A 69,403-nucleotide genomic window follows, 5' to 3' on the forward strand; every position below is an offset into this window, starting at 1 on the left:
AGGAGGGGGTACAGGGGAGGGGCATTCCTTCTTAGCAAACATGGGTCTTCATCAGGGCTCACATCTTTTGCTCTAGCTTGCCAGCTCAGCCAGGTGACTTTGCACAGCCTGTGTGACCACATGGGCCTGTCACCTGTGACTGAGCTTCCCATCCCCCGTGACTATGCTTTCCTAACTGGGGTCGGTTTGACAACAAATACAGAAAACCTTCATGTCACGACAGCAGATGACCCTTCTACCCAGGAGTCTGCAACACTGGAAACATCCAAACAAGGAATCTATTCAAATGATTTTTCAAGGACTGGAGAGATGGCTCAACAGTTAAGAGCAGTTGCATATCCAGAGAAGGTTAGATTCCCAGCACACATGTCAGGTGGTTTGCAACTGTCAGAGAGCCAACGCCTTCTAACCTTCTTAGCTACACACACACACACACACACTCAAACATGCTTACACAAACGGAAAAAAAATATTTTAAAAAACAATTTGTCATCAAGCATTCACTTAGCTGGGGCTGGGCCTGGGTATAAAAAGCCTGTAATCCCAGCATCTTGGCAGGCTACAGGAGGGTCACAGTTCAAGGTCAGCTTGTGCTACTTAGTGAGTTCAAGGCTGACCTTGGAAACGTAGTCATATCCTGTCTCAAAATAAAAGTAGAAAATGAGCTGAGAATACAGCTCAGTGGACGAGTACCCTCCTCATAGGTCTGAGACCCGTCGCTCGTCTCCAGTACAGAGGAGGTGGCAATGCATTTGAAGTTGTGTTGGTGGAGAAATAAATGGCCTTTTGGGGAATGGCATGCCTTGCTTTTTTGTTTTGTTGGTTGTTGTTGTTGTTGTTTTGAGACAGATTCTCACTATGTAGCTCCCGGCTGTCCTGGAACTCACTGTGTCTACCACGTTGGCTTCCAACTCTTGGAAATCCACCTGCTTCTGCCTCCCAGAGTGCAGGGATTTAAAGCTGTGTGCTTTAAATACTCGGTATGGGAAAGGAAGTTTGAAGCCATTGCTGTTCGGTGGGTTCACTGGAGAAGCGTAGTCTGTGTTATGATGTCACAGAGGCCATGCCATTTTCCCCAGTTCATGAAGATTGTGAGTGCTGCCTACCGCGTATATACTGAAGCATCATTTTGATTTTGGGGGAAAAAATACTTAAACTCTCAAGATATTGATAATCCTCATGGTTCCCACAGATCAACCAAGTCAATAGCATCTGCCTACTTTACTTTAGGAACTTCCTAGAAAACCTGAGACTAGCAGTCACCAAATCCCTGACCCTTGGGATCTTGTAATCTCTGCTCTCCACGCTCTCCTCCTGGGTCCTGAAACCCTCTCCGCAGTCTCCAGACTTGCGCTGGACTTATGGACAGCAGTCCAGACAGGCACACAGTCTAGCCTGCTGTGTCTCCGACCATTCATCCCACAAGTGTCTTACCAGTGCACAGATGTTCATAGTCGTCGCAACAGTCATCATGCTGGGGACAGCGGCGATCACACTGGCAGACAGCATCGCGGTTAAATCTCTCATTACAGCGAGATGCACATGACTCCAGGTTTCCTATGACAGTCAAGACCACCAGTTCAGCGCTTCAGGGATCCCATGCTTTTCCTAAATTGCCCCTGAGTTCAGGGACAGATAGGGGAGGCCATTGCTGCCTGCAGGGCAAGCCTGCGTACACCCTCCCAATCTCAGTATAGGACTTTCCCACTCTTAGCCTGTCGGCATGATCCCGGGCTCAGAGCACCAACCAGGGGCTCAGACTCAGATGCCTGTTGAAGAACCCGTGACAGATACAAGCAAAGCAGTAGTGTGTGAACAGTAAGAAGATGGTCACAAACTCCACAGCGGTGGCCTGACCAGAACCTATAGCCACTTCCCAGACACAGCAGATGTAGCCAGAGCCTCCAGATTGCCAAAAGAAACCTTCATTTGGGGGTGAAAATTTCTCAGATTTTCAACTCCCACCAGGCTGAAGAAAGAGGTCAGAGGCCAGGACAAGCTTTGGTCTGTCCAGTAGATGAAGGAGAGTCACTGCTGCTGTCTCCGAGCCTTCTGCCACTCCCCAAGGCCACCCCTCAGGCCGCCCCTCCCTGCTCTCTAGTCTTCTCCCTCCTTCACCCTTCCTTCCACCCTATTCCCCTGTCACATCTTTGCTCCTTGCAGCCTCTGGAATGCATTCTGTGCTTGGGTGGGGAACAAGGCCGATGTGGGTGAGAACTGGGCTTTGGGACAGGATTCTGTTATGCAACCACAGACCACATCCCTTGCTCCAGACAAACCGCTTACAGAGGCAAGCTTTTGGTCACAAGGGGCATATGACCAGAACTTTTGTTTTGTTTTCTCTGTTTTGTTTTGATTTTCAAGACAGGGTTTTTCTGCATAGCCCTGGCTGTCCTGGAACTCACTCTGTAGACCAGGCTGGCCTTGAACTCATCGATCCACTTGCCTCTGCCCTCCCACCTCCCACATCCCACCACCACCCTACCACCCCCACCACTAGGATTAAAGGTGTGAGCGAATACGCCTGGTAATGACTAGAACTTTTTTCAAGGAGCAATACAAGCATGCTATCACTCTAAAAGAGAAGCCAGCCCCACTATGCCCATTATAGCAAATAGGGACAGAAGGTAGAGGGGTCTTTCCACTCTTGCCTTAGGATGTTTTTGTGGTGGCTCCTGAGGTCTCAGGGTCAAGAACACTGGGCTTAGAGGTTAGGCTGGGGACTGCACAGAATGTCAGGATCAGAGTCAGAAGCCAGGCACTTGTTTATAATGCCAGGACTTGTAAGACAGAAGCAGGAGGATCAGGTAGGTGTTCAAGTCCAGCCTTGATAACACAAGTTCAAAGTCAGCCTGGGTGGCATCAGGTTTTGTCTCAAAAGAAGCAAAGAAGAAAAAAAAGGAAGGAAGGAAGGAAGGAAGGAAGGAAGGAAGGAAGGAAGGAAAGAAGGAAGGGAAGGAAAGAAGGAAGGAAGGGAAGACAACTGCCGTGAGCACCTGGATTGGGCCAATGAGCAAATACAACCCTAACTTAGACCAGGGCTGGAGTTGCCCTTGAACTTAGAGCTGCAGCAAGGAGGGGCTTGCACTAAATTGATTATATTGATTGATAAAGTAACACTTTTTTATTGATATGATATTTGGGCAAGGACAGGAGTAAGATGAGACTTGACATTTACAGCTGAGCATGTACCCAGACTAGAAAGAAAGAATCGTTTTTGCCTCAGGTGAGACTTGGAGTTGGGATCATATCATGCCTAAAGTCGGGTGCACAGCGGGGCAAGGCTGGACTCTGGGTTGGAATCCTGGTTATCATGCCTTCCAGCTGTGTGATCCTGGACAAGTTATCTAACTTTGTGTCTCTGGCTTTTTTTTTTTTTTAATCTGTAAAAATAGAGAAAAAAATAGAGTCTATCTCATAGACTAGGTATAAGAATTAAATGAGTTAGCATTGGCAAGGCGCTTCCTGTGGCCTGTGACACAGAACAGGACCATTTCGGTATTTGTTATGTAAATAAACAACAGCAACATTCCACTCCATATCGGAGATGGCAGATGTCCAGACCGGCTGCCGCAATCATCCCTGGTCAGGGAACCTGCACACAAACTACTTTGCCTGACTCCCTCCCCCGGTTCAGCTGGGCCATGCTATGAGCTAGTTAGCACATGGGCGCTGGGATGGTTTGTTTACCAGCTGACATCATCATCATTATGGGACTATTCTTCACATCTGAGAGGTGTCAGGTCCAGGTTAAACCAGGTCCTGAGGCCTCTGCATACTGAGTACAGGGCCTCCAACTCACCCAAGGAGACAGGGCATTGTTCCAGTGGACTGTCCCCAAAGGAGGCCAAAGCCAAGGCCACTTTGCATTCAAGCACACAGGGAACCCTTCATGAATCTTAAGTCATCTCGCTGGCACCTAAATGCTAAGGTCTTAAGAAAAAGTGTTCAGTACAGGAAGGCTGGGTCAGCTGCTTGCCCTACCAACCTGGCAGAACACCCAGAGTTCCGAGGGAGAGAATACTAGCAAGCCAGGGGCCTTGCTCTTAATGGGTCACTGAGGCAGAGTCCAGGGATGGAATTGACCCCGTGCGTTCTAGGGCTGGTAAGAGTTGATGACAATTGAAGAGCTAGCTGGTTGGGGAGTCCAGGGGAGCTCTCCCAGTGGCCCATGCTATGTGGGTTTTGTCATCACTGCCTCGGAGCTTTGTCCCCAGTAAGAACCCAATACTAACAGGTCTCAACATTCCTCAGTGAATTTGTTTTGCTTCCATGTAAGCCTGTGTCATGGAGGTGACAAGCTGGAATGGAAGGGACTTTTTCCTTAAGGGGAAACTCAGTGAGCTGTACTGGGGACATTAGATGACTCCTCATTGTGACTCCAGGTTCCGCCCAGAGCCTCCTTTTGTCACAAAGCCTTTGTATAAGCCTCACTCAACCAAGCCAGGGCTGACATCACTACTCCAGCAGCCTGTGTCCCTCACTGTCTGGCCTCTCAGGCCCAGGGTCCCCCTTCCACTCTCCAGTCAGAACCCCAACTCCGTCCCCTGTGAAGAACTATACTTCTCTGCATCCTCTCAGACCATAGCATGCCACAATCTCCACACCCTTTCCCCACTGACCATCAATAAAAGTCAGTACCAAGCTTGGATAGACAGAAGATCCCTCTATGTCAGCCCTCAGGCCCTTTGACAACCAAGGCATCCCCACATGTTTGTCTCTCAGGGAAACCCAGATGTTATTTCTATGGAAACCCAATGAACCAAAAACCTTCACCTCCAAGACCAGCTTAGTGCCTCTGTTGGCTTGAAACCAGCTAAGGCCTTGGAAGGTACCTGGCTTATAGACCATGGCTTATGCCTGGCCATGACCCCTGATGTGGCTCATACTTTGGTACCCAAATCTGAAGATGCTGGACACTCACTCCTGCCTGCTGGTGTCTCTCCATCCACTCTCCCCTCACTTCCCATCCATGTAACAACAGAGGCTAACCATCACTTTCAGCCCTAGTAGTCCAGGGCTGCCTGCACCTCTAAAACCACTACAACCATGCCCTTGGGGACCTCCTCCAAGGACCAGATGTCTCCCATGCAGTCCTATCCCAAGCCCCTGACCATCTTCCTATACTAGTTAGTCCCACATGCTCTCCTTTATTCCCTCAGTGGGCAGACCTGAGGTAAGGTCCTGAGTCTATGCTTCCCTTTCTCCTCTTCCATTCCAGCTCTAGGACCCAGGCAGAGAGCTGAGTCCTCAGAGACGTACCAATAGTGTCAAGAGCCATGGGGATGGCATTTCTCCTCCATGCATTTTCTATTTAGGAATCCCACTGGGGTTTCTTGGTGCATCCTCTGATGGGGAAGATAGCAAAAGTCAGCTCCTCCTAGAAATAGCTATGCTACAACCCCGACAAGTCCCAACGGGCTGAGCCCTTGACTGGTCCTCCAACTTTAACTTATCAGATCCTTTAGACAGCCTAAGGCAGGAACACCCTAGGAGGCTGGAAAGGCAGGAACTCTGACTCTCCCGGAGCAGAGGAGGATTCTGCCCACACCCCTCAGCTCAACCCCCTCCCTTGGCCCTCCTCTCTACCAACCCACTAATCACTAATTAACACAGAAGCAGCAGCTTTTTGCACTTCCAGTCCCCATCTCCTTCCATCACTACCTGTAAAAGCAAGGCACGTTCCTTCTCTAGTTCCCCTAGCCTGGGGCACCCCACCCCCAGCCCTCACATCACTCTAACCGTTCATTCTACGTTGTTTGTTCATTTGTTCATGTAGGACAGGGCTCACCTCTGAGTCAAGGGCTTTGGTTTCCTCCTGAGTCCACCATCCCCTAACACCCACCTATCACCAGGCATCTGAGGGCAACCAGGTAACCCCAACTCAGCAACCTCCTTCCCTTTTAACCCATGTAGTGGCCCCAAGAAAACAAAGCCTTAGCCAAGTATGGAGTCTGGTTTTTCTAGTGATGTTGGAGCTGGTGCTCCAGGACATCAGCTCTGCAATCCCTCCACATCATTAGCCAACTTCAGAGACTGATCCTGTAACCTCGAGCAAGGGCAGGTCAAAATGGTCCACTGGGTTAGGACAGCATTTATCCTGCTAAGCTCCAGCCCTCTGTTCCTCGGACAACCCAGCCTACTCCCGTGCCCACCAGACAATGACTTACCAGCCCAGGCTAGGCCACAGAGCATAGCCACTATAAAAGGGACACGGGCCTTCATGATGCCAGCTGCAGCAGAGTGGCCGTTGGACTTCCCACCACAATCAAGGTAAATGTCACAGTGGCCAGATGAGCCGTATTCCCTGGGGAAGATCCTTTTAAAGACACCAGGACTTGTGGATCTGGTGTGGCTGGATCCTTCCAGGAAGGGAAAGGGGGAGGGATGGATCATAGATGGTAGAGAGGAGGAGAGGCCCCACAGCTGTTTGAAGACAGAGAGAAGGTGACTAAGCAGGCAGGTCATGCCAGACGTTTAAAACAGGTAATACTTGCTATTTGTAGCTAGAAAATAGGCCACACTAGCAGATGCAGCAAGATGGACCTAGTTTGGCAGGTTCTCTATTCAAGTTAGGAACACTCACGTGTTCATCTTTGGGTGATCTAGTCTAAACACTCACCTACCTCCAGCCACAGACCTGGCCTGCTGGAGACTGTAGTTCTGGATTCACATTCGAACTGCTGTGGTCACATAGCTGCTACGTTTCTCATTCAGTATAGAAATTGCTTCCGTGATCCCAGAAAATGCCCCCATAGGCAAATCTGTGAGGCATTTCCACAGTGGATGATTGACATGGGAGGTCCAGCCCACTGTGGATAGGGCCACCCGTTGGCCAGGTGATCCTGGGTTGTATAAGAAAGCAGGCTGAACAAGTCATGGAGAGTAAGCCAGTAAGCAGTGTTCCTCCATGGCTTCTACTTAAGTTCCTGCCTTTAGGTTCCTGCCTGGAGGGGGAGCTAAGGTGGGAGGAGTAAGGAGAAGAAGAGGAGGAGTAAGGAGAGGAAGAGGAAAAGGAAGAGGAGGAACTAGGGAGAGCGGAGATGTAGGAGCATGGAGAACCATGAAGGTATGGAGAGCAGTCTCAGGTAACCTTTTATTTAGGTTAGCTAATTGGGAAACAACTCTCTTTGTATAGGCATATTGTTATTGAGCATTACCAAACATATAAAGCCTTTGATAAATATTTAAGCATTAGAGTCTCATTTTCTTACTGGGCCCGCATGTATGGCAGGATGGTCTGGGCAATGCCCAGCCTTGCAGAGACAACGATTGCCAGAGCCATCTCCCACACTGGCCTCTCGTGGGTGGAAGGGCTGGTGTTTCTGGCTGGCCGTTTCTAGCTGCGGTGCACATGAACCACAGAACATGGCCACATGTTCTCTGGCCACAGAACATGGCAGCTGAGCTAGGCAGAGCTGTTGGAGCTTAGATAGTCGGCTTAACCAGAGACCAATTTTAAATAATTACTACAACCCCTGCCCTCAGTGGTGAATTGTGACCTGAGGATTGTAAGATGAATCAAACCTTTTCCTCTTCAAGTTGTTTTGGGTTGTTTTACCACAGCAATAAAAACATTAACTAAGACGATGCTCAAGTCATCATATTGCAAGCACCTGAAAAGGTGGAACGCCCCCCACCCCACGACAGGTTTCTCCATCTGCTGGTCATCTAGGAACCCCACTCCTCCTCGGTTCTCCTGCAGCTTGATGCTCACATAGGCTTCCATCTTGACAAGGTTTGCCAGAGAGCCACCATGGAAACTCCAGAAGACTGGGTAGGACCAGCGTGGGGAAGGATCCAGGAAGGTGAATGCTAGGGCCAGGGCAGGCAGCCGTCATAGTGTGGGAAGCGGGTATCCTGTCTGGTGATAGCTACTGAGCCTCTATTTTATGCTAAGTGCTATGCTGTAACTGGGTTTAGGCCTTAACAATTCTCTTTGTGAGTTATTTATTCTCTCTATTGATCTATTTGCCTACCTACAACCTACCTATCTATATGTATTTCATCTGTATCTGTCTTTATCTCTGTCTCTTTCTGTGTGTATATGTCTGTCTCCATCTCTCTGTCTCTGTATGTGTCTGAGTGTGTGTGTATGTGTGTATGTGTATCTGCCTGTCTTCATCTCTGTGTGCATGTGTGTTAGTGTGTCTGCCTGTCTCCATCTGTGTGCATGTTCGTGTGTCTGTGTGTCTCTGTGTTTTCCTGCATGAGTACAGGCACATGCATGCTACAGTGCACATGTGGAGGTCAGAGGACAACCTCGGGTGTTGGTTCATGTTTAAGACAAGATGTCTATAGTCTCTGATTGTGTTTGCCAGGCTCACTGGCCTGTGAGCTTCCAGGCATTCTCCTGTCTGTACCACCTCCCATATTCCTAAAGGAGTCCTGGGATTTGCCAATTCAGGCACTGCTGTGTCTGGCCTTTATTTGTATTTTAGGATCCTAACTTGGGTTCTTGTGTTTTCACCAGCAAGCTGTTTCCCCAGTCCCTGGGCTCCAGCTTTCCTGAAACCATTGACTTCCACTGGTAAAAAGTACACACAAACCCAGCAATAGTCCTCTGCTCACTGGGCTCACTGGGAGCCCAGAGCTAGCAGAATCAGAGAAACAGAAACAGAGAGAGAAAGAGAGAGAGAGAGAGAGAGAGAGAGAGAGAGAGAGAGAGAGAGAGAGAGACATAACAGAGAGACAGAGGGAGACAGACACAGAGAGAGAGACAGACACAGATAGAGAGAAACACACACTCACAGACAGACAGACAGACAGACAGACAGACTGGCCCCAGGAATATAAAATGTGTCCAGACCACCCTGCTCTACCATGCTGGTCCTGTGAAACCAAGACCAAATAATGTCAACATGGAGCAGAGTCTGGAAGAACTTTCAACTGTCCCAGCTCCAGGAGGTCTGGATTACATTGCCAGGGTGTATGTGTGTGTGGGGGGGGGGGGTCAGATTCAGCTTCCAAGGGGACCCCAGTATATAAAGATGCTGGCTGTCCAGGCTGTAGCCTAGCCCTAGGGAGTAGGCCCAGCACAGCCACTCACATCTGGTCTCACTAAGGCTCACAGCTGGCCACATGTGGATTCCTTTCCTACAGTTTGAATGTTGCACAGCTGAGTAGGCTTTCCATGTTTTCTCTTTTGAAGTTTGCAGGCAGCCTGACTTACAGCATCGTGGTTAGTTACTGCCAGGACCACCCTTTCAGAGTCCTGGGCTGTGTGTATGCTTCAGCTGGCCACACCCACACTGGCCTCTGCATAGAACTCCCCCTGCTCGCTGTCTGTCCGTCTGTCTGTCTATCACTCATCCCCCAGCCTCCAAACATTGACTCTGCTGCGAATATCATCTCCCACCTCTGACACTTTGGTCACCCCTTGCTGGTACCAGTTAACCCCTGCACTGCCACTTGACCTTGTACCCATCCGGCCCTTTCTGTGGCTCGTCTCTGAAATTCCTTCAGACGAGGATCTAAAGTCCCCTCAACTGCTTGGTATGGCCATCTCCACATGTGTTAGAGAACTGTCACTATGTGTGCAGGAATCGCCATATGAATGCATGAGGGAACTGGGCAACCTTACACCTTGTCCCTTGTCACTAAGGACTTGAGGAAAGATATTAGCAAAACAGAGGCAGCGGATGACTTCTCCTGTGCTGTGAGAGATACACAGCGTTTGCACGAAGGGAACTGGACCCAGGAAGTAGGACCTAGGGATTCATGCTGAAGTTGTCTTTTATAAGAACTGTTTTGAGCTTTTGTGTGATCTTTTGTATCTTTTTTCTTGTTGGTGTGTGTGTGTGTGTGTGTGTGTGTGACACAGGGTTTCCTGTAGCCCAGGCTGACCTTGAACTTACTGTGAAGCTGTGATGGTTTGTATATGCTTGCCACAAGGAGTGGCACTATTAGAAGGTTGTGGCCCTTTTGAAGTAGGTGTGTCACTGTGGCTGTGTGCTTTAAGACCCTCATCCTAGCTGCCTGGAAGCCAAAATTCTGCCAAAGATATAGAACTCTCAGCTCCTCCTTCATCATGCCTGCCTGGATGCCACCATGTTCCCGCCTTGATGATAATGGACTGAACCTCTGAACCTGTAAGCCAGCCCCAGTTAAATGCTGTCCTTATAAGAGTTGCCTTGGTCATGCTGTCTGTTCACAGCAGTAAAACCCTAACTAAGACAGAAGTCAAGAGTGACATTGAATTCCTGATTCTCCAGCTCCCAAGCTCAGGGATTACAGGGTGAGAGCCTCCTGGTGTTGATATACACGCATTTGTGGCCAACGGAAACTGTCGGTAGAACCTAAACTTTCAAGCTCTCTGTGATGGCTGGGTTGTGGTTTGTCCCTCAAGGACTCGCATTTTGGGAGTTTGTTCCTAGGTGTGTTGATATAGAGGTATCGGGTCTTTAAGAGGTAGAGCCTAGGGGTTGTAGAGATGGCTCAGTGGTTAAGAGAACATCTTCCAGAGGTCCCGAGTTCAATTCCCAGCAACCACATGATAGCTCACAACCATCTGTAATGGGATCTGATGCCCTCTTCTGGTGTGTCTAAAGACAGTGACAATGTACTCATATATACATAAAATAAATAAATCTTTAAAAAAAAAAAAGAGGTAGTGGGAGCCCACTGGGACACTGTCTGCAGAAGGGATTAAGAGAGTTCTTGGAGGATCCCCGACATGAGTTCTCACAGGGGGACTGTGATATAAGCAAGCCTGGCCCCTCCACCTTGTCTAGAGCTCAGATGTCTGCTTCCTACAAACACTTTTTTTTTTTTTTTTTTTTTTTTGATTTTTCGAGACAGGGTTTCTCTGTGTAGCCCTGGCTGTCCTGGAACTCACTCTGTAGACCAGGCTGGCCTCGAACTCAGAAATCCTCCTGCCTCTGCCTCCCAAGTGCTGGGATTAAAGGCGTGCACCACCACCGCCCAGCTACAAACACTTTCTTATGACGCCATACACCACTGGGCCCACACCAAAGCCTGGAACAATAGAAGTCCACATTATCTCGGGCTTCTAGCCTCCAACCTCTTCCTAGCCAAACGTCACATGCCTAAAATCTCAGCTCTCTGGAGGCTGAGGCAAGAAAATGTAAGTATCAAGATGGATGTTTGTTAAACACTTCATAGTGAAACCTAAAGTCTCAAAACAACCAAACAAAAATTACACTTCTTTCCTTTATAAACGTATCCAGTGTCTGGCGCTTTCCTGCAGCAACATCAAACTAACTTAACACACCACTAGGATATTAATTAGTTTTGGCGCCACAGCTTCAAGGGGCAGTCCATGTGGTGGGGAGGGGGCAGAGATAGACAGAACCCAGGATTCTAGCAGCTTCTGAGTTTGTAACATAGCTTCCTGCTCCTCTTGTGGCTCCTGGAGTAATGACAGGCATACTTGAAACACTTGCGGAATGGCAGGCACCTGTGCCAATGTTTGTCTTATACACCTCAACAGTGCTGATGAGGTAAAACTGCTGTCACAGGTCCTCCACCCACTTTGGAAAGAGTCTTGGCTCAGCATGCACACAAAGACCGGGATGGGACTGGCAGACAGAGATAAGGAACCTCAAGGAGACAGCAAGGCTGTGAGTAAAGGCAGAGAGAGACCAGCCCTAGGCTGAGCAGGAGCCAGGTGTTGGCAGGAGGCACCTTATCAGCGTCTTGCCCTGGGTGTGTTGGCACAGTCAAACTTTTTCAGCTTTGTAAAGACAGTGACGAGATACAGGACTGCCAGGAGCAGTTCCTGATCCACGTATGCAAACCTACTCTGTCAAAATGACCACGATCGCTCTGCTGGAGAGTCAGGGTATGAGGAGTTTCTCCATCTCCTCATTTATTCATGAGCCTGCAGGTTGGTAAGGATGGAATGTCACTGTGCACACATGTCGGCACAGCAGATCCAAGGTAAAGTTAGCCAGATTTTGAGAGATGAGACACAGTGGGATGATCTGGTTTGGGGCCACCGGGACACAAGACTAAGACACTGATCCTGAAACCAGGCCACGTCTGCAGTCCCAGCTTTGCTGTTCACCACCTTATACAATTCCCAGGCAAGTTTCCCGACCCCTCAGTCCTCAGTTTCCCCGAAAGATGCAAAATGGAGAAGGCAAGAGACCGTAACAAGGCTGCCGTGAGGACTGGATGACTTAAGACCTGAGTCTGTAGAACGGTGCCTGGCATGTGACAAAACTTTTTAAAGATTTATTTACTTTATGTATGCGAGTACACTGTTGCTGTCTTCAGACGCACCAGAAAAGACCATTAGATCCCATTACAGATCATGGTGTGAGCCACTATGTGGTTGTTGGGAATTGAACTCAAGACCTATGGAAGAACAGCCAGTGCTCTTAACCACTGAGCCATCTCTCCAGCCCTAGGTAAGTATTTTGTAAAAATGAAAGTAGGGGCTGGCGATGTAACTCTCAGTAGGTGCATAAGTCCCTGGAGACCATCCTCAGCAGCACATAAACTGGACACAGGGGGGAGTGACTGTAAGCTCAGTGCCTGAGGCAGAGGCAGGAGGATCAGAAGCTCCAAGTTTAGTGCGAGTATGACAGAAATACATTTTATATACATGTATGAAATGCCATAACGAATCCAATTGTTATGTATAACTAATGTACATTAAGAAAAAAATTAAAAAGAAAAAAAAGAGTGCTCACTGCTCTTGCTTCCTGGCACCCAGTGGTTACTCACAACTGCCTGTAACTCACTCCAGTTCCAGGGGATCAGATATTCTCTTCTGACCCCTGTGAGCTCCTCTGTGCACATAAACTCACACAAGTGTGTGTGTGTATATATATATATGTATGTATAAAGCACACCAGCACACAAGTAAATCAGTCTTTAAAAGAAACTTTGAAATGATCCTTAGCTACATATCAAGTGCAAGGCCAGCCTAGAGTATATAAGTCCTACTTTCAAGTGGGAAAAGGCTCAATTTAAATAGAATGACTAGGGAAAGCCTCTTGTGTGTGTGTGTGTGTGTGTGTGTGTGACAGAGAGAGAGAGAGAGAGAGAGAGAGAGAGAGAGAGAGAGAGAGAGAGATTTAAAATAGAGACACAAAGCATGTCTTAAAAATAAATGTAAATTTAAATGTAAAATTTTGGTTGCGGTCCAAAGGACCTCCAATGAGTCACACTGCCTACTTCACTGGCTGGACCCTGGCTTCTGAGGTGCAGCCTGCCACCTTCTCTTGCACCCTGGATGGTCAACATTCCTAACCCTGCTGTGGCACATCTCAGCTGTGGTCACCTGCAGCTGCTTGGTGTGAAGACTCAAGAGAAGAGGTACTCAGGGAGCCTTCCCACCCAGGGGCTCTCCTTGCAAGACACTGGGCACAACTTAGAACTTCCTGGCAGAACTGAGTGAGACCTGGCTCTACTCTGCCCTCCAATTCCCATCCTGGGATTCCCCAGAGCTGCGGAAACACCCCATCTCCCTAGGCAACACCCTGGGCCTTGCCCCAAGCACCCCTCTACAGCTGTTGCCTAGGACTGATTGTTTGTCCTCCTTAAGCGAACACTAGAAATGGTCCTTAGAGTATTCCTAGGTTATACATCTACATTATGCTTTCTCTAGGCAACCCAGTCACTCACCCATGCACCCATAGGGGCAGACATTACCTAAGGCGTAGCAAAGGTTTCAAGCTCTTTCCAAACTTACCTGACAGGGGACAATGACACTTTGCTTTGCTTATCAACTGTGTCACTTTTTTTTTTTTTTTTTTTTTTTTTTTTTTTGGTTTTTCGAGACAGGGTTTCTCTGTGTAGCCCTGACTGTCCTGGAGCTCACAACTGTGTCACTTTTAAGTTAGCAGATCAGATGTGAGGCTGAGCTCTGGCCTCTCAGAGTAAGGTACAGGACCCCTTGTGGGAATAAAAACTCCCACTCTGTGCCCTTGAGTGCCTCATCAGGAGACATGCTTCCTTTTGTACAAGTATACGGTCTTTTACTTTGCTGAAGTGCTTTGGATTGTGTGGTCACTGTCCTGAGACCCCTGTCCCATTTCTAGCACCTTATCTGAGGGTTGTGGTGGTTACTGTCCTGAGTGAGACCCCTGTCCCATTTCTAGTACCTGATCCGAGGGCCATGGTGGCCAGCCTCCATCCACACAGCCACCAGAACCCACAGCTCCTAGCACATGGAGCTCCTGCTTCCTTCCTGCTTCCAAAGGGGTCGATGATGGGGTCCAAAGCTCCTCCCTCTGTGTTCCATCCATCCCTTCTGCCCTATCGATGTCCTAGGATGTCCCCTCCAGCCTGGGAGAGAAAATGCTCCTGAGCAGGTAAGTCAGTGTGGCTTCCCAGTGTAGCCCAGTTCGTCACCAGTACAAGGAACACAGCTACCTGCCCAGGCTGTAAGCCCTTCGTCCCAAGGTGCCCAGTTAGCCTATGGGAGGACTACAGCTCACAGATCTAAAAGAGGGGTCCCCTAATCCATGGGGATAAGTAGACAGGCCCAGGTGAACAGGCCTGGGGTTCTAGCAGACATATATAGATGACCGGTTTTTATATCTAAGGACATGTGGAAGGGATGAATTATGAACAGCAAAATCAAGAGTGGGCTCCAGCCACTGGCAACCATACCCGTCTGAAACTAAGGCAGTTCACACCTGTGGTGTACCGGAGGTGGCCTCAACCAGAGGTGATGCTCTGCAAAGCTGATGCCGGAGGAGCCTGTGAGCATGCGTTTCAATGTGAGAGCAGTTCTGGACCTCAGGTCTTCTGGTGAGAGGCCAGTCTTGGCAGCCAGAGGCTTTTACTACTCTATAAACACGTGACCCCCTCAGACCTTCCTCTTCTGATGGGCTGGGGTGGGGTGGGAGGATGGGGGGGTCGACCCAGGAAGGTCAGGGCAGCTGATCTCATTCCCAGAGCCCTCCCTTCATGTTTGGAAATCAGACGCCAGGAGTAGAGACAGGGAGAAAGGACTCCACGCCTGGGCTATTGCTACAGCAGAAGAAAATGGCATCCAGTGAGATGGCACTGGGCATGCCAGGGCCATGGCTGATACTTTCGCAGTTACTTCACCCGGCCACCCTGTCATTAAGCCGTTAGGTGACCTTAGGCAAATCTCTCTGTAGCTCAGTTCCTTTGACTGTGAAACAAGGTAAAAATAGCCTGAACTCCTAGTCTGTCACCAGATAAAAATATGACCCGTAGATGTGAAAGCCTGCTGAAGAGAGGATGGAGGCACCATTCAAATCTCAGACTATTATTATCCTGACAAATCTCATGAATATTAGCCACATCAGAGTGTCTAATTTTGCCACCTAGGAAGCAGAGTGGTCTGTTTCAGGGCTGTCAGGGACAGAGCTAAGAAGCCTATGAAAGCAGTCTGCTCCCACCCAGCTGAACTCTCAGCCTGGTCACACTTTTGTGCTAATCCTCCTATGATGGACAATAAGGCTTGGAAGACAGGGGAGGGCTGGCCCCAACATATCTACCCCCTCCCCAGGCACTGCTCACTGCTAGAGAGACAAACCTTCCCTAGCCTGGCTCAGCCTGTGGCTGTAACCCTTACAGGGATCACAGGGGAAAGGGGACGGTCACAGACATGTGCAATGAAACTTCCTTCTGATCTGCTTCTTCTCACTAGACACACACACACAGAGATACATACATACACAACGACAGAGACATACACACAGACACACACACATACACACACAAAGGCATAGAGACATACAAACATACACAGATACGTATACACATAGACACACAAAGAAACACACACACACAAGCTTGCACGCACACACATACATGCACACAGACACACACGCTTGTGCACACCTCTGCTCTTTAGGTGACATGTTTTTTTAAAGTCTAGCTCTCGGGCGTCTTCCCTTATGCAGTCTCAGCAGACCTGCGATCTTCCCCGCCTCCACCGCCCACACACCCACACCCTGGGCTTCCAGGGAGTAGGAGCAGGCTCCCCACCCTCTGCCTGGACACCAGGAGGCTGCTGCTACAAGTACTCTTTGTTAGCCTCCTGTGCTCCAGTGGTGACCTGGCTCGGACACCCACTCCCGAAGTCTGTGTTCCCTGCCTGTCCAGAGAATTGTTCTCTTTCCCAACAGGCTCAAAGAGGTCCAGCCTAGGGTAGAGCGGCTCAGACGCTGCAGTTTATTTAAGCTGGAAGACCCACAAGGAGCCCAGATTTCCGGTCAGGAGGTAGGTGTGTCCAGCAAGGAAGACAAACTCTGTCTCATCGCCAGGGTGGTTTCACCCTGGAGTCTGTCCGTGATGATAGCTAAGACCTGAGACTGACAGGAATGGCCTCCACTCACACACCGACAATGGCTTACAAGACAAGAACGCTTCAGGGACTCCTGACTCACTGACACTGGGGCCTGGATACAAGATTGCTCAGCTCTGGACTCTTCCAACAGATCCTCCCTCCCTGCCCACAGGCAGGGGACCTGGTTTGGTCATCCCTGGCAGTTATTCCATCCTGAGAGCTGTGTCAGACTCTACTCTGGGAGCCACAGCTTGTCCTCCAGGCCACAGACACAGGACTGTGACAACCACTCTGGTGGAGGCAGGACCTGCTATCTTGTTTGTCACTCATGACCAGATAGCATAACCATCTTACAGATGGACAAATGAAGGCAAAGAAAGAACATCAGTATACTAGGGCTCATTCGACCTGAGGTGTAATGTCCTTGCGCCGTCTCCTTGCCAACAGCTTGGATCTCTCCTGGGAGCAGCTGACATGACTTCACAGTGAAGTGTCTCACAGTGTGGAGGCCAGGGGGAGGAGGAGTATGTCAAGTCTGACTGTGCCTGGCCGCTGCACCTGCAGAACAAGTACAGGGCTGCCCCAGCTGCCTCCTGCCCTGCTGCTAAGAGCAGACCTTCAGACACCTGTGAGTCCTGCTACCCGAGTTTACTAAGGGTCATCCTGGAGGCTGGGAGGTTTCAGATCAGCTGCATCTAAAGCTGCCAGGCTCCCAACACGGACAGCAGAAAGGGTAACAGTCCTCTGTGGAGGTTCTAGGCTGAATCTGTGTCCAGGCAGGTACTGGAGTGGGGGGTGGGGAGATGGAGGGGAGGGGGAGAGTCTTAACCTCCACAGCCCCTATGTGGGGTAGGGGTGGAAGAGGCACAGGACATTCACTCATCACCAAGGGAAACTTTGTATTTCCTGTGCCTATATATATAAATATATATAAATAAGTGTGTGTGTATATATATATATATTTTTTTTTTCCAAGAGAGTTGATGGTCCCCTGAGTGTCTAGGACCACCAACGCTGGAGCCCTTCTGGGCAACTGTCAGCCTCCCCGGAGCCCAGCCTGAGACAGAAGATCTGCTTTTCTGCACCACAGAGCAACCTTCTCCAGCGGCTTTCCCTGCCACACACCCAGGCTGTAGCACACACATATCTTTGTTAATTTATGGGAACGATACAAGTCCACAGGGACCACCACTCTGGGCAACGGCCCTGCTACACCCAGCTGTTTATCTCAGATGTGTGGAGAGAAAAGCAGAACTCCCCACCCTCTCCCAGGCAAGGCCCCGCCCAGTGCTCACACACACACACACACACACACACACACACACACACACACCCCGCGCAGATGTGAGCTCGCTAGCCCCTGTGAAAACAAGCACAGGGCCGGGTGACCACTGGATGGTACAGCTGCACGTATAGACTGCAGACGCGCAGCCGAAGGTCCGGTGGGAGGGCTCTCTACTGAACCAGAGTCCTGCACCTCCCAGCTCTCCTACCCACCGCAGGGCCTGTGTCCCCCTATCCTTGGCCATGAACATCAAAGACCTCCATAGCTGACAGTCATCACAGGGGACAGCTGCCTCGACACTGCCCACTCCAGGGCCTCGAGTCCGCTCTGTGGAGAGCCCTGCCCAGCTGTGGCCAGCCTCTGGACCTCTTGGGTGCACAGGCTCTGGCTTCCTTTGAGAGAAGTGTCCACTCCAGTCAGTCCTTCCTCATGGTTCCAGCTCCCGGGAGAGGCGGGACAGTTCCCTCTGGTTGTCAATGACCTTCAGCTGCTGGACATAAGCCCAGGTGCTGGCTGGACTCCGGGTGCTCAGGGACTGCTCAGAACCTGGAGGAAGGGAGAGCCATCAGAGAGAGGCACCATAGCCACAGCTCTCTCTCCCCTCCCCCACCTCACATCCTCTCAACGCCAGTCCCCAAACTATTGTCTCTCCCACTACAGAGTTAGAAGGGCAGTGGATGCAAAGTCTGAAGAAAGAAAGCCCCTCCCCCCACCGAGATCTCAGCATAGTACCCCTTCTCTAGATCAAAGGGAACTAAAACAGACTGCATATGGTGGTGTATGTTTATAATCCTGGACCTTCAGAAGCTGAGGCAGGAGGATGGAGAGTTCCAGGCCCTGTTTCAAAAAAACAAACAAAAATGGTGCATGCCTTACTCCCAGCACCCCGGAGGTAGAGGGCACGGGGATCTTTATGAGTTTGAAGCTAGCCTGGGCTACATAATGAGTTCCAGGCCAGCAAAGCCACAAAAAGCAAAGAAGCAAATGATGGAAGGATAGTTCAGGGTGTGAGCTGCTTGTCTTACAAGGTGGTGTGTTGGGTGCCTGTAATCTCCTTGCTGCTGAAGCTGAAACGGTCAGATCGCTGGGGCCAGTCGGGCAGCCAGGACACTTGGCCAGTTCCAGACCGGCGAGAGCTTGTCTCACAGAGAGATAGTGGGCGCCCAAGGAAGAACACCCAAGGCTGTTCTCTGACCGCCGCACACATGTGTACTCATATACAAATGACTGGGGTCCATCCTCACACATATGTACAGGTGTACACACACGTCAATAAAAATAAAACTTGGGAAAAAAAAGTTCCTTGCGATACTCACGACGCATGCAGGTGTGAGACAAGGCTATTATTAGAAAAATGAAAGCAAAGGATATAGCTCAGGCTTGGAATCCTAGCCTGGGTCATGAGGCAAGACCGTCCCAAATATCAATCAACCAGCCAATAAACAAAATATAAAATAGGAGTAACTCAGAACTCATCATAGAGGCTGCTGTGGGGAGAGAGGGCCAGCGGGCAGTGGAGAACCAGGTTGTCGTCAGCGCTCTTTGCCACGGACTGAGCGAAAGACTCAAGAGTATTATCAGCGTGAATGTGTCTGTGAACACTGTGATCTGGACCATAGGCTATGACTGCTCCTTAACTTAATGAACTCCCATCAGATAAGTTCCTAAGGTGGAGTTAGCACAGGATTTCCACCTCCAGCACTTCCGCTTTAGCTGAGGATGGCGGCGGCAGCAACGTAAGCGTACGTACATACGTAAGCTGTACGTAAGCGCCGGCTTTATGTAAGCGTCCAGCTCCAGCTCTGTTGGGCTATGCCAGCTACTGTTAGTACCCTGTGTTGGTATCCAGAGACAGCTTGGCTAATCGGCTCCAAACTCAGGAATGTCACACATAGGTGACATCTGTTGCCGTGGCAACCCTACATACCTTCCCAGAGCCCACTCCTCACACCCAACTGCGGAACAGCCTACCCGCACAGCCATGATAAAAAAGCAAACTTTTCCCCACCTTCGACCCTTTTTTTCCCTTTTCTCTCTCTCCCCTCTTTGTTTCTGCCATGTGGAACTGCTTTGGCCTGGACAGGAGCCACCATTCAACACAACACCCTGTCCCACCACTTACACGTGGAGATCCTTGATGCCTGGCTGTCCTCGTGGATGTGGGAAACTCGGCTTCTGAGTGGCGATAGAGGTGCTGGGCAGAGAGAGGGGGAGAGTCAGGGAGGTGGCCACTCAGAGCCTCCCTGGGGTGCTGAGGGGGCTCCCAGCCCAGGAGAGCACCTCTTACCGGTGCCGTGGCTTCGGCAGTGGTGGAGCATTCGCACAGCCCTGGCCATCATCCGCTGAGGACAACACAAAGTCATGAGATCTGGCTGATAGGGACTAGGGAGTCTATAAAAGACAGGGTTATGGCTGCTTCAACCCAGCACCCCCACATGCTCAGTAGGAGCTAGGCAGCAGCTGGAAGACAGAGATCGGGAAGGCTAAGACATATGCCGAGGACGGGACTCTTATTGAACAGTGTGATTAAGATTTACTTATTTTATCTATGTGAGTGCAGTGTCGCTGTCTTCAGACACACCAGAAGAGGGCATCAGATCCCATTACAGATGGTTGTGAGCCACCATGTGGTTGCTGGGAATTGAACTCAGGACCTCTGGAAGAGCAGTCAGTGCTCTTAACCACTGAGCCGTCCCTCCAGCACAGAACAGTGTGATATTTGGGGCTGTCACCTAGTAGTCCTAAAGTCAGACCCTCCCACATGCAGTAGAATGAGGCAGGCGCTATTGAAAAAAAAAAAAAAAAAAAAAAAAAAACAACAAAAACAAAAAACAAAAAAAACCCCAAGGTCTCTCATAGCTCAGGCTGTTCTTAAACATAGACTCCTCCAGGCTTAGCCTCCTGCCTACTGGGGTTACTTGCATGCATGCCTGGGCTAAGGGTCTATCAGTAGACACCCACCCCTGCTCCTTCCGGGGCGACTGTCATATTGCCAACCCACACTAGAGGTGGGAGCCCACTTTCTTTTTTTTTTGTTTGTTTGTTTGAGACAGGGTTTCTCTGTGTAGCCCTGGCTGTCCTGGAACTCACTCTGTAGACCAGGCTGGCCTCGAACTCAGAAATCCTCCTGCCTCTGCCTCCCAAGTGCTGGGATCAAAGGCGTGCACCACCACCGCCCAGCAGGAGCCCACTTTCTTGAACTCACCATCTTCTCAAAGTTGATGAGGTTCTCTACCAGTGTGTGGTTTCCCTCGTGGATGAAGGTCATGTCTGCAAAGGCATGATTTTTTTTTTTTGCTTATAGGTCCCCAAACACCTTCCTCTCCTGCATCCCAGGAAAGGTGAGAGGCCAACCATAGGACCTGTCCCAGCCATACTGCTCAGCCAGCAGCAGCCTCTGAGCCATGGCAACCCCCTGGTATCTCTTGGAGCATCAACCACAGCCTCCGGCAGCTCCCTGCTATGTTCCTGCCCTAACTTCTTTCAGCTTGTCAACATCTAATTTAGCTGAGTGCTCCCTGTGTGTCAGCTCGTCAGCTGTCACTGCCAAAGAGTGTTAATGAGCCCAGGGCCTACCTTTGAGTAGCAGGGGCATGAAGGGGATGACAGGAGGGGAGAGCTTGGTGAGAGCCAATCGGTACACTCGGTGGTTCCAGGAAGGGTCCTATGAGGAGAGGGGGCTGTCCTGAGGGAGGTTTTTTTCATCCTGCATATGACGGCCCACCACAGACCCATCCTCACTTAGATCCCAGGTCACACTGGAGAGGCTCCAAGCCAGCCTCCCTCATGCAGGAGGCTCAGAGGCAGGGTCTGTGGTAGACCAAACAGTGATGGGGCCTGGCTTTCCAAGTTCCCAGTGCCCCCAGGAAACTTCATGGTGATTAATCCCAGAGGCCTCTCAGGCTCTCTATCTCTCTGGTGGGTGCGTTCCCCTGAACCCCTTGGATCCCAGTTTTCTTGAGAACACCCAGTCACTGAAAACACCTTGGCACTCTTCTCTCTGAAACGCTACAAAACCTTCAAAAGTTCCAGGAAGTTCTACTCCTGTCTCATTCCTCACTTTTGTCTTACAAGTCTGGTCTGCAAATCCTTTAAGGGTCCTGGAGAGTTCAGCGACACCCTCCTACTTGACACACAGTGGGTCCTGACACACAGTGGGTCTTCTGCTCACTACCTCAAGGAACACCTCTCTTTGCTGTCAAGCTCAGCTCAACCCTTGGGCAGAGCAGTCAAAGCCTGGCATCTTCTGCCTTCTCCTGAATCTCATACCCAGGACATCCCTGGGTGTGCTGTGGTCTCATACCCAGGGCAAATGTCCTCTCCATGAATAGCAGAGGGTAGAGTATACCACAAGCCCCCTACCACTACCTTGAACTCCCTCAGCCAGTTCCCATATCCACAGACCAGAGGGATCCAGGTCCTCGATGGACACTGAAAGCCACGAAAGGCCAAGAGCTGGGGCCAGAGAAAGGGGGAATGGGCCCAGCACTCACCAGCAACCTTTCCAGGGCTGAGTACAGCTTCCGTACTTTATGGGGTAGACGCTGTGAAGGTAAGACAGGTGAGGGGCCATGACTGGGAAGAGACAGCCACCCTAACATCCCCCAGGAGGCCAGAGGCCTGGCCTTGGCAGATCCCGGACACTTACCTCCCAGGTGTGGGCCAGGCGGCTGATGGCTGAGTTGCTGAGGCCAAACATGACCGCAAAGAAAGAGTTGAGATTCTTCTGCTCCTTGAGGCTGTGAGCACAAGACCCAGACACCCTCAGAGGAAACAGCCGAATCCCCAGTGATACCTTTGTAGGGTGGGTAGGTTAAGTAAGAGGCAAAGGCTCTGGGGACCCAGGAACAAAGGGAAAGATGATTGGGCAACACAGTGGGCAGGGAAGGGTGGCCGCAGGACTGGCAACACACCACACCACCTCACACATTCCACTACCCCTCCATACCCCACCGTCTCCACACACCCCGCTGTCCCAGTAGGCACTCACTGGGCTGCTAACTTGATGAACTTCCGGAGTAACTGAGCCCGGGGGCCTGGAACAGGGCAGAGGCAGAGCTCGGTGGCCACCCAGTACTGCAACTCGTTGAAGCGTCGCATGAAGCGCTCCAGGTTTGCGGTGGTGACATCCCGCAGGTGCTGGGGGCCCAGTACATAATGGATCAGCTCCACCTGGATGGGGCAAACATCAGGTCAGCATGCTAGGCCTGGTGTCCGGCCCACACCCTCCTCTCCTCAGCTCTACCTCCTGCACCTGGTGGATCCTGTTGAAGAGGCTCCAGTCATGGTCTGTCAGCTGGCCTGCCAGGTCCTTGGCACTCACTAGGTCCAGCATCTCAGAAGAACCCAGAGTGGGCCCCAGCTGCTCAGGGTGTGGGGTCTGTAGGAGAAGAATGCTCAGACACAGGGAGGACCTGGGACAAAAATTCTGCCTGTGGTGAGGGGGACAGTGGACAGACAGGGCATTGCGAAGTGGAGAGGCTTCTCAGGTCTGTGGACAATGGAAATGGGCTCTCCCGAGGGGTCACTGTTCTGACAGGGCTCTCATGCTGAAAGGCTTCAGCCCCTGGAGTTAAGGTTTAGAGCTAGCCCTTCTTTCCCCGTGTCATCTACAAATGCTATGGCCATCCCTCCCTTTTCCTTTTCTGTGAAGACTCAGGAGCAGCCAGAGACAAACACCTCCCTAGCTTCTCTGTGGCCATCCTCCCAGAACCCACTCTGCTTCCTGGTCCCAGAGCTCCTCAGGCTCTGGCAGCCTGCCTGTCCCTACCAGCTCATGCACTTCCTGTGGGTCGACAACAAAGAGCCGCTCGTTGAGCCCCAGGGATGTGGCCACACCGCGGGCATCTGGCTGCAAGCCAACGACATCTGTAAAGACAGCAAAGGCTGTGCTTAGGGTAGGTGGTTGGGACAGAGGCCAGGGAGCGGCTGGAGGCCCTGCCTATCTGAAAGTTTTCTTCTTCTGGCAGTGGCTGGGTAGACTCTAAACACACGGGTCCTCATGACCACACCTCGACACTGCCTATAGCGCCGACTCAGGCAGCACCTGAGACTGGTCAATTATGGATGAGACGTCAACTTCCCTGACCCCTAGTTTCCTCCTCCATAAGCGGAAGCCTGTAGGACTCACCCCAACTACTTCCCAAGTCATTTTTATAAGTATGGCTATTACAGGTAAAAAATGCTTATTAAAAAAAAAAAGCCCTCTGGAAATTAGGAAATATCCTATCTACCTCTTAATGTTGATTTCATCAGCTATGGACTGGACAATGCTTTGAGTCTTCGAGTCTCCAGGCCCTTGACCAGTGGCTTCCAAAGTATGGCATATAAGATTACTCTCGTGTCCAGAGAAAAAGTTAGCTCTTCTATTTAATCCACTTTCTTGATTTTCTTCTATTAATCCATCTCTTCTATTGTGTGTATAGCTTTATAATCCCATGTAGAGGAAGTGTCTTTATATATAATGTATATGTATTATGTATTCCTAGGAAGATTTGTTCTAGAACAAATCTAGAGGGTCATTGGTTAGTGACCCTCAGTGATCTAAACAATGACTGCCACATAGTAGGGTCTCAATAAAGGACATTGACCAGAGGTAACTCGCCAGGTAGCCACCAGAGGGCAGTGCTTCCCAGAGCCGAGCACACAGGTGAGTCACTCCTGCTGACTCCTGAAGGGTGAGGGCTTTTCTCTTAGCCACCCACGCTTGCTACAGCTCCCTGAACAGCCCCACTTACTGACTGTCCAGGCTACACTGCTCAAGGATAACAATGGCTTTTAACATGTCAAATTCTCCCAAAGCAGGTCCTGATAACATAGACAGGAGTCTAGGCGGTGATGTGCTAGACTCAGGGTTGCATGTCGTATAGGTATCCGCAGTTTAACAGCTACAGACTCTCATAACCATGCAGTCGCTTGGCAGACTCAGAAATGGAGACTCAGAGAGGCCCAGGGGGCTCCAGCTGGGTAGTAATTAATGTGGACTTCTCTCCTGGCCCTGGGAGTCTATGCCCACCATCATCCAGCAGATCTGTCATGGCCACTGTAGAAATTCTATCACCTAGCCCATTCCTGCTACATAGCTGACCCTTCAAAATCATCATCTTCTTCTTCTTCTTCCTTCTTCTTCCTTCTTCCTTCTTCCTTCTTCCTTCTTCTTCTTCTTCCTTCTTCCTTCTTCCTTCTTCTTCTTCTTCAAAGATTTATTTACTTTATGTATGTGAGTGCCCTATCTGGATGTAAGTCACCATGTGGTTGTTGGGATTTGAACTCAGGACCTCTGGAAGAGTGAGTGGTCAGTGCTCTTAACCACTGAGCCATCTCTCCAGCCCTCAAAATGTTTTCTATCAGGACTGAAGAGGTGGCTCAGCAGTCAAGCACACTGGTTACTCTTCCAGAGGACCTGGGTTCTATTCCTAGTACCCACTTGGTGGCTCACAACCTTCTGTACCTCTAGTTTCGGGGGATCTAACCCCCTCTTCTGACTTTCACGGGAATCAAACACATGTACGGTGCAGAGGCCATACATTTAGGCAAAACAACCAATACTCATAAAATAAAAATAAAACTATTTTTAAAAACATTATTTTTAAAGTGTTTGCAATCCTAGTTACTTCATCATCTTGCCACAAGCTAGGCTCATCTGGGAAGAAGGAATCTCGAGTGAGAAAATATCTGTGTCAGGCTGGCCTGTAGCAAGTCCTTGATTAATGATTGATCTGGAAGGCCCAGCCCACTGGGGGCGGGGCCACCGCAGGGAATGTGGTCCTGGGTTCTATAAAAAAGCAGGCCAAGCAAGCCTTTGGGGAGAAGCCAGTAGAAGCATGGTCTCTGCTTTGGTTCCTGTACTTGGTTTCTTCCCCAACTTCCCTTCACAATGGGCTGTTTAATTCTCACAAATCCTCTACGAAGCCCACCATTTTACTATCTCTGCTTTACAAATAAGGAGCTCAAACAACCCCCCCCCCCAATCCCCCAGGGCCACAGCCAGTGATCGAACCAACCAACCACCATCCAACCAACCAACCAGCTGAGTCTTGGGCATTGCTTCTGAAACAGCCAGAGGAGATGTGGTAATCCTGCAGCAAATTCAGGGCATGAAAGTAACGGTCTGAACTCAAGGATGTGGGTTTGGATCTGAGGGTGCTCTCCCAGGGTAGAGAGTTAATCCAGAGACACAACTCACCACCTGCAGAATTAACCTTCACCAGCACCTGCCCCTTGGTCCAGTGGTCCTCATGGGCCAAAGCCGCCATCACTTCTCTCACGGAGGCCGTCACCGGCAGGTGCAGAGTCAGCACCGTGTGGTCAGGTCTGCAGATATCGTAGGGGACTGGAGAGGAGGAGGGGATGAGCTGGAAGCTGGTCTTCCCTCCCCATGAGGAACAGGATCCTAGCTCAGCAGCAAGAAGACACCCGTAGGCCACAAAAGGGGACACAAGGAGAAGCAAAATAGGTGGGTGCCAAAGCCCAGCAGGGAGTCCTGGACCTAGGGAAGCAGCCCAGGTAACTGACCTGCTTGGCAGCTGTAGTAAAGACCCCGAGGAGGACCATGTCCTCCCCTAGCCCAGAGTAACGGCTGCCAGGCAAGGGAGACAGACACCGCAGTGCTCATGATCCTCCATGGCTGGCTCGCTCAGTTACCCCACCCACCTTTGTCCCCAACTCGGATGGCACCAGTGCTGCTTGGGAGGGGTTCCTCCTGGTTAGGGAGCCAAACAGGTGCATTCCGGGCCTGAAAGGGAAAAAGAACAAGGCTCCAGAGTCCAGGGACAAGTCAGGGAGGGTCTTTGAGGTGGCAACCAGCGGGGGCCCCAAAGCATCATAGTGCCAGGGGCTCTGCTGGCTGCATGAACCCCAAAGTCCAGGGAGGGCAGGGAGCCAGGCTCGAGGAGAGCCAGAGGTCAAATGCAGGCCAGTCACCTGATACAAGGCGGGGGAATGGGGGGCGGGTTCAGCCACCTCCATAAACAGGACCAGGGCTGTTCTGGGATGAAAATGCTTGGGCCTAGTTTTTTCTCTCGTCTTTCCTTCCCTCAGCGAGCATTTGCTACAAAGTGGGCATTGTTCTGGGTATCTAAATGTTCACAGTAGTGTTTGGAGAAGAATACTTTTAGTCTACATTTTGTGGACATGATAAATGAGGCTCAGAGAAGTTAAGTGACAGGCTGAAGGCCACACAGCCACTGCCACGTGACTAGAAACTTGCTTTCTCTGGGGCCTCATCCTACAAGAGCTGCTCTGTCCCAGTGGGCTGCAAATGCCAGATAGCCTGTGAATAGTCCTAACATGGGCTCACCTGGCTTCCACTCTCTCTCCAAATCTGATTCTCTCTCTCTGCCTCTAAATGGAGCTGGCCCCCTGCTCCCTGCCCCTTCCTAGACAGCTTCCTCAGAGTTCCCACCATGAGCGCCACCTGAGCACCTGAACCTGAGTTGGGCTCACCAGGGCCCCAGCCTTAAAGTTCCATCCCCATCCATGACCTATTGCTCCAGACTTCTCACACTCAGGAATCCCCTCATCCCTGTCACTGTTCCTTCTGAGCTCATGCTCCTCAGTCCCCCCAGGGCTTGCCACTTTCTTCTGGGTTCATTTAAATGGGTCTCTCCTACCTCAAAAATCCCCCTACCCCCTGGTGCTGCCACTCACTTCTAACCCACCTAAGTAGAGCCACACTGAGCTGGGGACAGAAGCCATCATTGCCTGTCCCCTTTAACCTCTCAACGGTTCACAGACCATTCTCCAACCTGGAGACGCTCTGGACCCTGATCCCCTTCCTGGTCTCCTCTCTAGCCTCTAGCACTGCATGAGGCCTTGTTCATCCCTGTCAGCTCCTGGGGCACGTCTCTAAGCCTCGTGGTAAGTCAGTGAGTCATCTTTTCTCTGCCTGCTTTCTCAGGCGCCTCTGACTGCATGTATCAGGAGACTATTTCACAGGTCTGCTCCTCCAGTGACTGTGAACCCACCAGCCAGGCCCTCCTGCCACACCATCCAGTATCCAGCAGGGTGTCTGACATTCCTGGGTGACTGGCACTGATTCCTCAGTGTCGGCCACATGCAGAAGCAAGTAGAGGCCCCTTGTGTCCAGCCCTACATCATGATGGGATGTGACATGTAGGAACATACAACACATCGCAAGTTCTGGGGGGTGGGGAGGAGCCTGGTATTGGAAGAGCAGAAAGGAAGAATCGTAGAAAGTAGGGTGAGGGGACCCCCGGGTATGAGAAGTCTGAGGCAATGAGTGAAGTTTCCTTAGCAAACAAAGGAAAGTGTCTACAAGCTGAGCATGCTCTGAGGAAACCAGGAAGGACATCTGGGGATGCTCCGGATGGGAAATGGGAAGGCCTTTTGGGGACACACATTCTGGCTCTGTTCAGAACAAGCAGGGTCTAAAATGGTAAAGGGCACAGAAGAAAGGCCCCCATGCAGAAGGCTAAATGCAAAGGTCCTCGGGTGAGGCCAACTGTGACTACAGCAGGAAGGAGCCTCTGGCCAGCGGGGTGGGCAGGGCTTCCCGGTGGGGTGGGCGGGGCTGGATGAAGATGCTCACTTTTGAGTTCACTTCTCTATGATCAACCCAGCTTCCCACCTTCCCAGTTCTTTCTCCTACGACTCCTCAACCAGATCTTAGCTCCAGTCTCAACTCCACATCTCCTCCCCAGCCCCAGCTGGGCATGGGCTGGCCACCTGGAGCCCTGGGACAGGCCTTAGCAGACCATCTAAGCTCCTACAGCACCACCCTCCAGAAACCCTTGGCTCTTGGAGATCATCCCAGTCACTTTCCAAGGAATAAAAGCTCCTTAGGGTAAGGGTGAAGGTGTCCCCTTAAACTTAGTAGCTCCCACAGGACCTTCCCTGATGCACCCAGCACAGGTCAAGGATACTCTGGGTGTCTGGGATGGAGGGGCAGAAGGGAAGATGCCAGGCTGGGCAGAGGGGGAAAAAAACAAGAGGCAGGACAGGCACCTTGGTCTGAGGAGATACATTCCCACAGCCGTTCTCCAACCTGCAGAGAAGAGTGAGAGAAAGAGAGCCACTGAAAACCCTGGCAGGCAGGGCGATCCCAGGGCCAGTGGCCACAGTGGTCTGGATCCCATCCTGCCCTCTCCACAAGCTCAGAGGGATGTGGGAAGAGTGTACACAGGGCAGGGGGCAAGGTGCACTTAAGACCCGGATTGGCTTCTGTAGTTTCCAGAGGCCAGAAGGAAGAAGGAGCAAGATACAGGTTCCTGGGATCTGAGTAAGCTCTTGCCCTTGAACCCAGCTGCCCCACAGATGTCTGGGAAAGCAAGATAAACTTAAAGGAGTTGATTGATGAGCAGGGCCGGTGGACATCGGTACCATAGTCCACAGTAACTGGCCAAAAGGGAGGCGTAAGCATCCAAGTGCATTCAGTGTATAGAATGAACAAATGAATGACTGTAGCCTATGTGGGAATGGAACAGCGGCTGGTAAGAACACCCCATGGGCCAGCAGCTTGGCCTCAGCTGCACAAGGAGGACCAATGAGCTTTGGTCACTGCTTACCTGTGGTGTCGCCGTCTCTCCGGATACTGTTCCCTCAGCAAGTTGCTAAGTCGGGCATCTCTGCTCACCAGGTCTGAAAGTTTCTGGGAAGGGCCAAGAGTCAGCCCCTGGGATGGCTGCAGCTGTACCTTCACGGGTCAGCCCAGCCAGCCCAGCTATATTCCCAGGTACCTGGAGGAAGCTGGTGGCCACGGGGTCGGAGCGGAGCGTGGGGCTATACAGGGCCACCCACCGGCTGACTAGCCGCAGGATCTGCTGCCTCTTGTTGCAGATGTAGGTGCTATGCTCCTGCTCACTGCCTCCAGCAGGTTCTGCTGGCTCCGCGTGGAAGGTGGACACCAGTCAAGGGAACCACAACATACCACCGAGGTCACCCGCCATGCAGAACCCGACTGCTCAGGATGTCAGGGAAGGGTCACGGCAGCCTCTTTGACAGGGATCCCATCGCCTACCCACATCACCCTGGGGCTGGAAGGATATTGGTGCAGGAGGGCAGCGAAGAGCTGGGTGCTGGGCATGAAGACACTGTGGGTCAGCAGGAAGTCACTGAGGAATGTCTCTGTTGGGCAAGGTTGGGTTTGGGAAGGGATTTCAGCCCAAGTCATAACTCACTTATATGTGCACCCGGAATATATATCCCCTAAGTCAGCACAAGTAAAGGAAGCAGTGCCCAGCCCCTGTGACAGTTCTCTCCACCCAAGAGAAGAGCACTTCCTGCCAACTGCCGGTATGGACCAATCAATCTAGAACCTGCTGAGGTCAGGCTGCAATGACCTCCTGATGACTCAGAGAACAGGGAGAGTCTTCTGACGCTACCTGTTGGGTCATGAGCACTGGAGTCCGGTCTCATAGCCTCCAACAGGAGTTCTAGAATTTTCTCTGGGGTGCCAGACATTACCGTATACCTAGGGGTAAAACAGTCAATCGGTAGCATATGCCCTAAAGACATCACCCCTCTGCGCACAGACATCAGTAATTGATCACATCACGCTTTCTGATTGGCCAGCCTTATTCCATCTTGGAGAGAGGGCATTGACAACATCCTTGCAATCCCTCAGTGCCTCCCACCCCTAGATGGCCAAAGGGCATCAGCGTGGTGTGGAAACAGAGCAAGGCTTGGAAGTGGAAGAGCTATACTGGGTAGGGCAGTGTGAAGTTCTGTGGGGAGAGACATGATAGGCTTGTTACCGGTTTCTGCCTGGGGTCGGGGGGCGGGAAGGGCCAGCACCCTGAGAGGTCCTCTCCAGAACCAATACCACTTTGCCGTGTTCTTCCAGTCTCATGGTTTTCGCTTCCACATCCTGGAGAAGGAGCCACAGCCATGTTCGACACACTAGGATGTTCTTCAGAACCCCTGTACCGCCTCCCTTCCAAACCTAGAGCCCTGGAGGCCCCTAAGGAGCCTCAGCTCTTCTACAGATCCACCAGTATCAGACATCTCAGCCTCAGGGCCTCTGCAGACCCAAACCCCACCTTCTACCCTCCCCCTCGCCAGTCCCTGGTCTCTCACACCAAACTGTGGGTGTCCATTTCCAGCCAGATCCCGAGTTTCCTTACAAATACTCTCTGATGCCAGTGCCTCTGCCCGGACACCCCACCATGTCCTCACTACCCCCACCAACCTCCACCCTATGGCACCTTGATGATGCGGTTGAAGTCCTGCTTGTCCACACGCAGAAAGTGACAGTTATTTTCTCGAAGGATGATGGTGGCTGCCCGAGGTGCATCGTTCACCAGAGCCAGCTGTCCAAAGTCATCTCCCTCATGCAACGTGGTCACCAGCCCCTGAAGCCAGGACTCAATCACAGCCTGCCCCTACCTACCAGTCCTTGGTGGGAGGGAGAGACTCAGACATAAATATGGGATCAGAGCCTTGGGGCCATCAAAAGGAGTGTTCATGAGGACACGAAACAAAGAGCTTTGACATCTACCCCCGTGGGCTTGGGGGAGGGCTTACCTTGCCATGGGTCACCACATTGACAGATCCCTTCCAGATAATGTACCACGAGGTACCCTTGTCCCCCTGGCTGAACACTGACAGAAGCACTGATCAGATTTGTCCCCTCCTACCACCCACCACTGCCCCATGGCTCCAGACACGGTGGTGAACCCAACTTACACACAGTTCCTGCTTTGCTGTGTGGTTCAAAGAGCAGAACTGCAGCTAGTTCCCGCTTCACCTGGGGGTGGAAAAAAGAAGGTCAACAGAGGCAGCCTTGGGGAGAGAAAGACAAGCTGAGAGTCAGGGTTTAGCCAAAGACAGCACCCGAGGATAGAGCTATGGTCAGGCCACTTGTCCTGGGATGTGGCAGAGACAAAGTAGGGGAAAGAAATGGACAATATTTCCACTGAAGACTAGTGGTAAGAAGCTAGGTGGAGCGACTGGAGAGATGGCTCGGTGGTTAAGAGGACTGGCTACTCTTTCAGAGGACCTGGGTTCGATTCCCAGCAACCACATGGTGGCTCACAATCATCTGTACTGCAGTTCCAGGGGATCCAGTGCCCTGTTCTAGATTCTGTGGGCACCAGGCATGCATGTTGGGTATAGACATTCATGAGGGTAAACACATCCATACACATAAAATAATAAAATAATTTTTAAACTGTAATTTAAAAAAGAAGACCTTAGGTGGAAATCCTCAAGCCATAGACAAAGGGGAGGGAACTAACCTCCTCCCTCCCCTTCCCACAACCCCATCTAGCAGGGGGAAGAGATCCAGCTGAATGTGTACTGACTGAGTTAGAAAGGTGGGCCACCGCCTTGATATGCAGCAGCTCCTCGAAGATGAGGTCCAGCTCTTCATCCGTCCGCTGACCTGGGCTGCAGGAGCAGAGGAAGGCCCTGAGAAACTGTGGATCAGAGCCAGGGAGGCACCACCCCACCTGCCTGCTGGGGCCTGGGGCCAGATGGCTAGTCTACAACTACCAGTCAAGCCACCGGTTATCAATAGCAGGCTTTGTGGGTGAGCCCCAGGTACCAGGCACTGTGCTAAGCACCTCTCAAGTACTATTCCGTTCCACCCTCACAAGGATGTGAACACCACTATCCTCACTCGTCAGAAAAGGAAGGAAGCTGGCTGGAGAGGCCCAAGTCACCCAGTGAGTAGCTGGCTGGGCTAGAATTTGAACCCTGACCTATCTCAGTCTAAAGTCCACACCCTCTGTCAGTGGGGAGGGTCTTCAGACCCTCTGGCCCGACACCCTCAGGAATAGACAGTCTCGGATGTGACGGCTGAGATCACAGAGCCAGTCCGTGGCAGAATGTGAGCCAAGCTCAGGCCTCTGCTGCCTAGGTCTTTTCCCCCAGATGAACCTGGGAGCCTATGAGGTCTGAACTGAAGGGAGCAGAGGGCAGGGCTCTCCACTCACGGCTTCCGGAGTGCCACAGTGAGTAGGGCATCAGGCCCTCGCTGGGAGAGCAGGGCCATCGCCTCAACAAGCTCCTCTTCCACGTCGTGAGTTCCTGCAGGCTCGGGCTCTGGTCCAGGGAACCTGTAGAATTGGGTATCTCGGTCCTGGAAGGTCCAGTCATGTTTTACTGGGGAGCCGAGGCATGGCAGAGAAACAAAATCAGGCCAGGTATTGGACTTAATTCTAACACCATCAGAATGCCTTAATCCAGCAGTTCTCAAACTGTGTGTCAAGATCCCTTTGGGGGGGGTGGGGGGAGGGGAGTCACAAATCAGATATTTACATTATGATTTATAACAGTAGCAAAATCACAGTTATGAAGTAGCAACAAAATAATTTTATGGTTGGGGGTCAGCACAACACAAGGAGCTGCACTAAGGGGTCGTGGCAATAAGGAGGTGGCAAAGCACTGCCTTAAACCTCTCCACAGCTCCCAGAAGAGTCCCCGGGTTAGCCCTCCCTACCCCCACCCCGTCCTAGTGGCCCAATCAGAGCTCAGCTCACCATGGCAAAGAGCACCCTCATCCACCAACACCTGACAGATGCCCACGGCTTGGCTCCGTGAGTGGACCCCAAGCCCCAGAGCCAAGATGCCATCCACTAGCTCCCGGCCAGAGCAACACTGCCTATGGGAAACGGAAGGGGGGGGCAGAGAATCAAAGTGGGCGGGAGTGGAACTCTATCCAAAGGTACAGTCCCTCCCAAGCCCAAGCCCAGCTCTTCCCCCATTCCCACCCCTACCCCGCAAAGCAGGGCTGGGCCCAGATGCCTGCCTGAGCGAAGGGAAGGTAGGACCCAACTCATCACTCACCGATATAGCCGCAGATGGTATTTTCTGTCTCGGATGAGGCTAGGGTAGGTGGCCAAGAGATGACGGTGCAGGAGCTTCCCTGCCCTGTGTACATGCTCTGTAGTGGCCTGGGACGGGGTGGAGGGAGGGCACCACAAACTTAGGCCCTGAACACCGCCCCCTACAACCTGTAGCCCCTCCCAGCTCAGTCTTCCTCAGCTCATACCTGCTCCAGGCTCACTCTGAAATCCAGGGATCCCTCGCTGTTGGTAAGTGGCGTCTGAGGACAGTAGAGAGAGTTTGCAGATCAGTGGGAGGTATTCAAACTAATGGAGTGGGACCCCTCCCTGCCCCTCTCAGAAGACACCTCTTCCCACACCAGTGTGCTGCAGGTGAGAGCCCCAAGATTCCTATTCTGCTCACCCAGGGGCCAGATAAACAGGCCTCGTTCGGGGTGTCGGGGTGGAGCTAGAAGAAGTTGGAACCCGAAGTACAAGATTCACAAACATCTTGAGAGGCCTGGGAACACCAGCTCCTAGCTGGGACTACAGGTTGACCCCAGGCTCAGTGCTGTGCCCAACCACAGGGCCCTCTCTCTGTAGGGCTGTGGCTCAGTTAACAGAAACACAAATTCTGGAGCCAGGCTCTGTACTAATGGTATAACCCTGAACAAAATCTCTATGTACAAAATCTCTAAAGTGTAAATAAATAAAAGCAACACGCGAGCTTTCAGAGGGCCCCCACGAGTGGGCAGAAATTGCCCATTTAACCATTGCCTGTTGTATGGTTGTGCATAGGTTAGCTTTTACTATCTAGTGAGGCACAAGTGTGGGCATGGCTGACAGGCTCGTTTCTTTTTAGCAGATACTGTAAGTCATAGCCCTGTAAGGGAGGGTACGGCTGTGGCAGCCCGTAACTGGATTGCCACAGAAACATTGACTGATGCTCTTGGTAGCAAGTTGCCACCAGGGACTTGAAGGCAAATACGCCCTGCATATCAGCCTTGAAGGCCCCTCACAACCCTCTTGTCCAACCATGTGAAAATAGAGTTTATGAACAGCTCTGGGCGGGCTGCTCCGTTCTCCACAGCCCTTCCAAGGCATCCCTAACAGCTCACAGAACATATTTACCTTCCTGATAGCACCACATCCTAGGTGTGGTAGGCAGAGTGTGCCCTTATATCTTCAAGGGAGACAAGTCTCGATGTGAATTCAAGGGCCCTGCATAATTCAACCACGCATGCGCAGGACTGCCAACCAGCTGTGGGTAAACTGCAGCTCCCACCCAAGGCCGTCTCCTTTCCACTCATTCCACACACCCACCCACATCTCCCTGCACTCAAGGACCTGGAGAAGTGTTGGCTGGGGCTCTGGGATCCAGGTCTCTATAGTGTCAGCACACTATACCTAAGCAGAGCCCCAAGGTCTGACATGAGTGCCTGGCCCAGCATGGGGTGGAAGTCACTAGGTGTCCCAAGGGTGTCCCTGCCCGGGTCACGAACACAAGCCAGTGCCAGACACAGAGCCCTAGAGACTTAAGAACAGGAAATGAGGAGGAGGAGGAGCCAGGAAGGGAGGAAGAGCAGGAATGCATCCAGCCAGGCCCTGTGTTGGAACAAACAGTGCCCGAGTGCTAATGACTTCTTGTTATTCATGTCAAAATGCCCAAGTCACCCTAGCTCTTGACCCAGCTCCCTTTGGTGCCCACAGCCCAGGCTCCAGCTGGGCTCTGTTATTGTTGTTGTTAGATTTGTGTGTGTGTGTGTGTGTGTGTGTGTGTGTGTGTGTGTGTGTGTGTGCCTGTGTGCTCACAGAAGACAGACAAGGGTCAGATTCCCTGGAACTGGAGTTACAGGTAGCTGTGACACTGTTGCTGGGTTGCTAGGGGGCCAAACTTAGGCCTTCTGCAAGATCAGCAAATGTTCTTATACACAGAGCCATCTCTTCAGTCACTTTTTTTTTTTTTTTTTTTTGGAGGCAAGATCTCATGCAGTCCAGGCTAAAGTCACTAAGCATCTGAGGATGGCCTTGAACTTCTGATCACTACACAGGGCTCACTGCACAGGGTTCCATGCATGTTAAGTGAACACTCTACCAACTGAGACCTAGCCCACCCTTCCTGGAATTATTCTGACCTGGGAGGCCACATGACCAAGCTGGTCACTTCCTGCCCTACCCCAAGGGATGGGCACAGGAGTCTGAGAACAGTAGCCCAAGAATGCAATCATAAGGCGTTTTACTCTGCTAAAGAAAGCCTACACCAAGAGGGACAAATTCACTGCCGAGGGTAACATAGTTGCTCAGGAAGGCAAGATTCTCGGTGCTTTGTGTGAAGCAGGTGTTTGGATTCTATTTCTAAGCCGTGAAAAAGGTTACATAACCCACCCTAACTGGTGGTAAACAGCACTCACACCAGAACTGTCTGACTCCTCAGCCAATTCTTCAGACCTACGCCTCTCGTGAGCTCAACCCTGTTCTCACTTCTTCAATGCAGGCCACAGCCACAGAAATAGCAGAGCCACTCTGCCCTCAGGAACACTTGCAGAGCAAGGGACGAGCTTGTGGCCACAGCCCTCTGTGTCCCTGTCATGCTCCTGTGGATGGGAACCTTGGGAACAGGCAGGGAGAGGACGGTGAATGAGCAGCAGTGGGCATGCGTGTGGCCTCCAGATGCCCGTGTTCAAATGCTGGTTTCTGAATGGCAGCCAGGGTGTGTAACCTTATGCTGATTTAAGCTCTCTGTGGACAAGCTTCTTGTCTGTGAAGGGGATTGGTAATAAAAGTACGTACTCCTGGGAGTTATTATCATATTATTTAAATAGGTTAATAATCTGAAGCCCATGGAATGGTGCCTGCCCACAGAAACTGCTTGCAAATGTTAATGCAGTAACTGAGTTTATTTTTATTTATTTATTTTTTTTGGTTTGGTTTTTCAAGACCTGGTTTTTCTCTGTGTAGCCCTGGCTCTCCTAGAACTCTCTCTGTAGACCAGGCTGGCCTGGAACTCAGAGATTCACCTGCCCCTGCCTCCGGAGTGCTGGGATTAAAGGCGTGCGCCACCACAGCCCACCACTTTCTTACTTCTTGTGTGTACCTACTGCCTTGACATATGGACCACAGCTGGCCCTGGACTTGGACTCATGACCCTGAGTATCATTTTGAGGTCCTCAGTTGGCTCAGCCTTTACCTACCAACTCTTCTTAGCCTGGGACAGGAAGGATCCCAGGTAAAAGATGTGCTGGCATTAGCCAGATGGCCGGCTCCACCCTCCTTCCCTGTCACTAAGTGTCAGAGTTTGGCTGGAGGGAGAGTCAGGGACAGACCCACCAGACCAGTTCCTTTGGTCATGGCTAAGGTCCTAGGCCAGGTTGAGCATGGAGCAGGGACACAGAGGGTGTCTGAGGTATTCTGCAGGTAGATCTTGGGTACAAAACCCAGCTCAGCCACTCAGCAGCTGTGCAGCTCTTCAGCAGCTGCCTGACCTCTCTGTGCCTCCCTTTCCACATCTGTAAGATGAAACCATCAGGACTGATCCCACCAGGCTGTTGTGACAAAGATGAGGCTGTCATAGGGCACAGGACACAAGTACTGTGACTCTTACCCACTGTCAGCATTTGGATGGATTTGTTTTGAGAATACAGCCACGTCCCCCCAAAACTATCCAGTCTTGCTTGAGCCTGTGGGGCCCAACCAAGGTCACCCTGAGCTTTCTCTCCCTCCCTTCAGATAGTATGAGACCTCATCTCGCCCACATCTTTTTCAAAGCTGTTTTTCACACCATTGCTATACTGCCTTAGCCATAGTCAGAAAGTCCTTTCTACATCTGGCTGTGAGCCTCCCCGGGGGCGGGGCGGGGCGGGGGGCGGGGTCTCTCTGATGAACTAACTCGTCTTTAGAAGGGGAACCCACTTTCCCCTGGGCTTTCTAAACAGGGAGATGTAGCCTGAATAGCCCAGGCCTGCCTTCCAGGGCTCTGGGCTCACCTTCTTCACCCCGTGCATGCACACGCCCTGCTGCCACTTGCTCCCCAACAGGAACACTTCTCGAAATCAAAAGAGCCATAAGAGAGCCAAGAGGTGCAGCCTCCAAGGGGGTCGAGAACCTCTTAAGCACAGGCTAGACCTACTCACGCCACTCATTAGGGATGGGCATGGTGAAGAGATGGAGAATAGTGGTGTCTAACCCTAAAACCAAAACACGTTGTTCCTAGAAACCTAAACCCATTGTCCCCCATACCTGGCAGAGGAAGGCCTTGCTTCCAGACCTCTGACCCGCTTTACATTCCAGCAGCCCCCACCTCTATGTTTCCAGCCTCCCACACAATCTGGTCCTTCCTTTCTGAGGTCTTAGGGGAGAGAGAGACTGGAGAGGACTCCTCCACCCTCTCCAACTTCAGATCCCAAGAGATTTCCCAGTGACCTCACCGTCCTGGTAACTGACCTTCTCCTACCCCCTACCTAGCTTCTCCAAGCTGGGAAGGGGACAGGAAATGCACAAATAATTATAGCCTGAAAGGGAGGGCGGGTTCCAGCCGGCTAGATCCCAGCAGGAACTACCGCAGTGACCCAGAGCCTGAGTAGGGGTGTGGGGTAGGATGAGCCTTCCCCCAACCCCCACCTCTATTAGAAAGACCCAGGAAGAGAAGGGCTAGCAGGGACTAAACTCCAGTACCAAGAGACCACTCCTCTAGACCCACCTGGGGATCTCTCAACCCAGTCTCCTCAATTAGAAATGGAAATAATGTTTGGACAAGATTGGAAAAGGAAACAGTTAGTGGTGATTGTTTTGTTTTTTTTTTGTTTTTTTTTTTAACTCAAGAAGACTTGCTGGTGAGAGACGATCCTTTCCAAGATTGTCACCCCTTCCTGCCTTCCCTCCACCCTCTACTCAGTACCCTCTGCCCCTACACACACACACACACACACACACACACACACACACAGAGAGAGAGAGAGAGAGAGAGAGAGAGAGAGAGAGAGAGAGAGAGAGAGAGAGAGCGCGAGCAGACAGGACTGTCCAGCCCAGTAGTTGGGAAGAGAGGATTTCTGGAGCCTGGTGCCTGCCTGTCCCCCTCCCTAGCCCCTGTCCTTCCCACTGGCTTCCTTCAGAAGTCATTCTCCACCCTGAAACCTCTTCAGTCCCCGTGGCCATGGCCCGGTGCCAGGCTTTATCCACACAAATACCTCACCCCAGGAGCCAAAAAACAGATTCAGCCCAGTTCAATTGTTCACTAAAGGAGACCGTTGCCACGGTGATGTGTCAAGAACAGTAACCAAGCTAATTTCACCCCCACTTGACCTGGCCCCACATATCCCCACTGCCTCACAGAAAGAACTCAAACATGTAAGCCCATGCCTAGCACACAGGTGATGGATAAATGATAAAGCCTTTCCGGCTCACCCACCGGTGGCTGAATGGGGCAGCGCAGGAGGCTGTGCACACGGGGCACACAGGCTCGTTGTGTGACCAGCCATACACACTGCCACCAAACTTCCCGGCCTTCTATCCACCCAGATGAATTTGCTCTGAGAAACCTGCCTGGCCCGCCAGCACTACAATCCAGCCTCTTCCAGCCCTGACCCAGCCTGGCAGATGGCCGGTACTCACCCAGCGAAGTCCCTGGATGCAGCTGGGGCGCCGGTGCTCGAACACTAGTTGGTAAGAGCAGCACCGGGGACGGTGCATTCTCTTCAGCACCATATTGAGCAGCGTGCCCTCCGGAACCACGTCCGGGAGACCTCCCACCTGCGGTGCCCCCACAGCTCGACTCTCCACCACAGCTGGGCCCACCTGCCAGTGGTTCTCACCTGGCCAGCTGACCTGTGATGTGGGGAGGAAAGAGGCTAAGCCATCGGACGGAGGAGCTGGACCTTCCCACTACCACCCCAGGCTTAGCGTCCTCTGGACTTGGACTGGTCATGCGGAGGTGCGGCAACCCTGCCAGGAGCCGGGGGGAGGGACAGGAAGACCTGCCCCGGGTCCTGCTGGCTTAGCGCACCTAGGGGTCTCCAGCTTGACTCACAAAGATGGGACCCTTCTCAGTTCTGGCTGGAATTCGGCCCCATCTCACCGTCCATGTCCTGAAGGTATGTCCACCTTTGTACACACACTCGATCCCCAGAAGCAGCTTTTCCTCAAATTCTCCTCCCCGCCACTCTCTCCCACCCAAAACTCCCCCACGTGTCGGCTTCCTCTCCCGCCCTTTCCAGCAGCTTTCCTTGGCTCTGACTCCGGCCCACCTTACCTTCATGTTTCTTCTCCAGCTCACACCGCGGTGCTCGCCCTAGCAAGAGGCTGCAGGATCTCAGGAGTGCTCCAGGGCAGCTCCACCCGGGAATCCCGGAGGGGTATGAGTGTGAGTCCCCGGCGGCAGCGAAGGGCCAGCCCCCAGTAGGACAGGTTGCCCGGAGTAGCAAGATGCAGGGCTAGGCAGATGGGGTTAGTCCTGGGTGAATAGAGGGCTGGGGGAGTGGGGGAGCCCCCACCCTTCCCCAAAGACTAAGAACTCCGAGCCTCCGCCTCCGTCCCAGATGTAAGAGCCAGCTGGCACAGGGCGTTCAAGCGAAGCTGCAGCTGGCACTGGTCCGGGCGGGAGCTGTCACACCCCCTGCGCTGCCCGCCCCTTCCCCTCCCCGGGACAGGCCGAGGGGGCGGGGAGCAGGCACCCGCTTTACGGTATGGGTGTGCATAGGGGAAGGGGCAGGACTAACAGCTGATGGAGTCCCTACGTCAGTGGGTTCAAGCTCCCATCCCGAAGCCTCAGCGGGTAGGAAGTGCCTTAGGGTATCTGCCCCTGCCGCTGCCCGAGTGCCGGGTTAGGGGCGGTGATGGCTGCACCCGCCGCCACGTGGCCAAGAGGAGAAATGCAAATAAGGAAACTAGGGAAGGGGGAGGGAGTGAGTCATGGCGGCCCCACCCGGGAGGGAAATCCGGGCTGGGGCCGCTTCCTGGCCTGGGGCGTCCGGCCTCCCGTTTGAGTTCAGGGTTTCCAGCAGCCCGGGGCTGGAACTGGGCAGCCTTCCCATGGGGGAATCCCGCTGCCTGGCTTCCCACCTTTGCCCTCCTAATCGCACACACTGGCGCGGGTGGGGAAATTGAGGCTGGCGGAGAGGGACTGCTTTCCAGATGGAGAGAGGGACAAGTGGTTAGATTTATCCTGCCGGGGCTTGGATTTGTGGTAGCGTTTCATAGGCTGGGCTTTGGGGGCCATGCCCCGCCCCCCAAGTGCTCCCCTTTGCCGGGCTAGGTGAAGGCAGAGCACACCTACTCCCTGGGCCTCTTTGCACCGTCGCACAGATGGCCCGCACTTCATCTCACTCGCTCCTGGTTCCTACTGGACAGACTGACCTGGGACGGTGATTTCCGTGGCGCCTGGTAATTGCTCGGGACATTGATGAGGGTTTAGAAGAAGGCACGGATTCCACCCCCAACGTTCTAAGGCGCTCTCTCTAGCTTCTTCTCTTCTTTCCCACTGCCATTAAACTCCTGAAGGGGGAGGTAGGGCTAAAACCAGCATAGCTAAGGCTGTTTCCACCCAGAACTGAGAACTTTAAACATCATTTTAAAACTGAATTTAAATGTCTGTGTGTGTGTGTGTGCATCTCAGCAGTTTTTCTCTCCCCAAGGGCGTATCGGTGTGACTGGTTTAACTCCTCAAACTCTGATTCCATCCTATTGGCATGAACTGGAAACTCTGAGCTTTGAACGAACATTCCAGGTCGTCTTTAGTGGCCACCCTCTGAGACACACCAGTGAAAATTTCTCTGCTCCTCTGAGGAAAGAGGGGGAAGGGGTCTGCCTCACAACCCATGTTCCTAGAACGTAGAAGAATAGCTTGAATAGTTAGCCTAAAAGGACGGGAGATGGGTGGTCTCACACGTGCACTTAGGGGTGAAATGGTAACCACAGTCAGGATGCTGGATCTGGCCTAGAAGGTCTTGTAAAAGTGTTTCCTGAAACTAACTGTGAGTAGGAAGGGGGTGTTTCCTATTCCTGCTGCCCCACTTAGGACAGGTGAGAAAGATGTCAGATGCAGCAGGACCTGTAACTAATTTTTTTCAGTGCCTTATTTTTAATGATGGTTCTTAAATGCTTTAACCTGCCTTCAGCCCATTACCCACCGGAGGTAGTGGAAAAGAAAGGATATTGGGGAGTGGACCTGTTTAGAAAGGTCTGGAGATTGCCAGTTCAGTTCACAGGTCAGCAGCAGCAGCTCGATCCACTTGCAAACACTTCACAGATATATCAGCAGTCCAGTTCGGTAGAGTCCAGTTAGCAACGGCAGTGACACTATTGAGCAGAGACAGCCAGGCCTCAGCCTTGGCTCAAGTCATCAGGAGGGACCAACAGGAACACCAGAAGTTCTCTCAGGGAAGTGAAGATCAGCGAGACCCACCAGCGTTGCACAGCTAGCTGTACCAGCAAGCCGAGCTCTCTCTCTGTCACTCCATGGAGTCCTATTTATCCCCTCCAAACATCAGTGTCCTTCACGAGCCTTGCCTCTCAGCACGTGCATCCAATCACCCCCAAGTCTGGGAAGCAGCAAGAAACTGCAGCACACTCCAGAAGTTTTTTTGGTGCATTTCTCTTTATGGAGTCCCAACAAATGCGGCTCAGCTACACAGTGTAAGGGGGACCAATACATGCGTTTTGTTAGCAAAGAATCCTTCGTCACGTGTCCTTTCATGTGCTTGCTTTAGCAGAACATCCTTTCACCTGTGTCTGCCTCAGCAAAACATTCCTTCACGAGTCTGCCTTAGCCTTTCACACCTGTGCCCACTTTAACCAAACATTCCTTTACGTGTTTGCCCCAGCAAAACATCATCCAACCGACTTTCCTTTAAAGAACCCTTAAGTTTCCACTTCAAGAACTTGCTTACCTGTTGATCTAAACTAGGATGGGACATGCCTGGCCCTGTGTTCCATCCAGGCTGTCTGGCTCGACTTCACCCCCAGGATACGCGCTCTCTCTGCACTACAGGCATCCTCTAGATCGCAGAGCCTAGAGAAGGTGCTAAGACACCGGAAGGGGCTGTGTGTGGCAGCCAGGGCCAGGCAGGGTATGACAATTACTATTCATCACCCACCTGACAAGATTTACAATCACCTAGGAGAGCAACCTCTGGGTTCTCTGAGGGTGTTTTTAGAGATAAGACCCACCTTGATTTCAAGCTTCACCATCCTCACAGACCAGGGTAGCTCTGGGGAGGAAGAGAAGGGGAACTGAGCATGACGTGACCAGTCGCCTTTCTCTGCTTCCCAACTGCCAGGGCAAGGTGACCAGCTGCCTAATGCTCCTGCCGCTCTCCTTGGTAGACTGGACCTTCAAACTGACTCAAAACAAACCCTGCCTTAAACTGCTCTTGTTTGTCAGGGCAGCCAGAGAAGCAGTCAACACACAGGAAGCACCTGAAGAAAGCCATTCAGATGGGCAACAATGAGTGTCCCAAGCCCATTGGCCCTGTCTTGTCTTCATTGTCTCTGCCCTGGGATGCTACAAATGCTGCTTTTTGTGCTCACTGGTGGCCTGAGACACCAAAGGGATTAGCTGTTCCTTCTGTGGCAGCAGTCAGGTTCCCTGCCTCCTGACAGTGCAGTGGGTCTTCCCAGGATTCACAAATGGGACCTAGCCAGTGCAATTACTGCTCATTGGATGTCTCATTGAGGCCGAGGCCCGGTGGGTCAGGGGACTGGGAAGGATGTCTGAAGAAGACATCCAGACCAGATGGGTCATCTTGGAGGTGATGAAGCCATATCCTGTCACAGCATCCACCAACCCCAACTGTCGTTACATACCTGGCAGGGATCTTAGACAAATAATAATTATAGTTACCATGCACTAGGCCCTATTCTTAATACTTCATATGCACTAGCTGAATAGTCAAGACAACCCCATGACACGGTATCATCATTGTCCCATTTTTTTTTTTCAGATGAGGAAGCTGAGGCTCCAAGATGTTAAACTATTTGCCCAGCATCTCCCACCTCACAAGCATAGAACAGTGCGCGATTCTACCCAAAGGGTCATTGAGTCGGTGCTTTACCATTCTGGAGCCCTACAGCAGAAGAATCGCAACAGTTCCCACAGAGAGGGAAAGCTCACACCAGGAGTTCTGGCTAGGTATTCTGACTCTGGCGGCCAGAGAGGATGATGTGAGAACTACTTCAAATCCACTTGGTATAGGCTGTCCGTCCCTTCAGTGAGTTTCTGCCAGAGTACAGGCCCCCTAGAACCCCCCCCACCCCCCATCTCTTCAGGTAAATGGCAGCTTTCCTGGGGACTGGGCATGGAGGTAGGACAGTTGAAAGTTTCTGAGGGCAAGACTTTGACTCTGGACTGTGTTTCTTCCTCTAAGGCCTCTTGGCTGACTCTGCACACAGAGCCCACAGCTTCCTGGATTTCTACTGGAACCTTAAAACTCCACGCGTCCAAGCCTCCCTTCCTGCCCCAGGGGCTTCCTCCTCCTGCTTTGCCTCTCTCTGCTCCTGGAGTCCTGCCACTGTCTAAGCAAGAAACCTGTAAGGTGGCTCCGTTCTACAGCCAATCAAGCACCTAAAACACACACACACACACACACACACACACACACACACACACACAGAGGCATATCTCTCCTTTCCCCGATGCAGCCCAGTGGAGGTCTTGTGGCAGTTACTGTGGGCTGCCTACTGCTGTCTCATAAATACCGTTTTCTTGTCCTTACTAAAGCTTTTATTTGCAAGTGACGGAGCTGGAGCACAGAGAAGTGAAAAGTAATCGACCCAAGGTCACAATGATAGCAATGGTGGTGCCATGCTTGGGTGTGTAATGCCAGTCCAAGTCCCATGTTCCTGTCTAATACTTGCTCAGCCACCTCTCCCATCCGGGATCACTACCTCTGGCTCGCCTCCCTTCAGCCCCACCCCACCCCCCCATGTACTCCCTCAGCATCTTTTTAAAAAACCCTTGAATCCATTTGAAATTTACTGCAGTTGCCAAGAACTGTGTTGTAAGACTAGGTAACGGATGCCACCCTCCGGGTCTGGGGACAGGTTGATCAGGTCGCTCAGTTGATAGCACACACACAGGTCTAGAATCCATCCCCAGCCCCGAATCCCAGCAGCACAACCAAGTTGTGGTGCATGCCTATAATCCAGCACTGGAGAAGCGGGGGCAAGAGGACAGAGGTCCAAAGTTGTCCTTAGTTATATAACAAGTTTAAGGCCAGCCTGGGCTACAAAACACCCTGCCTGGAGGTGGGGGTGGGGGGATGGGTGTTGGGGAAGGGTCAGAAAACAACAACCAATCAAGGCTGTGGGAACATAAAGTCCAGTGGGGTTATCTTTCCGTCTGGCTCACAGGCTAATCTGATCCTTCTCCCTTCCCAGCATAGTATCTGGCCTAAATAGGTGCTCCGTGATTACAGATAGGGATGAAGTCAAGTGGAACCCTGGAAACCTCTGTGGGCCTGCATTCTGCAAGTGCGAGGGTCAGGGAGAAGGGGCTGTGCTATCTGTTTTCAAGGTCTCTCCTTCCTCAATGTTTTCTTATTTTCTCCTTTCTCACCCTGTGCCGCAGACGCCATTCACAAGGCTTAGCCACATTATATGAGGTTGGAAGAAGTTGCTAACTTTTGGCCTTCCGTGGCCTTATAACACTCTAGAGGAGTTAAGGCTTGATGCCAGCCCTCTCCGGGGGTCCCTGGCCATCCCATCTATCTTGGCTATGGCTAAGCAACCATAGGGAAAGATTAAGAACAGCACCCAGGACCGCCCCCCCCCCCCCTTATCTGGACTCTGCCTCCTGGCTCTGGAAAGTCCTCTAACTCTTTTCCTGGGCTCCTTCTCCCAGAAGTGGTTCCAGTTCAGTTACTCATCTCCCCTCCCACCCATTCCTGGGGTGGGGGCAGAGGCCTGGAGCTGGAATGTGATGGGCTCTGAGCCAAACCTTCCTAGGACTAACAGGTCGGAGGCAGCCTCTCCTGGGCCACTCTGCACAGTGATGCAGAGCCCGCAGAAGCTGGTTCTGCCTTTCTAGGTTGGGGAAGTGGGCAAGCAGGGTTTACAGGCAGGTCTGGAGACTAGGAGGAATTTGCCTGGACATGAGTGGGGACATGCTCCTGACTGGTGCTCAAGATCCTGGCGGGTGACTGAAAAGACCTGAGATGGTGACTGAAGGGTGGAGAGATGGTGGGTGAGGCACACAGGAGAGGGAAGGCTAAGTCTAGAGGCACAAGTCAGTCACTTAGGAAACGTCCTCATACCACGTGAGAATACAGAAGCTACCTGCTGCTTCCTATTCCCTGTTTCTGCTTTCACGGAAGAGGGGAGAGGGAGAAAGGAACACACACACACACACACACACACACACACACACACACACACACACAGAGGCACACAAGAGAGACAGAGAGCACCAAGTGTACTGGAGACACTGATTTGACCTTGAGTGGTCAGTGCTCACAAGTGGCTACTCCGGCTGTGGCCACTTTCCCATAGACTCTGTTTCCCCCTCCTTCCAGTACCTTATTCTTGCCTCTGTTAACACTGCCTCAACTCCCCCACAGATGGCCACCTGCAGATCACCCCACCCTTTTGGGGATGCTCTTCCACGGTTCCGAGACTTCCTTAACCAGCGGCTCAAGTGTCTCTATTCTCCCCTAGGCTGAGCCTTTGGCTTCTGTCCAGCCCTTCCTGCACCCTGTTTTGGAAGCTGGTGTGGGGGTGGCTACAGGAGCCCCGGAGAAGTCCTGTTAGGTAGGCCTCAGGAGACATCCAGTCTGCCTGCTGGCTTGTTCCAGTTGTCTCCAGAGTATTGTCTGAGGTGGAGGAAGGAGGAACAGGGCAATGAGGACAAGGTGGCATTCGGGCCAGGAATAGAATCTCTTTCCAGCCTTGGAGAGGTCCCAATCCTGCCCCCAAGTCCCCCCTCAGGAAATGCTGGGGCCAGCGAGGAAGTTGCACAGTCCAAGACTTCCTGGCACCAAACTATTGCCCGTTTCCTCCCTTCAGAGAGGCTCTGGTCAGAGACCCGAGAAGGTGCAAAGATGGAAGCCAGAGAAGGAAGCCAGCAGACAAAGGGGAGTCTATAATTCCACAGAGAGACCTTCACAGATGAAGTTGCCTGGGCATGGCCAGCAGACTCAACTATTCAGACTTCCCACCTTGGGACTGCAGGGAGCTCTCACCCTCCTCTTTTTCCTTCTTTTCTTCATCTTCTTCATCCTCTTCTTCCTCCTCCTCCTCTTCATCCTCCTCCTCTTCCTCCTCTTCCTCAGGATTCTTTACCTTCAGGAGAAGGGGCAGGTCAGCCATATGCTCTCTATAGAGACACTGCAGAAGTGTTGGAGATTCTGGCTGACTCCCTAGATCCAGACTCTCTCAGTCTTCATGGAAGTGCCCTCCCCCCACCCCCCGTGGGCCTGGGAGCCATTGCAAACCACAGCCAGTGCCCAGCTACTTTCCCTGCGAGTGTCCTACCTGTGCCAGGCTCCTCCAGAGCCCCATGTTCCCTGTCCCATGCCTGGCACGCACCATACTGTACACTATTCCGAGTCCTCTGGGGAGAGCATTAGGAGTCACAGAGCAGGAACTGGCTTCTGGGGTCAGGGTCGCTGTGAACCTCTTACCCACTGCACTGGTTTTGCTTCACTCAGATGTGTTCCTTCTGTGCTCAAAGCAGGGTTGCCCTGAGATGGTAGCAGTCAGGGAGGTCCCCCTTCCCACCTCCATTATAGCTCTTTCGTGGGTGTATCTTTCTAGACCTTTCTACCCAGTTCGTTGCCCTTGACCATTGCTGGCCCATCTAGACCATTTCTCCTCTAGAAGGAGTCATCAAGCATGTCTGCTCGGACCTCCCTCGGGTGCTATGCTTGGGACCTTGCTCTGGAAGAAACAAGAACAGACAGATGTCTGGTCCTTTACTCACCACTGGCTTTTGTGATCTGTCTGCTCCGGAGGAAGCCTCCAGGTGAGTTATGCATGTAACACACCCATCCCAAATTCCAGTCTCAGTGTGAATCTTCATCACTCCCTGTGCCAGGCGGTGGCTGTCCCTCCACCTCCCAGCTGCAGCTGATTCTTCTTCCACCGCTCCAGCCTCCTGGGACTCACCCACGTGAGTCAGTCCCACAAGCCCCAGGCTGCAGTCCACGCTGAGGTAAACACAGGGTTTACCTGCCCTCTGCTTCCCAGATATCAACATTCTCCACACCCAAGGATAGAGGAAGGAGATTGGAACTGGTCCTATGGCTGGAGCCTCACACTATTCTTCTTAGGCTGCTACAGTGATAGTAACATCATCTGCTTCCTTTCAATGCCCTTTAAGCTTTTATCAAAAGCCCTGTGGCTTCTGCCTGGCATCTCTTCACTCAACATCCTGCCTGTGAAAGACCCTCTAGGTCAGCGTTTCTCAACTTGTGGGCCATGACCCCTTTCACAGGGGTCCCCCAAGACCATCAGAAAACACCCATATTTATATTACGATTCATAACGGTAGCAAAATTGCAGTTGTGAAGTAGCAACGAAATTAATTTTTATGGTTGAGGGTCAGCACAGCATGAAGGACTGTATTAAAGGGTCACAGTATTAGGAAGGCGGAGAACTACTGCCCGAGGCTCTCCAGCAAGCAGAGAAGTGGGGGCTCAGTGTGAGGGTAGATTTCCAACAGTTCTACTTTAGTCCTGAGAGCCTGTTCTAGAGGCAGAGGGTCTGGGGAGCGTCATCCCAGGGCCTTGAACCTGGGTCCTTCCTGGAGCCTCAAAACAGGGGTGCTCGGTGACTGGGGCCTTCCTTGTGGCCAGACACCTGCAGCTCTTCTTCTAAGCCAGTTTTTTGTTTTTGTTTTTGTTTTTTGTTGTTGTTGTTTGTTTTGTTTTTGTTTTTTAGCTCCCTGGAGGAAGATGGAGCTGGAGACACAGGGAGAGAGAAAGCTGGGTTCCTCTTCACCGCGTCAGGCACAGAATTGAGCTGTCATAACCAAAGGCTTCAGTTTTGAACTTCTCAGGATTAGGGAAGGACAGGGTAATGAGATAAGATCTGGGCAGAAAAATCTAAGAACTCACAAACTAAATTTAGGTCTACAAAGCTTTAGTGAACCTGCAGAGCCGAGTGTGCGAAGGCGCAAGGCTGGGGAAGGTTGCCCCCTAGAGCCAGGATGGAATACTTCTGTGTGGACAGCTAGCCTTTCTGTCCCCTGAGGTATTGCTAAGTTCCTATCTGGGCCCCTGGGGAAACAGGAGGGCTAACCATTACGGCTTGCTCTAGACCTGTGGTTCTTAACCTTACTAATACCACAACCTTTAACACAGTTCCTCACGCTGTGCTGACCCCCAACGGTAAAATTATTTTTGTTGCTACTTCTTAACTCTAATTCTGCTACTGTTATGAATCATAGTGTAAATAGCTGTGTTTTCCGATGGCCTTAGGCAACCCCTGTGAAAAGGCCACTGGACCCCTGAAAGGGTCACGGCCCACAGGTTGAGAACCATTGCTCCTAGACCAAAGGGTTTCCTGGGATATATGGCTTTTACTTGTAAAGCAGGAAAAGTCAGCCACCAAGATGGCTTATGGTTAAAGATGCTTGCTGCCAAGCCCGATGACCAAGGTTCAATCCCTGAGACCCAGGTGGTAGAAAGAGAACACCAATCCTGTTCTCTGATCTCCACACTAATACCTTGGTTAGTGTCCACTGCCTTCAGATGTGATGGCTGAACTCTACAGAAAGACCTCGAGAGAGTAGAAGGTGTCATGGGGGTGCCCTAGTTTAGAAAGGGGGTCATAAAGATCGTAACTAGGCTTTTTGAAGAAGGAACATTTGAGCTGAGACTTGAATTTGTTAATCCCAAAGATGGGAGGAGAAAAATCACCAGCCCGTCGTGGCCAAATCAATTAAAGCAAGCAATTAGTGAAGACAAACTTCTTTGTTTGTGTACATGGGCTGCCGCCTCCTAAGGCAAGGTTTGAGAGGTCAGCAATAGATATGAGGAAGAAAAGGCTTTATAGCTCAGGGATGGGGGCTTCCTGATGCTGGATTTGGCAGGCAAATGGGCAGGGTTACAGGAGCAGAATCATAAGCATAGCAAGTTAGTCCCTCCTGAAACAGAGACTAACAAGGTAGTCAAAACAGTAGGCAGGCATAGCAAGGTAGTCACAGGTGGTCATATAACCTTTTGAAAAAAAAAAAAAAGGTAGGATTGTGAGACAGTTATAAACAGCTGTTTAAAGCAAAGACATGACTGCCATTCCTAGGACAGGAAGTACAGGACCATTCGGAGTTAGGATTGCATGTAGGGAATAGCCCAATCCTTGAGAGACACAGGTTTAATCAGAAACAGGAGTGAACCTAGTTTGTCGTTATTACAAGAGGGCTCTTAAGCCTAAAATAGAGGCAGGCTGGTTCTTCAGAATGACAGATCAACCTTAGGCGTGTTCAGAGAGCTTTCTGGACACATAGCACAAAGGCTCAGGGCCAGAATGAATGTGTTATGTTTAAGAAACCTACCAGCAAGTGAGGCTGGTGGTAGCTGGCAAAGTGTTAATCAGCTTACGTATAAGCTGTGGGAAGCCATTCAAGGATTGAAGCCGAGTGCGCTATGCTGTGGTGCCAGGCAGGAGTAGGATTCAAAAGGAAATGAGCAAAACTGAGGTCAGTTAGGAGGCTGTGGTCATGATGGTGGGTGACTGTCGCGAGCCCGGTATGTTATCTGTCATGAGCAGGTTGTGATAAGGTTTTAGGATCACCGTGGGGACAGGAGCCACAGACCTTCTCCCCTCAGGGGTTGTATACTGGATTGATTGACTGTGAGATAGTCAGTTCCACGAGAGGGGAGACAGTACGCTAGAGGCAGAGGGTTTGACATTCAATTGCTCTTTAATAATGCACAGCAAACAATATATTATCACCAGTGCCAAAGCTATTGTAACAACGAGGTATTGCCACATTTCCTATGCATTGCCTCTATCAATATCAGTATAATAAACACAAATAATAAGTTGCTAATTACCAAGGAAATAAACATAGCAATAAGTACATCATTATTCATGAGCTATACGACCTGAGTCCTTGTGACTGCAGTTTCCAGCAGCTCAGGTCCAGAGAGTGCTTCACCACGAAGATGGGGGCATCGGTCTCTGGCTGCTGCTTTGATGGTTGGGTGCAGAGGAGGTGAAGGATCACATGAGGCAGTCCAGGGCTACCAGTGTGATAGAGTGCTCCGGCCGGGGCCTCCTCCCTTATGCTTGAATTGGGGTTACTGCTGACCTGGACAGCAGATAACCAGACGATTCTGGCTATCTCTGGGCTATGACTTCATTGCAGGCGAACTTTTGATTATCATAGTACTTTAAAACATGTTCAAACTTGTTTTCTGGACTTGTCCAGACTTGATTTCTTTCCTATTACAAAAATGGAGTCCGCTCTGTTAAGGGCCTGTTCCTTACAGTGACATTGGGATGTAGACAGGGGACAGGGCAGACTCAACTAGAACTGCTGAGGCCTTGCATGATGGGAAGGGGAGACTCATGAGTAACACCTAAGTTTAGTTGTAGAGCCTCAGTACACAAGGATGCACCCCCAGGGAATATCAGAGGTTCCCCTGTGAAGAATTAAGGTAGAGAGAAGGAAGCCCTCATAGAACCAGTTAACTCAGGTTTCTGAAAGATAGCTCAGTGGATGTAGCCCTTGTACTTTGGAGGAAGAGAAATGTCTGGAATATGTCTTTGGGGGATCCGGAGGGAGGAGTTTCTTAGGAGGTAGGATGTCTGCCAAAGGGAGTTACCAACATTGGTGGGAAAGTTCGAAAGTGACTTCAGAAACTGGTGGTCAAGACAAGTGTTCTTCAGATGGCCTGAAGTGGAACGATGGGATGGCTGACGATAAAAGGAACCCCCAAAGCCCAGCAGTGTAACCCCATAAATATGCAGGGCACACTCACTGTTAGGATCCAGTGAAGACCTAGGGAGACAGAGGGGTTGACTGTCTCGGCCCCATTCATTTACTCTGACCTCACAGGGCCTTTCAACATAGCCTCTGGAGTCCTCTCAGTGGAAGGAGGGAATTCAGGACACATAGGAGATTTTTATGAGTCTTACCTACAAATGCCCTGTGCTGTTTCTGCCTGCAAGTCATTGCTCAAGAATGCTATTGGTTCAACTCAGATACAGAGAGTCAGGGTAGAAAGGCCTTGCTGGGCCTGGAATTAGGAAATAGGCCTTTACCCGAGCCTGCTACAGTGATTACTTTTTAAATTCTTTCTCTCTCTCTCTCTCTCTCTCTCTCTCTCTCTCTCTCTCTCTCTCTCTCACACACACACACACACACACACACACACACAGAGAGAGAGAGAGAGAGAGAGAGAGAGAGAGAGAGAGAGGCTCTATGTAGCTGTTTTAGCTAGGGTTTCATTGTTGTGAAGAGACACCATGACCATAGCAACTCTTATAAAGGAAAGCATTTAACTGGGGCTGGCTTACAGTTTCAGAGGTTCAGTCCAGTACCATCATAGCAGGAAGCATGACGATGTAGGTAGGCAGACATGGTGCTGGAGAAAGAGCTGAGAGTTCTACATCTTGATCTGCAGCGAGTAGAAGACTGTCACTGTGTGCCACACTGGGCATAGCTTAAGCATATAAAACCTCAAAGTCTGCCCCCACGGTGACAAAACTTCCTCCCACAAGGCCACACCCACTCCAACAAGGCCACACCCACTCCAACAAGGCCACACCTACTCTAACAAGGCCACACCTACTCCAACAAGGCCACATCCACTCCAACAAGGCCACACCTACTCCAACAAGGCCACACCTACTCCAACAAGGCCACCCCTCCCAATAGTGATGCTCTCTATGGGCCAAGCATTCACACACAAGAGTCTATGGGACCCATTCCTATTCAAACCACCATGGCTGTCTTGGAACCTGTTATGTAGACCAGGGTGTCCTGGAACTCATAGAGACCTGCCTGCCTCTGCCTCCTGAGTTCTGGGATTAAATAGTAGGTGGCATGTAGCCAGCACACCACTAGAAATAGCCATGTGAGAGTGTTTCTCCCCTAAAAAAAGATTTTTGTAATCTAGATATGACAGTCTAACTTATCTCCTCAAGACGTAGCTCCTGTCACGTGACCCTTTAAAAATATTGATAACGGTCTCTGCCACAGCATGGGTAACTTGCTATATTGAACTCCTTAACATCTGAGTGTTTCTGACAGGCTCAGGAAGGGCCATTGTGGAGCAACAGGAGTCCTGAGTGTTTCAAGCTGTGCCCTCTAACAGGGTGGCCACTTAGCCAGGTGCCGCTATGTTAATTAAAATGAGACATAAGTTAAGAATTCAGCTCAGCAGCCAAGCTAGCCATATATCAACCACTCAAAGGCCACATGTGACTGGGGGAAGAGGGGGACACACCGCATAGCCCACATATACCCTGTTTTCTTTGTGGCTGAAAGTTATTTTGGGATAGCTTTGAGTTATTAGGAGACATAGCCTATAAACTGTGAGGCCAGACCTGGGACTCTATACTAGAGTCGGCAGGCCTTTAAAGCTCCCTGCTCACCCACATTTTCCCATATGCCTACACTTCTCAGCCTAGCCTTGTCCTCTTTGTACAACCCAGGCCCCAGGCTGCTGTTACATAACCACCGCTTGTTATTTTCTCGCACAACCCCCTCTCCATCCAAACTGCCCAGCAGGCTCCGACGGACACTCACAGTACTTTGCACCCCTCCCTTGCATCCACCGTGGGAATGGGTGAACACCTGACTTTCTAGGTTAAAATAACTTAAACATTTCCAGAATTGGTTTCTTCTTTTCTTTCCGTCTCTGTCCGAGCCAGCTCTTGCCAGGGCAATGTTTGGCTGCTACTAATTACGCTCTCTGGCTTTTACTGAGAACTCATGGTGTGCCAGGAAGTCGGCCAAGCACCAACTGCTCCTCAGAACTCTTTGAAGTGGGCACAGTGGCTGCCTGTCTCTACTTTATAGCCACAGTAACCACTGTACTGAAGAGGGACAGACAGGCCCCACTGATCTCCCTGCTTCTTGTCTTCCCTGGGCAGTCCCTCTTCACAGTAGTATCAGGTGATATTTCTAGAACACATCTACTCCAGACTGTGAGAAGGGAGGTAGACGCTGCAAGGCCCTTCACATACCATGCAGTTGCTGGGAATTGAACTCATGACCTCATAACCTCTGGAATCTCAGCAATATATGATTCTTTTCAAGCTCAAAACCCACCATCCCAGCTCAAATCCAATAGTCCAGCTACAAAAAAAAAAAAAAATTGTTATTTCCAGAGTGTGTACCCCCCCTCCCCCAGGCCTATCTTATGTATGACTCCTAATTCCTAGGATATTGTCCATCCTGGCCAGCCCTGAGGCTATCTATGGCAGGTCTCTGGACCTCAAGGCTGAGTTCCTCTGGTGACTCTCACCCACTTGGTCTCCACACACCACCCAGAAGATAGCTAAAATAAATTTGTACATCAGAGTCATCCCTTGTTTTAAAAAGGCACTCCATGCCAGGTGCAGCAGGCCACACTGTAATTCTAGTGCTCTAATTCTAAGCTATCTATCCATCCATCTATGCATCCATGTTGACACAGCAGAAGAGGGCATCAGATCCAATTACAGATGGTTATCAGCCACCATGTGGTGGCTGGGAATTGAACTCATGACCTCTGAAAGAGCAGCCAGTGTTCTTAACCCCTGAGCCATCTCTCCAGCCTGAAAGGCTGGAGGATCTTAGAAGCCAGCATGGGCTACACAGAGAGATCTTGTCCCAAGATTCCAAACAACCCATACCAACCAATCACAGCAAACATTCGAATCCGAAAAAGCGAAAGTGGCGCTGGAATTAATTTGGATATTTTTAAAGACGCACGCTCCCCCCCCCCCCGATGATTTTTTTGAAGTAAGATAAATGTAATTTATGTCACGTGCTTGGCAATTGAGCATTCCTCTTTAGACTGCTTGTGTCTACACCGCCTTCATTGGTATTTAATGCTTGCTTCAGTCATTCACAGTCATCTGTTCAACAGATGTGTACCAAGGGGGTTTGGATGCCTGACACTGCTGGGCTTTGGTGTTGCTGAGACTGGAACCACTGCTGCTCATGGAGTTGGTCTTCTAGAAGGGTGACTCAGGCAGAGCCTTCAAGATATCTGCATCTGACTCCCTACAAGCCGTGAGCGTGAGTGTGAGCGTGAGCGCCTTACTTGATGAGTTTGGCTGCGTGAGGGAGTTAAGCGGCTTGAGACAGGGAGGTTATCCTTCCTGGATTACTGTGGTCCTTGTGGAAGAAAAAGGGAGGGTGGGGGGCGGGGAGGAGTCTCAGCCCGTCTGGAAGCGGGAGAAGCCTGCAAACAGTTGTTCCCTACAGCTTCCCTGGGGAGGCAGCCCGGGCGGGAGTCCTCTTACTTTCAGTCCAGTGACATTTCTATTTGGACCGTTGACCTACGAACTGTAATGCATTTGTGTTGCTTCAGATCATTAGATTGTGGTACTTGTCGCTGTAGGGAAAGGATGCTAGTTACACTGTGGGGTCTAGGGGTGTGCCAGGTTGGGTGGCCCTGTCAGAGGATTCTGGATTGCAGAACCCCAATTTTGCTTTGACCTTTCCCTGTCAGCGGTCCGTACTCACGAAGCTGAGCTGGTGGAGGTTCATTTCTGAGCGGTTCTGCTGTGGATGCACTGCAGAGGCTGGGGCAAGCTTGCGAGGGATTGGGCTTAGAGTTGTGGGAAGGAAAGGGAGGTGCTAGTGCTTCTGCCCAATCTGGAGGCCGCTCCGGACACCGCGGCTTGGCAAAGACCGGCGACCCCTGGTGGAAGGGCAGGGTCCTGTGCCCATCCCCAGACCCCCATTTACCTAGCCGGTCCTTGGTGGGCCTGGAAACTCATCTTCACCGGTACCAGCTACAATGATCACTTTTTAATTTAACAAACTAAAATGGCGTCAAACTTGTGGAGCAATCTTGTGCGATGTGTATAACTTTTGGAGAGGGAACCCACTGGTTGGGAATAGGGGTAGAAAGATTTTTTTTTCTTTTTCTTTTTCTTTTCTTTTCTTTTCTTTCTTTCTTTCTTTCTTTCTTTCTTTCTTTCTTTCTTTCTTTCTTTCTTTCTTTTTTGGTCTTTTGAGACAGGGGTTCTCTGTGTAGCCCTGGCTGCCTTCTGTAGATCAGGCTGGCCTCCAACTCACCAAGATCCACCTGCTTCTGCCTGGTGAGTGCTAGGATTAAAGGTGTAAACCACCACCATCGGCTGGTAGAAAGAAGGAATATATTAACTGCATGTTGTATTATTTTAGATTTTCAAGTTTTATTTTACTTATTTAATTTCGGGGGAGTTGGGGAATCAAACCAGCTCCCCAGGTCTGCTGTGTCTTTGCCTGGGCCACTTCCAAAGTGCCAAAATTCCATGTGTGGGCCATCATGTGCAGTTTTATGTTTTTTTTTCCTTGTTTGTTTTGATTTGTGACTGGGTCTCACTGTCTAGCTCTGGGTTCGCTGGAGCTCAGAGAGATCTGCTTCCCTCTGCCTCATGCCTCTACCTCTACCGGTTTAAGGGCATGCGCCACCTCACCTGGCTAGCTTCTAGAGCCTTAACTAGTAATTTTAATGTGTTTGAGCTTCCCATTCAAAATTTAATCCCGGAACACAGGAGGCAGAGGCAGGAGCGTCTCTGATTTCCAAACCAGCCAAGGCTACATGAAGAGACCGCATCTCAAAAAATTCAAAAGTATTTTAAAAATTAAAAAGTGGTCGTTAGGGCTGGGGAGATGGCTCAGCGGTTAAGAGCACTGACTCTCTTTCCAGAAGTTCTGAGTTCAATTCCCAGCAGCCACATGGTGGCTCACAACCCTCTGTAATGGGGTCTGATGCCCTCTTCTTGTACGTCTGAAGAGAGCAATGGTGGTGTACTCATATGCATAAAATAAAAATAAATAGTTTTTTAAAAAGAGATCATTAGGGCTGGAGAGATGGCTCAGGGGTTAAGAGCACTGATTGCTCTTTTAGAGGTCCTGAGTGAGTTTAATTCCCAGCAATCACATGGCGCCTCATAACCCTATGTAATAGGATCCGATCCGATCCCTCTTCTGGTGTATCTGAAGACAGCGACAGTGTACTCACACATATATATAAAAAAAAATTTAAAGTGATCATTGTAGCTGGCTCGGGTAAGAAAGATATTTTCAGGCCAGCCAAGGACACGCTAGATAGGTGGCAGTCTGGGGATGAGCCTAGGACCTTGCCCTTCCACCAGGGGTCGCCGGCCTTTGCCAAGCCGCGGTGTAGGGAGCGGCCTCCGGCCGGGGAGGGCGCTGTGCCGGCGGCACCGGGGGCGGGCTGGGGGCGGAGCGCCGGGCGGCAGCGGCTCTGGCTCGGGCTCGGGCTCGGGCTGGGGCTGGGGCTTGGGCTCCAGCTCGGGCCCTGCACCTGTGACTCGGCGGCGCTGCTCCTCCGCTGCCCCATGGCCCCGTCCCGGCTGCAGCTCGGCCTCCGCGCCGCCTACTCGGGCTTCAGCTCGGTGGCCGGCTTCTCCATCTTCTTCGTCTGGACGGTGGTCTACCGACAACCGGGGACTGCGGCGATGGGGGGTCTCGCAGGTATCCCGGCCGGGGGGAACGCGGGGCGATCGGGGCGGGCTGCGCGCAGCGTCTGGGGTGGCGCTGCCCCGGGGGCTGGAGCGTTGTTTACTCCAGAGAGATCAGAGACAGCACAGGCCTGGGTTCCTGGGCAGTGCCCGGGCCTCTGGGACCTGGTGCCTTCTGAACCTGGCGGGACCTAGGGTGCCCACAGCCTGCCCCAGTGGTTTGCACAGCCCTGCGGCTCCGGGGCTGTCGCGTCTCCGCACCCTGTGAATCTGTCCTCCACCCCGTAGCCACTAGAGCGTCCTCTGCGCGCCCATGCCCTGGCCACCCTCCCTCCCGCGACACACACTGTTTGTGAGGGATTACCGCATCTCTTATAATAAGTGGGGTTCGTGGGGAAACCCATCAGCCAGCTCCCATTCAGCCCCAGAGGCCCTCGGCCGAGACCAGGACTGTGCTGTGGACCCCGTGTTACTGGACATTCCCTTTACGCCCGTATCCATCTGCTTTGGTCAGAACCCGAGGGAATCTGCTAATCCCTGAGGGACGAGGAGGTGGCGAAGGCCCAGCAGTGCTCTCTATCTAATGTGTAATTTTGGTCACGCCGTTTAATCTCTCCGTGTGAAGACCAAATATATTATTTGGACTTATTAGCATAATTTAATACTTTTTTTGCTGTGCTAAACAATCTACTCCCTTTATTTCATCTAATCTTCTGAAGTAACATTATTGTGCCCATTTTATAGTTAGAAAAATCGATCGAGGCTTAGGATAAATAAATAATTTGTCCAGGGTTGCAACAGGCACATGATAAGTCCTCAAGATGGCTCAGCCTCGAAAGCCTGGCCGGCCCGATTTCCATCCCTAGAACTCAGGATTCAGGTTAGCATACTAATGGCATTGAAAGTCCTACTGAGAAAACTAACCCAACAATATGACAACCACATAAAGTAATATGTATGGCCAAAGTGTGTGTAAGGAAAACATGGTAAGATACAACGACTTAAGTTCCATGACTAAAATCCTTGGCCAAAGATCTATAAATGGAATAACTCGAAATAATTAATTCATGCCGGGCCGCCGTGGTGCACACCTTTAATCCCAGCACTCGGGAGGCAGAGGCGGACAGATCTCTGAGTTCAAGGGCGGCCTAGTTTACAGAGTGGGCTCCGGGACAGCCAAGGCTACACAGAGAAATCCTGTCTCAAAAAAACAAAATAACAACAAAACAAATTTACTCATTGCCTCTGAATGCACTGAGTCCATCCTGAGGTGAAACAGGAGCCAGAGGTGGGGTTTCTGCCTTATCAGAGGGCATGCACGGCTTCTAAACCTAAGGCGTGCCAAGCAAGGGACTGGGGTCACCATGAAGGTTGGGTTTGATGCTCCGGCTGGGAGGTCTCAGGCCTGTGTGGGTGGACCACCTGTGGACTCCCGACCCTCCTGGGACAGCCAGCACCACCAGCCTGTTTGTGCACAGAATCTTTCCCCTGTACTGACCTCCTCCACACTTCCTATTGGCCCTGCTGCTTCTGGGTTTGGAAGGCACTGCCTTGGCCCAAGGCTGGATGCTGAGGCTTGAGATAAGCTCTCTGGTTGCAGGAGGGAGGAAAGGCTTTACTGGCTTCAGCTGACTGTGTTCAGAGTCAGGCCGATGGGAGGAGCCGTGGGAGGAGCCGTGGGAGGCATGGCAGGGCCTGCTGGGAGACGGAGATGCCACTGACTGAGATGCCACTGACTCCCTTCTGGGCGTGCAGTGCTGGGTGCTACTGTCCACTCTCTCAAGCTATGTGTCTGGCTGCTTATTGCCAGGAGGGGGTGATACACGAGGGAGGCTGAGGCAGGTGGATCTCTGAGTTCCAGGACAAACCCTGTCTCATAACAACAAAGAGCGGAGGAAGGGTTCCAGCCCCCACTCCCGGCAGCCACGGGGCCTCCCTCTGACCCATTCTCCTCCGCGTGTTCATTCCTTGATGCCCTTGCCTGACCGGAGGCAGGCCGGCCGTGAAGTTGCCTTCAGAGACAGGCAGGTGGACACAATTAGCTGGGGCAGGGACACACATCTCCCAGGTTGTCTGGATATTGGCAACCCGAGGTGTTTGTGAGGAGCCAGAACTGCTTGGTGGAAGTGGCTGGTGGGCACTCTTTCCTGACCCAGCATGGGTTGCGACAGGGGGTCCACGGGCAGTCACCCTCCTTCCTCTTTTGGGGTGGAATGTCAGCAGGTTTTCTGACTTGCAAGCACTCCACTTCTGACTCAGCATTTTGCAGCCCAGAAATTGCTGAGTCACAGGGACCATCCTAGTGGGTTTTGCCCGTGTTGGTCAACTGTGGCTGTTGGGCATGCTGGCTTCTGGAACAGGGTATGTATGAGCATTTGAGGGTGGGGACCCACTCTTATCCTGGCAGGAATCTGGGGAGGAAGTGACTTTGCAAAAAGGCAGTGGCCTAAAAAAGTGTGGGTTTGTTGGAGAGGCCTCATCGGACCCCTCCCTCCCCACACTCCACCATGGCTCTGGAATGGGAGCCCTAGGTAATATTCCTGCTCTGTGTCTAGAAAACCATGACAAGTACTTGTCCCCCACATCCAAACATCTCCGTATTCTTCACAATTGAGCTTTGATGGAGAGGCACTCTGGGTCTCCTTTGTCCTCAGGGCAGAGCAACAGGCCTGGGGTGTATCCTCAGAGTCGTATACCCAATGCCTGAACTTACTCAATAGGCTCCCTTGGGCTCCTCCTAGCTTCTCAGCCTTAGAAGATGGAAGTGCTTTCCCTACCTACGCCTATGAACCCAGAGCCTAGGCAGGTCTAGCCTTGGAGAAGGTAGAGGGGAGCCAGCATGAGATCTAGCTTGCTCCTGCAGTCAGTTGGGGCCAGGGTCTTGTCCATACTGCTCCAAGTTGTATAGACCAGGCATCCTGGAGCCCTTGAGTATCCCAGGAAAGGGAGCAGAGAAAGAGGGTATAGCTGCTTCCCACACAGTATAGAAGGGAACCAGTGAGGGATACTTCCTTGGCGACCACTTGTGGAGCTCCCCAGGGACGGCCAGGGTGGGATGAGGCCTCCAGCTGGAACATGTTGCCCTGGAGGAGGCCTGAGTACAGGGCTGGAGGTGGGATCAGGGCCATCTGAGCCACCCTCTTCCTTCTCTTCCTGCTCTCAGTCCTTCTGGGCATACGTGGAGGTGAGGGTTTGGGGGCCCCCTGGGTCGTGCTGGTGGTCTGAGATGACTTCCTAGTGGTGGTCTTTACACTTCCTTGTTTGGTGTTTTCTGTCCCTGAAACTGCTTAGCCACAGAGGAGCTGCTCTGACCTCCTTTTCCCTCCTAAGCTGGATTCCAGAATCTCTTAAGTGGGAAAGGATCCTAGAACTCAGTTATTGCACCTCCTGTGTGAGGAGAGAGGAGAAGTCTCTGGAAGGAACTGTCCCCCCCCCCCCCCACCCCCGAAATGAAATGCTCAATGACAAAAACCCACGTGCTCAGGGGTAGAGCTCACGAGAAAAGCGAGCCCTGGGTGCAGAGCCCTGGGTTCAATCTTCAGCATCCCTTAAGGAGAGAAACCAACCAACTCCCTGCAGGCGAAAACTTGAGGAGGGACAGGGAGACTTCTGTGGAGGTTGCTGGAGTAAAATCCAGATCATGCAGGGTAAAGCAGGGATTAGGGTTCTGGCTTCCTCTGGCCTCCTGTGGCTTCCTACCAAGACAGATGGAGACATGTTTGTTTTCCTCCACCCAGAGCTCTGGGGTAGTGGGAACCCATCCCAAGGAGGAAGGTTGAGGGGCAGTTCGGGCTGAACTGAAAGGATGGTGATGGGGGGGAGGGGGGGGAGTTGTGCTGGACTAGCAGGTAGGGAGAGCAGCAAAGGTGGGTGGGTGGGTGGGCTCATGCCCACGCAGGAAGGAGCCCAGGATTCCCAGCTTATCCAGGCTGGCAGGGTCTCAGGGTTTGTTCTTTTTCACAATTGGCAGCACCAAGGACAAAACGGTGCCTTGGTCCTAAGTTTCCTGGTTTCTATTATCCCTGTTTTGGTTTTGCCCCATTGTGACAATTCAGCTGGTCACTTGCCACCCTCACTCCGTGCCTCCTAGCCTAAAAGAGGTCTAAAACATCTTAGGCGCATCAGGAGCAGAAACGATTTCACAAATGTCTGTGCCCATTTCCCAGCCTAAGAAATAAGATGCTTGGTGGCAGTCAGAGGGTCCCTTTGCTTCCCTCTGTCCTTTCCTTCACAGCCAGATGGATGTCTGTCCCTCTGTTTGAGAGGTCACAGCACTTGTGTTACGCCTCTGATGATCTGAAAAGGCTCCCCGCTTCTGTATGCAGGAGCCTGAGGGGCCTGCCTGCAACCCATGGCTGTAGTGAGAGCTTACAGCTGGCCGGCTCTCTTCCCTCCTCCTTCCTTTGCTTGGCCCCACAGCCCTGCTCCACGGCCTTGCCAATGGGATTGGCATTTGCTTTATTCTTTGAACTGCACCAGCAGGCACTGCCTGGCACGGAGGGTTGCACTGTATTCTGTTGTTATGGACTGAGAGCAGCTGGCATCCTAGGAGAAGTGCCCACCGGGCCCAGAGGGCATGCCCAGAAGGGTCTGGGATCTTAGGCTGCCCTTTGCCATACACTGGAAGAATGGTAGGCGGCCTCGCCCAAAGGCTACTTCAGTGGTGGGTAGCCCTGGGGGACCTCATGACATGGCTTCCTTTTTTTTTTTTTTTTTTTTTTTTTTTTTTTTTAAGTCTGGTGCAGTTGAGAAGAGTCCTGGTGCACAAGAGCTCAGCTGCAGGCTCCAGGGCCCAGAGGGTGTGGTCCCTGGGGAGCAGACAGAGGAGGAGTGTGGGAGAAGGCCTTCAGATGGGCGTCAGGAAATCTTTATGTAAAGTTCTCAGAGTGAAACTCCAAACGGGGTGCTGTCTATGGACATGTGCGTGTTAGGAACTAAAACTGACACTCTTAGGCACTTAGGAGAAATACTTAACATTGTTTGGTTTTGTTTGGTTGGTTAGTTTTGGTTTTTGGAGGTAGGGCCTCAAATTCAGAGATCTACCCTCCTTTGCCTCCCGAGTGCTGGGATTAAAGGTGTGTGAGCCACTGCCACCTGGCTAACATAGTATTTTCAAGATGGGTGCGGTGGTGCACACCTTTAATCCCAGCACCAGAGGCAGAGGCAGAGGCAGAGGCAGAGGCAGAGGCAGAGGCAGAGGCAGAGGCAGAGGCAGAGGCAGAGGCAGAGGCAGAGGCAGAGGCAGAGGCAGAGGCAGAGGCAGAGGCAGAGGCAGAGGCAGAGGCAGGTACATTTACAATTTTGAGGCCAGCCTGGTCTATAGAGCGAGTTCCAGGACAGCCAGGGCTACACAGAGAAATCCTGTCTGGGAAAACAAAACAAAGGAAGAAAGACCATTTCTCCCAAAGAAGAAGGGGTGGGGGTGGGGGTGGGGGAGGAAGAGAAAGAACGAGAAGGAGGTAGCGAAAGTAGAAATGACAGAGAACGGCATGGTTTTGTTTTCCATGTCTTTAATGCCCGGTGTTCTGGAAGGCAGCTGTAGTCTCACGCCCCCATGTTCAAGTGGTTAATGTCACATCTCACAGATAACACGTCACAGTCATGAGGGCCAATTCTGGTGTCATCATGCGGGTAGATCTGGCCCAGTGGACCTCAAGGGCCCTAGGTGGGTAACACTGGGCTAGATGCCAGGTGACATGGCAGGCAGGTGCCCAGGTCTTGCTGACTGAGTCTGTCCCTGCAGGTGTCCTGGCCCTGTGGGTCTTGGTGACCCACGTGATGTACATGCAGGATTACTGGAGGACCTGGCTCAGAGGGCTGCGGGGCTTCTTCTTCGTGGGTGCTCTCTTCTCCACAGTCTCCGTTTCTGCCTTCTGCACCTTCCTGGCGTTGGCCATCACCCAGCACCAGAGTGAGGACCGTCCGGGAAAGGAGGAAGGGAGGGGGAATAGGGGTAGCTAGCAACTTGGTAGTCCCTGACTCTTCTAGGGACTGGAAGAATTGCTTGACCTCTCCCCCCACCGGGGTGGGTTCCTTATTGTTAAAATGGGAAGAATGAGAGCCCCCACCTTAGGGGTAGGAGGGTTTGAGTCTGGTATGAAGTGGTGGGGGGACCCCCAACACTCAGTTGCTGGGGTCTTTTCATCTCTGCCTAGCTTCAGGAGGGCAGCACCCCCTGGTGGTGGTGGTAAGAAATATCAGAGGTTGTCCCCTGTGGGATGAAGGTCCGGAAGGGGCCAGTGAGTGTGCCACAGAAGCACAGTGGGCGGTGCAGACCTGCTGGCCAACTCTGACTTCCTTTGATGACCCCAGCTCTGTGAGCAAACATGCAGTGTTACTCTAAACCTGCACCACATGCCCGCCATTCGATAGCATTGATTCAGAGGTCAGGAGGCTGGGAGGATGTGGAGTGGGAAGAAGGGGGTCCTGGCTGTGGTGCTGTGAGCGGATCTCTCAGGTTACCGTCTGGCTCTTTCCCCTGCAGGTCTCAAAGACCCCAACAGCTACTACCTCTCCTGTGTCTGGAGCTTCATTTCCCTCAAGTGGGCCTTCCTCCTCAGCCTCTACGCCCACCGCTACCGGGCTGACTTTGCAGACATCAGCATCCTTAGTGATTTCTGACCCAGGGAATGAGGTCACTGCAGCCTGGGGGAGGGCCTCGGGGTCTGGACTCTGCTTCTGAGTCATCAACGGAGCTCACCCCAGCCCCTGGGGACTCCAGAACCGTGGTGGAGTTTACGGGCCAGTTCAGTTTCCCAAAAATCTGTCTGGACCCCTTTTGGGGACGACCTGGAGCTGATAAAGGGGCACTGCCAATCTGCCCGTTAGCCCAGCTAGAGGGCAGCTTAGACCTTTCCAAATGGATTTATTTTCTTAGCACTCTGAGGATCTTTGCAAGTAGGGCCGTGACAATGAATTCAATGGGTAGGATTGAAACTGTGGCTAGTGGCAGGGGCTGGGACAGGCTTCCTTGCTACCCCAGACTTCACTGAAGCTGTGTGTGTGGGAGGCATCAAAGGTCTGGTCAAGTGAGGAATCTCTAGTACAGATGTCCATCCCAGGTCTCCCACCCTATTGTCCTCAAAGGTCGGGTAGCTAAATTCATTGATCCTTAGGGAAGTGACAACTGGCTCTTTCTCTGAGCAGCGTAGTTGGACAGAATCCAGCGTCTGTCCCTCCTACCTTCCCATCCAGAGTTTGTTTCCCACGAGGGTGCTAGCACCAGTCAACCATTCCCGTGTGTCCCACGTGCACACATGACCACATACACCAGAGCAGGACTCCTCAGATGAGGCTAGACTTGAGGACCACAGGAAACATCCCTGCACCTAGAAGGGCTTTGGGATCGGGAACAACCTGGTGGGGGCAAGTGGGACCTCCCCATCTGTACTGAGGGTCTAGCCTTGCACATCACCTGCCCCTCACTGCACAAGACCACCCTGACCCTGAGGACCTTCTCCCTGCACCAGACCCCACCTTTGACCTTTCACCTTCTCTCTCTCCTGAAGGAACTTTTCTGAGTAGACACGGGGCCCAAGGCCTTACCCAAGTGGAGAGGGAAGGCAGGGGCTGCTACATGTATCCTTCTCTGGTAGGTTACCATTTTGCACGTCTGCTTTTCCACATGGGCACTGCCCCCAGCTCTCTGCCTTACCCGTGTCATGAGCACTTCAGCGGAAATACAGCGGCCATTTTAACCAGCCTCAGGGTGTTTCTTTGTGGGTGGGTGGGGTCTTGAGAGGGGACAGGACTGGGCAAGACAGGGACTCTAGCTATCTGATCATCTCACTAACTTTGGGGCTACTGGGCAGCCCCTCCCCCATCTCTGGTCCCTCTTGGTTATCCCTGCACCCTAAGCCAAGGTAGATGGGAAAGGGAATCTTGGGGTTCCAAGGTACATGGTGACCAGGATGTGCAGATTCAGAACCAGAAAGGCAGGAGCTAGCACCTCCCTCTCACGCTGGGCTAGCATATGCTCAAAACATGGCACTTCAGAGCAGGGAGGAACAAGGAACCAAGTCTATTTCTAGAGCCTTATACTGGTAGAACCCCCTACTGATACAGGAGGCAAAGACTTTACTGACCTCCGGGCTAGGACTTAAGCCCAGGTGTGTCTGCTTCATGACCTTTTTGGGGTGTCATGGCAAACTGAACCTGAGATCTTGTTCCCGAATCCCACAGGCCCAATGTATAAGGCTCAGGCCGGGGCCATCTCCTTTTTCTCCTGGGTTGGTGAGCACAGATTTGGAGTGGTTTCTTCCCGAATGCAGCAGCCATAGAAGGATAAGGGGCTAGAGCATCTGAGTTCGGCCCAGACTTGTCGCTTTTCCCCAGCCCACTGAAGGATGCTGGGTGCACACCCACCCCACTGACGATGTCCCACCAACACCCAGGAGGTGTTCTCCCAAGGACTTTAAAGCAAATAAAACATATGTTGTTCAGAATTTTTTTTCATTTTTTTTCTTTTTTACAAAAACATGCATACATACACAAGGTACGGTGGGGCTGGGGGAAGACACACACAACACACATACACACTCTTGCACACACTCATACACACACATACACACAAATACTCTTTCTTGGTCCCAGGCCTAGACCTCAAAAGCCTCAAAGACTTCTGGGGTGGCCTCCCCTCCCCCATGTCTGTCTATTCTCCCACCTTGTTCCCCTCAGCCAAGCTAGTCCTATGTGGGGCAGAAGTCAGAGCTGAGGGGTGGGGGGACCCCAGAAACAGAAGGCTCATACTGGGGCAGTGACCAGGCATCCCTGGGATTGTGTTGTGCTTTTGAAGGGAGATGAAGGTTTGGCACCATTGGATTAGGAGACACAGGACTCAGAGAGCACCTGTCTGCTGCACCAGGGCACTGAGATGGTCCACATAGGGTGGCCTTTGGTGGGACAGTGACTGGTGGGAGACTTGCAGGTGACTACTCACAGGGAGAGAGCAGATCAGAACGGCTCTCAGAGCCCAGTGCTACCAGAAAGGCATCTGAGGAAGCAGGCGAGAGGAAACTCCTGTACTCAGGAATAGGGGACCTTTGGCTCCCCACACTCCTCCAGCCCTTCAGAACCTGGGAAAGGCCACCCCAGTGAGGCCAAGTTAAGAATAGTGGTTATGGATGGGCCCACTTGAGCCAGTCCCCCTCTGTGCAGTCCTGAGGGATGGAGGCCGCAGCCAGGGGCCTGGATACCAGAAGGCCTAATCTGTTCTGGAAGAGCCCAGCTGGGCCCTAGTGCCCAGCCTGCCTCCTCTCAGAGTCCTCCCTGGTCCCCAACCTAGACCCCGTAGGTCTTCTCAAGTTCCTTGGGAATAGCTGTCAGGGTAGGCTGTGCTCTGGACCTGACTACCTGCCCAGAGGACCTCTGAAGACCCAGGACCAGGGCTGACAACAGATGAGGAGAGCCACGTCTGAAGGGCGATCTGTTCCGAAACCCTAGAGATTCATGGGCTCTTCCTCTTCCATCAGCTGCTCCGAGGGCCTGGGAGTGGGACAAGGGCAGGATGTAGGAGGGCCACAGGTCTGTGGGCGGGCCTTGGTGGGGTTCCCCTCATAGTTCTGCTTTAAAGGCCTGAGAGATTAGCTACATGAGGGTCTGAGGTCCTCAAGATGGGAGGATCTGAGATGAGAAGGCTTTGGGCCTAGGGCTGGGGACCTGGTGTTACCTGTCTTCAGTCAGGATGCCCACGGAAAGGGATGCCAGTGCGGTCACAGCTTCCACTTCTGCATCGGCTCCTGGCACTCTGGATAGCCAGGAGTCTGGAGAGGAGGCCAAGCGCTGCATGCAGCCCCAGTACTTCCCTAGGACAAAAAGCTGGGTCAGTTGGGGAAGACAAGCTGAGTTATATCCTAGACCAATACCAAGGCTGGGGACTCAGGCCCAAAGCCCAAGAATAGTGCCTACATCATCAGCTTAGGGGTCAGTCCCCCCTCCTGCCCTCACCTCTCAGCAAAACACCCTCTCCCAACTCACCCCTACCCTACAGCCCTGGACAACAGAGCAGATTCAATGTGGCTACAAGGCCATCTCCACAGATAAGGAAGACCCTTTCCCATCCTCCTTGGCTAAAATTTCACTCTAGAGGGCTGGAAAGATAGATGAGTTAAGAGCACTGGTTACTCTTCCAGAGGACCTGGGTTTGACTCTCAGCATCTACTTGGTAACTCACAATTACATCAAACTTTGGTTCAAGAGATCTGACGCCCTCTTCTGGCAGATAAGGGTATGGCACACACATGGTACATGGACATACTTGCAGAAAAAAATACCCATATGCATAAAAAGTAAATAAGGTATGGTGACACACATGTTTAATCCCAGCACTCAGGAGGCTGAGGAAGTTGGATAACTGAGTTCAAGGCCATGGTGTACAAAGTGAGTTCCAGGACAGTCAGGACTACAGAGAAACCCTGTCTCCAAAAATCCCAAAAATGACTAATAAAAGGCCACTCCACAGGTGTGTGGATCCCAAAAGCACCAGGAGGGTCACTTGTGCCTACATCTTGGCTTAGCTTCCTAGAGCATAGGGTCCCCTCATGTGGCTTCCACATTGCCTAGCCTATCTCTAGGAGCCAGGCATGCTAATAAATGCCTGCAATTTCCAGCAGGCAGAAGCTGACGTAGGAGGATCACAAGTTGGAAGGCAGCCTAGGGACCCGGTATCAAACAAAACCAAATAACTAAAGAGCTGGGGCTGTAGCCCAGCAGCAGAGTGAAGCCTGTTGAGACCCTGGTTCAATACCAAAGTGGGGAGGGGTAATAGGTAAGAAAATCAGGAGGGGCAAGCATCCCCACAGCTGCTCTGCACAGCCACCTCTGGTCCACGGGACACTCATCATCCTGCTACTTTGACACAATGGTAGACATGGACCAGCTCAGTGCAGAACCGGCTCACAGGAGGTTCCATGGTCAGCTCTATCTGTGGCTTTCTGTCTGGTTCCCCAGCCAAGCCCTGAATATGAGGAATCTACTTTGCCATTGTACCCCAGCAGAGACTCTGGGCCTTCACAGAAAGTGTTTTAGCACAGAACAGTGTTTAGCTTGAACCTAGTTGAAGCCCAATCTTCAACGTTTTCCAAACGTGGGCTCTTTGAAGTGGTTATATTCTGAGACCCAGGTAGGCCCGTCACACAGCTTTCCAGTCCCTGTGACCAGCACTGAAGAGGTTAAGCCTTTTTGGCAAACAAAGCGTGAATGTTGCTGTGGGCCCCCTGACCCAAGACTATAGCCAGAGATGGAAGGCCAGTCCTTGCCACAGGAAGCCACTGTTTTGTCCATGGTGGGTCCAGCAGGAGGGCTAAGTTACCCAATCATGGAGGGATGCCCACCATTACTCCTGAGGTGGTGGTACCTGGGGATCCTGTTCAAGACTCTCAGTGTGCATCTGACCAGGCTAGCACTAGAATCTCTGAGACCCTTGTCCCCAGGATGGTGGGCCCTTGATGCTCTCCCAAGTTTGGACCCAGCAAGTCCCCCAGGGAAAAACTCACTGTGCACCCTGACCACAGCTTCCAGAGAGCGGATGGCATTGAGGTTGGGTTTCTGTTTCCAGCTTTCTTCTGAAAGGGGATCCACCTACAGAAACATTCCATCAGGCACCCCAGACATAGCTTGCACAAGCAGGCATGAGCTGTTGGTTCACTCTGTGACATTAGAAGACACTGGCCCTAGACCTGACCTGGGGAGAGATGGGGGGGGGGGGTGTCCCACTGTGCCACCTACCAAACACAACAAAAAGGACAGGCTCATCCCTACCCCTTCCCATGTTGTCTACCATGTTTGTCCCACAACTGTGAGAGCCAGGCTCACCTGCACCGTAGAACTATAGCTAAGCTAGCTGGGGGCCGGGAGCTTACCTTGTTGCCCAGAAGAGCGGCCACACAGGCCTCCGAAGCATCACAGATGGCTGTGAGGTCATGACCACCCTCTAAGGCCAACACCACTGCACCTCCTGCCAAGTTCATCAGCTGCTGTGTCATGTACCCAAAACCTACACGGTTGAGGTGAGAGACAGCAGGGGGCTGGAGGAGAGGCAGACCCTCTTCTTGCCTCTGCCATCTTCCTGCTTGCATCTTCCTTTATAGGCAGGGTCTTAAAGACTAGATCCCCATGCAAAACCCATTCATATGCTTCATTCTAAGCTTTGAGAAGCTAAGGGTCTTATATGCAAGGTCCCACAGCTAGTAGATGGCAGGGCTGAGACTTGGATCCCAGCATCACGACCAGGCCATGTCTCTCTAACTGGGCCACAACTACTTCTTTGTCCCCAGGCCCTGGGGCATAGTGGACTCCGAAGCTCAGTCTGGAAACCTGGCCTCTACACCTGGACTTCCATCTGGTAGACCTAATTCTCCAGGGGTCTGACCTATGAAATCTGGACCGATCTTGAGAAGCATCTGTGCTAGCCCGCAGGCCTACTCCGGACCTTACACGTAGCCCTGGACCGTGGCCACTGCCTCCTGCCCCTTTCGTTTTGGCAGTGCATTCCTGTCCCCCCCACCACCAACTGAGTTCTGGCCCCCACAACTCCCCCACAGCTGAGGCCCCCCTTACATTTGGCAGAAACATGGTAGCCACCCAGCGGGG

General features: G+C 51.8%; 4 protein-coding genes across 15 annotated transcripts in view; 1 reads left to right on the top strand and 3 right to left on the bottom strand.

Moving 5' to 3' along the window:
• Nucleotides 1-6,355, bottom strand: part of Endou (endonuclease, poly(U) specific) — a 19,983-nt gene extending 13,628 nt beyond the window's left edge. The window contains exons 1-2 of the mRNA XM_034517080.2: nt 6,171-6,355; nt 1,435-1,557 (exon numbers count right to left, since the gene is read on the bottom strand). Of these exons, the coding sequence (XP_034372971.2) occupies nt 1,435-1,557; nt 6,171-6,225 (178 nt within the window). The 5' untranslated portion in view covers nt 6,226-6,355. The remainder of the gene's footprint in view (nt 1-1,434; nt 1,558-6,170) is intronic.
• Nucleotides 6,356-16,102: 9,747 nt separating this feature from the next.
• Nucleotides 16,103-39,637, bottom strand: Rapgef3 (Rap guanine nucleotide exchange factor 3). 2 transcript variants are annotated; one of them, XM_034517102.2, is made up of 28 exons: nt 39,495-39,637; nt 38,858-39,070; nt 33,478-33,531; nt 33,273-33,379; nt 32,966-33,087; nt 32,420-32,588; nt 31,787-31,871; nt 31,170-31,230; nt 31,008-31,084; nt 30,689-30,835; nt 30,239-30,351; nt 29,867-29,955; nt 29,531-29,609; nt 29,222-29,381; nt 29,051-29,133; nt 28,491-28,530; nt 26,178-26,259; nt 25,711-25,857; nt 23,296-23,393; nt 22,780-22,905; nt 22,516-22,697; nt 22,174-22,264; nt 22,019-22,069; nt 21,102-21,189; nt 20,731-20,795; nt 19,813-19,867; nt 19,648-19,719; nt 16,103-18,071 (listed from the first exon to the last, which is right to left on the bottom strand). In XM_034517102.2, exons 1-28 carry the CDS (start codon nt 39,498-39,500, stop codon nt 17,953-17,955), a joined length of 2,781 nt encoding a protein of 926 aa, XP_034372993.1. In that variant the 5' UTR covers nt 39,501-39,637; the 3' UTR covers nt 16,103-17,952. The 2 variants fall into 2 exon arrangements, with proteins under 2 accessions (XP_034372993.1, XP_076768087.1); XM_076911972.1 differs by having other exon boundaries at nt 22,771-22,905.
• Nucleotides 39,638-56,558: 16,921 nt separating this feature from the next.
• Slc48a1 (solute carrier family 48 member 1) lies at nt 56,559-65,259 on the top strand. Its single transcript, XM_034516201.2, has 3 exons — nt 56,559-56,828; nt 62,559-62,726; nt 63,300-65,259. Exons 1-3 carry the CDS (start codon nt 56,693-56,695, stop codon nt 63,434-63,436), a joined length of 441 nt encoding a protein of 146 aa, XP_034372092.1. The 5' UTR covers nt 56,559-56,692; the 3' UTR covers nt 63,437-65,259.
• The window catches only part of Hdac7 (histone deacetylase 7), a 38,440-nt gene continuing 34,284 nt past the window's right edge, over nt 65,248-69,403 (bottom strand). For 7 of the 11 annotated variants that reach the window (XM_076911982.1, XM_076911978.1, XM_076911974.1 and 4 more), the window contains 3 exons: nt 69,371-69,403; nt 68,674-68,807; nt 66,625-68,392 (listed from right to left, as the gene is read on the bottom strand). The exon at nt 69,371-69,403 is cut by the window's right edge and continues 86 nt beyond it. In XM_076911982.1, coding sequence (XP_076768097.1) covers nt 68,120-68,392; nt 68,674-68,807; nt 69,371-69,403 — 440 coding nt within the window. In that variant the 3' untranslated portion in view covers nt 66,625-68,119. The other 4 variants (XM_076911981.1, XM_076911980.1, XM_076911977.1 and 1 more) reach the window with 1 other exon arrangement.

The sequence above is a fragment of the Arvicanthis niloticus genome, chromosome 13, assembly GCF_011762505.2.
Source record: "Arvicanthis niloticus isolate mArvNil1 chromosome 13, mArvNil1.pat.X, whole genome shotgun sequence".
NCBI lineage: Eukaryota > Metazoa > Chordata > Mammalia > Rodentia > Muridae > Arvicanthis > Arvicanthis niloticus.

What these genes read in the sequence shown, in the direction of transcription:
- Rapgef3 (XM_076911972.1), bottom strand. An exon ending in GCATCCAGGGACTTCGCTGG is followed by an intron (nt 33,532 to 38,857) that starts GTGAGTACCGGC and finishes TACTGTCCTCAG; the next exon opens with ACGCCACTTACCAACAGCGA. An exon ending in TTCATCAAGTTAGCAGCCCA is followed by an intron (nt 22,265 to 22,515) that starts GTGAGTGCCTAC and finishes TTGTGCTCACAG; the next exon opens with CCTCAAGGAGCAGAAGAATC.
- Slc48a1 (XM_034516201.2), top strand. Translation starts at nt 56,693, where the DNA reads ATGGCCCCGTCCCGGCTGCAGCTCGGCCTCCGCGCCGCCTACTCGGGC. An exon ending in GGCGATGGGGGGTCTCGCAG is followed by an intron (nt 56,829 to 62,558) that starts GTATCCCGGCCG and finishes CTGTCCCTGCAG; the next exon opens with GTGTCCTGGCCCTGTGGGTC. An exon ending in GGCCATCACCCAGCACCAGA is followed by an intron (nt 62,727 to 63,299) that starts GTGAGGACCGTC and finishes TTTCCCCTGCAG; the next exon opens with GTCTCAAAGACCCCAACAGC.